This window comes from Phymastichus coffea, unplaced genomic scaffold, assembly GCF_024137745.1.
Source record: "Phymastichus coffea isolate CEN01 unplaced genomic scaffold, Cenicafe_Pcof_1.1 PCOF00039, whole genome shotgun sequence".
In the NCBI taxonomy this organism is placed as follows: Eukaryota; Metazoa; Arthropoda; class Insecta; order Hymenoptera; family Eulophidae; genus Phymastichus; species Phymastichus coffea.
The window spans coordinates 2,217,080-2,289,168 of NW_026706850.1; the positions used below are offsets into that span (position 1 = coordinate 2,217,080).

General features: G+C 34.0%; 2 protein-coding genes and 1 long non-coding RNA gene across 4 annotated transcripts; 1 reads left to right on the forward strand and 2 right to left on the reverse strand.

The window, feature by feature from the left end:
• The first annotated feature begins 2,159 nt into the window (after positions 1–2,159).
• LOC131663852 (uncharacterized) lies at positions 2,160–23,298 on the forward strand. Of its 2 annotated transcripts, none has more exons than XM_058934559.1 (6): positions 2,160–2,585; positions 8,206–8,415; positions 11,160–11,291; positions 13,015–13,148; positions 16,816–17,080; positions 19,082–23,298. In XM_058934559.1, exons 1-6 carry the CDS (start codon positions 2,525–2,527, stop codon positions 19,159–19,161), a joined length of 882 nt encoding a protein of 293 aa, XP_058790542.1. In that variant the 5' UTR covers positions 2,160–2,524; the 3' UTR covers positions 19,162–23,298. The 2 variants fall into 2 exon arrangements, with proteins under 2 accessions (XP_058790542.1, XP_058790541.1); XM_058934558.1 differs by having other exon boundaries at positions 8,206–8,411; positions 11,156–11,291.
• Positions 23,299–32,748: 9,450 nt separating this feature from the next.
• Positions 32,749–33,561, reverse strand: LOC131664005 (serine/threonine-protein phosphatase 6 regulatory ankyrin repeat subunit A-like). Its single transcript, XM_058934819.1, has one exon. The coding sequence runs from the start codon at positions 33,559–33,561 to the stop codon at positions 32,749–32,751; it is 813 nt and encodes a 270-aa protein (XP_058790802.1).
• Positions 33,562–53,405: 19,844 nt separating this feature from the next.
• LOC131663975 (uncharacterized) lies at positions 53,406–59,087 on the reverse strand. The gene is made up of 4 exons (XR_009301899.1): positions 58,998–59,087; positions 55,277–55,370; positions 54,500–54,544; positions 53,406–54,414 (listed from the first exon to the last, which is right to left on the reverse strand). It is a non-coding gene; the product is annotated as an uncharacterized LOC131663975 (long non-coding RNA).
• Between the last annotated feature and the right edge of the window lie 13,002 nt (positions 59,088–72,089).

Consider the following 72,089-nt stretch of genomic DNA (forward strand, 5'->3'; position numbering starts at 1 on the left):
AATGCAAGCAATCAGAATCACGAGAATGAATAAAAGAAAACTTTCGTATGTTATCAGAGATCAGAAGGCGAAAGATAAAAAAAATGTGAAAGTAAAAAACAACGATCAAAGAAGCTCTAGCCACAGAAAGAAGCAGGAGAGATAGCGGAGACGAACTGAAGAGCAAAGCTAAGGAGGATAACGGGTAGTCGTGCAGCGAAGATATATCGGAAAAAGTGAGAAGGAAAAAGGCGAACAAAACAAAGAGAAAACTTGCGCGAGATGAATCGAAGAGACTGCAAGAGCGCGCGAACGCGAGGATAAAGGTTTAACGGTGATAAGGAAGCGAAAAAACCCGATAGCACCACCACGAGATATAACCTAGCTCTCGGCATAGGCGGCAACGATGACAAAAAGGATAGAACAGGCGGGGGCAGGTACAGGGAGCCCAGATGCAAAAGGAAAGGATCGGGGAGAAAAGCGTTAGACTGCTTTTGAGTGAACGGTGGAAAATCATCTTTTTAGCAAATTCGTTTGATGTCCGCTCGCTTGTTGGCGTAAATGCTCGCGGCTATTTTTTAGAGGTAGAATTTATTTTTTTCTGCTCGCGCATTTCTCTATGCACGAATGCCGCCTTATGCCTTTATCATCACGCGAATTCTGGCAAATATTCTACAGTACAATTTTATCTCAAAAGCACTTGCTGTCGAAGTTATAAAAGAAAACAAATGCAGAATCTATTGATGCCAATTATTTAGACTTTCATTAAAAATAACTAAAAATTATTATGTGCGGAAACGATATCGCAAATCACATGAGACGTGTGCAATTTTTAATAGAACTTAAATTAAAGTTTCAAAAGTGAAAACATCAGAGTGTCAAATATTAAAATAATTATGTGGAATCCCCATATGTCGCAAAGGAAACAACGAATAACAGCGACAATCACGCAGTACGTGGAGAACGAGTGACGTTGTGGTATTGTCGAGCAGCTATTTTGCGCATGGATTACACTTAAGGAGAAGGGGAAGGAGATGCATATAAGAAAGAGGTCGAGGGAATGCAAAGCAAAGAGAGCCGAGGAATTTTTAAAGAAATTCTCAGGGTAGAAGAGGGGCGGGGGTTCACTACAAGGTAGATAGGAGAAACGCAAGCTAGCAAGCAGACAGGAAACACTTTGCTCGAGGGCCGGGCCTACGTGTAAGCTATATGTATATATGTATATATACACATATATATATATATATACACACAAAAGCTTGTACACGGGCGTTCATCGACTCTGTCTCTCTCTCTCTCTCTCACTCGCGTGAAACACGCCCGCGCTCGCTCGCCCGTCGAGCCTTGCCTCTGATTTACAACACGACGTTGAAGGGGCTGAATTCGTGCGGATGAAATATTGGTTACTTTTGTCTTATTTCGCGATTTGACCTATTTTTTCTTTCTCAAAACTAATTAAAATTCACTCGTAAAATTACGCTTTTTTCGTCACATTGTCGGTGAGAGGAAAGAGATGAACGAATAGTTATTGTATGCCAGCTGCCACATAACACGTTGCCGGCTTAAATTAATTGAATAGGTGAGAGATTTATGAGGCGTATTTATGTGAGTATGTGTGCTAAGACCAAGCGAGTGCTAAGAGATTACCGCTGAAAGTAATTTATGACGATTTCTGTGCTTTCAAGAACATTTCTAACTTATCTTGCTTCCGGAATACGCAAACAAAAAGCATTCCCGTAGATGTAAAAAATATCGGGACATTAAAGGAAAATAAAGCGGCGATTAAAACTTGTTAAGTTATCAAAAAGCCTGAAACTCGCATGGGTGAGAATATACGATGGGGAAATGCGCGAGGTTGCAACAGTTGAAAAGCCTCTTGTCGGTATCCAGAGAGCTATCAATGCTGTTACGCGCACACGAAGTAAACGAGCAGACGGTTTGGCCCCGGTACGCGCGCGTTCGCGGTAATCCCGATATAAACAAAACCGAAGCCTCTGGGTCCGATTTTTCCGCCGCGTTAAAGGCAGGCAAGCAGCGACGCCGAAGCAAAATACAACTGGGAGACGAGGCGCAGGCTCTACTCGGCGCAGGCTCGGCGCGCTGCGGTGAACGGTGGTGGGGAGGGGTGGATGGGGGAGATATTCTGTCTCGCTAGTGCAAGCGTTTCCGGGCCACGGGATAGTAGTGTGCTGCTGCTGTGCCGCAGTCTCGTGTGCAGTCGGTGCTGGCTTTTCGTTCTTCGATGCTACTCTCTACATGTACTCTCTCTGTCTCTGTCTCTGTCTCTCTCTCTCTCGCTCTCTCACACGTTGACTCGCACTACTTGCGGCAGATGTGCGTGTAGTTTGCTATAGGTGCGCGCAAGTGGGAGAGTGTGCAAGTGATGATTGACTAACGTTTTATCTCGCTATTCGCGCGCGTGTGCCGCTGCGCGAACAGTGTTTTCACTTTTTCTGTTGTGTTTTATTAGTGTTCATGTACATATGTCCTTTTACCCGCGATAGTAGTGAGATGTCGTAAGCAAACGTGAGCCGATAGAAAAACGATGGCCTGCCGACTCGGCAGGCTACTACTACTAGTGTTTTTTACGCTGTCCTCTATTGCAGGTTTGTATCGACATACTCTAGTTGCGGTGACTACCCTAAGGCTTTAAGGCACGTTCGGACTTTATGTGTAGATGTAGCGGATAAACTGCCAATTTTCTTAAGTGTCTATTCTACTGCTCATCTCTTTTTTTTTTCTTTCTTTTTTTTCTTTTACTTTTTTTACATTTCTCGAAATTCGTCCGAAAATGAATTACACTCGTTGATTAGAGTGCGTGTGTGTCCTCGACGACTATGTTGAATGCAGTGACAGAGAAAGAGCTTAATAAACGAAACGTGCAGGGAAATTATATCAGAGGCTACGACTCTTTCTCGGTTATGTTATTGCTTTTTTCGGGTTTTCGCTGGACTGCACGGGAAAATAGAATTTTTATTTTATTACTATAAAGTAACCACCCGTCTCATTTGTTTTTACAGATTAGTGGCATCTACAAAGAGTAATAATTAACGTAAATTCAGCGTAGGATGGAAAATGATGTTCATTATTTCGTTTGTCTCCTTCATCATATAGAAATGAATAGAATTTCCCATAGTTTTCTCACTTTTTTTAATTCATACAATTGTGCGACTGACGTTAATATGGATTAGACTATATTGAAATTCTCTTTTTAATTTAAATATAAGATACTAATGCAAGCATGAGCCGCTGGCGGGCGAAAGTATGATTCAAAGATTTTTTTATTTCTGTTCTTCGATCAACTGGTAATAGTTGCTTGCACTCACACCTGTATTCTTTCAAATAAAAGAAGAAAGTGACAATCAAAGCTCTAAGTATCACACGCAGAAAAAGAAAAAACACATCTCACTTGTTGCGAATGATAACCATGATTGCTTTCCCATTTCTTCACGTAAGATAAATTCTTCTCATACTTAATACGCGTTGTCGTTGCTCAGAATATATTTAGGTCAGTCTGCTGTTAAAAGCTTCGTTTTCTTTTGCAGATGAATAATTATAATAGTAAGTAAAAGTTATAAATCACTCTACTCGTTTGGGATAATGTGATTCGTTTCAGTCTATGAAAGCTTATGAAAAATTAATGGAATTTTATTTTGAGATGAAAATATAAGAACCACCTATAGAGTATTTACTTACAAAAGTGCATTTCTCTGCCAAATAAAAGAATCGGAAAATTGATCTCATAAAGCCTTTAGCGTATTCGTATAATAAACATAGAGTACCAACGAAGTTCTTTCTGTTCGGATAGTGGTCATTAAAAATGTACTTGTTATCTTAACAATTGATGAATTCATAAAGTAAGTGTTTGAATTGGGTTAGGTTTTAATAATGCTCTTCATTTTTTAATCTATTATAATGTTAACTCGGTCTTGAGATAATTGGACGAGTGAATTTTTAAGTCTTAAAAAAATTTCTTGTTTTATTGATAGTTTTATTTACTTTATAAACTATATAATTCAGTAATTTATGAAAATAAGTCTTTATCTTTTAAATTAGTTTCATATTTCACGATTATTAATAAACGACAGTTTCACTGATAATAATACTGAGGCCCATTATAAAGCAGTTTAATTATCCGAAAATTGTCCGATGAAGCTATTGTAATATATATTTTTTTTGTACGCGTAATGTGCCATTTTCTAGTGGCTCATATTAATTTTAAACTTCAGGCAGGATAATGAAAGATAAAGAGTAAAGTATTGTTACTAACGATTAAAATAACCTTAATAATTTATTTCGTTTTCAATAATGTATTGCTCTTAATATAGGAATTTTTAATTTTTGCAGTTTCGCAATTTCTTAAAATGTTTGAAAATTATATCTTACATACGTAAGTATTTCGATTGATAGTGAAATAATTTTTATATGATAAATTGGCAAATTATTAGAAATAATGTAATATATGTAGTAAAAACATGATACACTCGATGCAATCATTATAATTATTAAGGGTGGATCTGATAGAAAAATTATTTACACGCAATAAGCTACAGATTCGTCAATACCAAGTGAATTGAAACAATGAATGCGTGAGCGTTTCGTCCCATGTCTTCTCATCAGACTCGTCAGCATAGTTATGATGAGCAAACACTGACACGTGAGCGAAAAACCGTGTAAGTTAACCGTATTAATTACATTTTCACAACATCTGATAATTTGCAGTACCGACGATGTCCGCCCCGGCACTGTAAGTCTGCGTGTCAATCCTCGATCGCTCACTTCCGTCAGTTCCGTATGAATGCGGGTCCGGTTCTTTCTTACCCTTTACTGGCGCATTCAAGGTTCTGTCCTCGCCAATACACCGCGTGCGAATGTTTGACGTTCAAATGGCTGTCGCTAACAGTAATCGAATGATTGAATATATGAAATTCAATAATAGACGATGCCTAGTCCCCGTAGACTTTTATAATTTTTTTTATAGACTTATTTTTTAACCATCGTTGAACGTATCAATAGATTGAATGAAACGGCAGATTAATGGTAATTAACAGCCGAGAATTATCCAAGAAAGTAGATTTGCAGTTCTCAGCAGCCAAACATGTTTACATGTTTTAACGTTTCGTCGTTTCATCAGCCAATAAAGTTTTACGCAATTGTTGGTCGAAAAGATTTGTCAATTAGAGCAAAAAGAACAAACTCGAAAAGCGTGCGTGTGTTTAATGCTTTGAAAGCAGAGAATCAATAAAAAGGGACTTGAAGCAAATAATGGTTAAGCACTCAATGCCTAGTCGGTCTGAAGTTTTCGCAAGCGAGCCGAACGATTGCGTTTCCATTCTCATCGGGAAAATCTCCGAATGGTATTTTCGCACGCGTAAAAGGGCCCCGTAAATTCAGGGAGCAAACTAATTTGGAAAGTTTTTGCCCGTTTAATCGCCATTAATGGCCAATTAAGCATTGGACTTCGCTTGCTCTCACTTCCCTCGCCAACTATTCCGCTCGATATTTATCCGGCCACGAACAAGTAGTTCTCTCCCCACAACGTTCGCGTTGTTTGTGTTTCGCCGATTGTTTCCGGCCAAATTGCCAAACACCTCATGGCTACACACACACACACACACCACTGTGACCTGGCTTATATATATTGCTATTGCACTGGCAAATTTCCATCATCAGAATGCATTCGCTACTCAAATTTATGCTTGTCATGTGTTATGTTTACGGGTAATATATTAAATGGAGTACTACTCCCGTACTGTTAACGACAAATTAACTGTTCTACTAATTGAAGACTCGAGACTGCCTCTGCTGTGATCTCAAGACAGAGACACTGATATTTCACGAGCTGTTCATCAGATTCTCAACTACCAAGAATTGTGGTCCTGCGAGTATTAATTACAATTAGATAACTAACGCTCAAATGTTTGCATACTTAACTTGATTATCTATATTTTTTGGCATCGATCACTGCTCTGGTTAATTATCTTTTTTTTACAAAACATAACTCAATGAATGTATATGATCTTAGGATGAATCTTGTAATTGTATATGTTTTAAGTCAGGCGTCAAAATTTTACGCTTCAGCTTTCTTTTGGATTATAAAACTGGAAAATTTTAAAAAGAAATACGTTATATTAAAAATTCGCGTTGAAGGCCAATGTAAAATATAGGAACAAATATTTTTAGCGATTCGACAATGTTATTCTTTTCGATTCGCGTGATAACAGTGTTACAATATTGAGAATGAAATAATGTTTGTATACTTTTTTCAAAAATAAAAATGGTTTTATTGGCATGGGCAAATACCTGTTATATCCTTACACATTTTTAGAAAACGCTTCAATAAATTCGAAGGCACACGAATATGCTGCGTTTGCATACAGTTCACTGGAACTTTACAGGCGTCCGATTTGATAGGACGAGTAGGATGTCTTGTGTATACCAGAGAATTGAGATAAGACTTTGAAATCTCGAATGGCTTAAGAATATTTAGTCCCGAATGCGGACAGCTGATGCTCTTTCGGTCTGTCTGTCTGTCTGTCTCTCTCTCTCCCTCTCGTGTATATCTTTTTCGTCACAGTAGCCTTGCTATACATATACAAGCTTCGAAGTCTTGCCGTACACCTTTGGCTTTCTCTCTCTCTCTCTCTCTCTTTCTCTCTCTCCGTCTCTCTTACTATGAGATACAGTAAATCTTCTCTTGCTTTTGTCTCCATCGCCATTTCTCTTCTTTTTCCCTTTTTTGAGTTACTCTTATCTCTTCCGTAGCAAATTACAGCCAATGCTTTTCTCCTGCTTTATTTTTCTATGTATATATATACACAGATATTTTTCTCCTTCATTTTTCTTTCATCTACGACAGAGAAAGAGAGACGATGTAGTATGCCCTGACAGACCATTTACAGTGTAAAGAAGCTTAATTTTTAACGATGAAGCTCTTAACGTGGCTCCGTCTTATTGGCTTATAGAGCACTCGATCCGAGTTAACGATATTTACTCTTTGATGCATGGTGTTGCTCGTAGTTACCATCATTTGCATAATTATCTGCTCAGACGAGTTTACTTTTTTAATTCATGATCGCTGTATGTTCGTTGAGAACGATAATGAACTCTTTGATTAATTTCCCTGCTATTCTACAAACGAGCTATAACTAATTATTGTAATTTAGTCAAAGAAGATTTTTTGCTTTTAGACTATTTTTCATCCATCCCTTTTATCTTTTTTTTTTTTTTTTGTTAAGTTATTCTTTACTCTCGCTTAGTAAGTTACTGTAACTGATTCGTTTTTGCTTTATTTTTATAGAAAAGAAGACTTTATCTAATTATGCACTAAAATCAACCGAAGTCGTATTTGATATTTTGTGTAGAAAAATAGTTAATACCATGAATAATAATTATGTTATATTCAAAGACTTAGAGTGACATTTTTCTGTTATAATTCATTTATGACTACTGTAATTCGAAAAAAATATATTAAAAGAAAATGATGTAATCCTGAAAATTATTTTTAAACTAATATCACTATGAGTAAAAGCAAAGTTTGGAGCTATAGGAAAACTTGATTGTTACCTTTTAGTTAAAATTAAAGGTTATCCTCGTAGATATATCTTTCACAGTATCACCTTCAATTGATAGTATGTTTGAGAATTTATGTCTATTCAATATTTAATCTATTTATTTACTCCATTTAATAATTACCATGACTACAGTAACTCTTAGAAAAGTTTTATATTCATTAACATTATGCTTTCCGACTTTTTGATGACAATCAAAAAATAATGCAAAGTTAACTGTAATTATTTATTTTTATAGATAATAATCAAGTCAAAAACAAGACTAACAACTCGTAAATACACCTTTAATAAAAATATATTAGCAGCGTACAGCGTCTATTTATTTAATACCTCACTATACATCGTATTTATACATAGTGCATGAGTTCTATGAATGCTTGCGTTCTAGTTTTCAAAGAATCAGAAAAACATGTGAATAATCAAGAAATATGCTTTTTTTTATATTTTTGCAATCAATTTTTTAAACAACTGCTCCGCGCTGACAAATCTTTATTTCACTGAATTAAAACATTGTCTCCAAGAAAGAAGATGCCATTAACTTCGCCCATGAAACCTTTAGACTCGTTATAAAAATAGTGATCGCGTTTGATTGGAAGTAGATAGAGAAAGAGATCGTGAGAAGCCATTCGAAGTAAGTTTTTGCTTGTGTTCGCAGGTATCGAGGCTCTACGTATGACTGCTCTGAAGATCCCGAGGCACGTAGTGCAGAATCAAACGATTCGTATGGAGTGCAATTTCAACCTGGACCGAGAAACTCTTTACTCGGTTAAGTGGTATAAGGATGGACACGAATTCTATCGCTACGTGCCTAAAGAACATCCGTCCGTATATGTTTTTGCTTTACCAGGCGTCAACGTCGATGTAAGTGTGCTTTCTATGTCAGCTTAATTATTTTCTCTACTTTGGGCATTACTTTTCCATTTATAGCGTATTTATAAATTTTATTATATCGAAAAATTCATTAGCTCGAACGATTTTAATCTCTCAGCTTATTACACACAAATGAAAATATATATTTTATTTATTTTCGTGTGGTTTAAACAAGTTGAACATTGCTATAAAAATTCTTCTATAAATATCTTGAGTTCGTTAATAATGGTAATAGATTTAGTTTCTTGCAAAAATTTGAATTTCTGTACAATTCACTTAATTATTTGGCCATTTAAGATTTCTTCTAGAGTATTTGCTTTGAACATATTAATAAATATATTTTCAATAAATAAAATGCGTTGCTCACTAGTTGCATGATTGTAACTTCAAATGCGTTTTCTGTTTTCAATTAACCCTCTGTTATCTAAAAATTTGTTGTTCAACTTTTTTAATGGAAAGAGTATCTTCCGAAAAACGAGCGAAAAATTGTCTACTAAAATTTGAGATCCCATTTTGGTCTTTCCATTTCCTTTGACTAACGCCGTTTAATATTTATGTGACTTCTATAGCTGAATATTTTTTGACTATGTCTTATGATATTATCGATTTTTAGACTCGTAATTTACATGCCGACATGCATGTAGTAAGCTTTCATCTACTTACTGAAGCACTTTTTATAGAATTTCTGCTCTTGAATAAAAAAATTATTATTATTATTTAAACTCAAAGTAAGCTATTTCCGCTGACGAAAAAAATTTAACATTTTAAAAATATATATGACTACATTTTTAAAACGATTTATGTTATCTCGGCTTTATCAAAAATTTAATAATGTAGGAAAATGAATAATGTATTGGATCAAAGTTTGTGAGGGGAACATGGTAATAATCTTACAAAAGCTTTGATCGTAAAATTATACAGTTAAAATATAATTGTCATAAGATTAAAAAGTTTTATGTCAACTGTTCTGAAAATTGTTCCGTAATTCATCTAAACTTTCGTATACATTGTTCAATTCTCAATATTGCATTTCGTCATATAGCTGATGAAGCTTTACAAGAGAGTTCCATTGATTGTACTTTAATAAATGTAAACATTTTTGTTTAAATCATATCTAAAAAATGATATTTTATATTTTCTGTAGTAAAATACCATGGATAATAACGTCGTTATATTCAAAGATGCAGAATGAAATTTTTCTGTTATAATTTATTTTAGACTACTGCTCAAAGGAAAAATGTTAAAAGAAAGTGATGTAATCCCGAAAATCATTTTTAACCTAATATCTCTATGAGTAAAAGCAAAGTTTGGAGTTGTAGGAAAACTTCATTGTTACCTTTTGGTTAAAATTAAATATCCAGGAACTGTGCGAGCTAACAGCAGGCGTTGTGGAAATTGCGAGGAAAGCTTAGTCATGTTTGGGGCTAGAGACGAAACAAACGCTTTCATACTGTTGAATTGAGCATCCCGCGTTCCATAAAAAGTTCGCAAACGAGTTTTATGGTATGCTCTAGTGGTAGTTGGTTTGTTGTGGCTAAAATCTAAACTTTGTTATATCCAGTGTTACCCTAAAAATCTAAAGTATACATATATAGAGTATGCATATAAAGTATAAAGTACAATCTTTTTTCTTAATTATTGATCATGCTTAACATTATCCTTAATAGTCATACAAGTTAGAAAATATCAATTATTCTAACAACAGTAGAGCTTAAATAAATAAAAGTTATATAAAACAATAAAAGTTACATTTGAATATTTTTTCTTTCCTTATAAAATACTTCAGTTTTCGTCGTTTGTGAACAGTGCTCTGAATATATGTGTGAAGCAGCCGTCAATTATAATATGCACGTATATTGTTAGAAATACCGTAATTTTCTCTAAAATGAAAAGACAGTACAGTTTAAACCGATAATAGAAAAAGTTAAGTGAAAGAGCATGCAAGCAAGCGAGAAAATGAGAACAAGAGAGAGAGAGAGAGAGAGAGAGAGAGAGGACCGGGCGAGGAGGACGTGATTCGGCCATAAATTTGGGCCGCAAACTCTCGTAGGAGCCTTAAACGTGCAGTGAAAATAGAATGACTCGCTTCCATCCGTGCGAGCGCGAGGCTATGCAGTCGCGTAACATCGGCGAGGGGGAAATCACGAAAAAGAGAGTCCTTTGTTCTCGCAACGGGACACAACCACTATGGAGTTTGCTTCTCTTCCTCTCTAGTCGTATAATTTTCCCTCTCGCCTCTTTATCTATACACGTGGGCGTTTTGTCGCGTGCAGATAAGGTGCGCAGAGAGTAAACTCTCAACCGCCCCGTAACGTTCCACATATTTATCGGAGAACTGTATAAGTGCCGACCCTGCGATTATGAACGACCGACTATTTTTGCTCGCATGATCTTCGTCCTCGCTCCCAACCTGTGCCTTTGTCTCGATTGTTCTTCTTGCGAATATGTACACAATCCACACGCGCTTGATATATTTAAAGGGTTAGAGAGGAAGGTCGAGAGTAAAACTTTTCACTGAATTCCTATCCACATGCTTGTAACGCTCACCCGACTTTTTGTCGAGTCTTCCGCTTGTATGGTTAACGGTTGATTGCAGTTTCTTGTCCTGAAGTAGATGTTTAATTATAGTGAAAAGAAGTTTTTTTTCTGAAAGTCTAATAAGTTGGACTATTATGAATAACGATGTGATTTCAATATTCTAATAAAATTTCTCGATAAAAATATTTATTTTTCAGAAAGCAAGCTCAACCGAAAGATCCGTAGTACTAAACCGCGTCAATCACAATAGTACTGGTCGATACAGATGTGAAGTATCAGCTGAAGCGCCCTTCTTTCACACAGTTTCCAATCACGCCGATATGGGTGTCGTTGGTAAGTGCATACACGTATACACTACTACTTTCATCGTACGTACTTCTGTTGCTTTCAACTTCATTATCCGATTACCTAATCCACGTCCAATTTCTTCTTATCTGCTCTTCGCGCGCGCACGTTCAAACAAGCCGCTAATGAAAGTGCATAATTACTGCGCGCGAGAACGAGACTTGCACATTGCAAGCTGGAGGCTCAATTTCTTTTGCTGGCGGCTTTCAAAATACCTATTTGCTTGTTTATTCGCGCACTCTTTGCGTGAATTTGAGTCCATGCAAAACAAACTTGCAAGCCTTATTATTTTCCTGAAACTAATTATTTACTTGAAAAATAAATGATTAGTTTGATGAGTATTTCATGTTATCAAATAATTCTACGAAGTAACCATTATGAACTTTTCGAATCAATAAATAAACCTTAACATTGCTACCACATTTTAACTGCCATCATCAGTCATCTCCAGTGACCTTTATTAAACTGAAGTAAATAGAAATCTCTGAAGATGATTGACGATGACAGTTGAAGAAACTTTGAGTTTTATTTATTAGTTCGTATAAAGTTCGTATCTATTACGTATTGGAAGATGTAACTTTGTTAATAAGATTGAATATACAAAGGTACAGTATATGTATCACTAGGTCATCACCGTGCAAGTGTAAGTGTCATGCTTGTAGACTTATCTTGTATCTATACGTAGAACCTATAATTGAAAAAAGCAAGTCCTATGATTTTGCGACTACAAGCATATTGTCATACACAAAAGGACGAGCTTGTATGATTTAGCATGCGATAGCGAGTTCAAGAATACACACGTAAGTTGTATTATATATCGTAATCTTTTCATGCACAAGCTTGCGAGATCTTTTAGTATACGAGATCACTTTACTTTTTCTGCGAAAGGTAGTAAAAATTTATGTGAGTATATAACTGGAGTATCTACTCATGTCTGTGAGGATTATTTGAAATTGAAAATTGAAAATATTTCGTTGCAAATTACATCGTTACGTAATTATATTACTTGAAAAACATGTTTTTTCGTATTGATTTATTGTATAGATAATACTCACTTAAGCTTATTATTTTTTTATTTAAACATATTAGTTTATCGGATAGTATTTTTAATTTTATTATAAGCATTCATCATAGCTCATTTTCCATGCGTGAAAAAATAAAGGATGTTCTTTATTAGTCGTCATTGTCAAGAATAAACGATAATAGAATTTGTTGATACGATGTATATATGCAATTTGTATAACTGCCTATGCAGATGAGACAGCTATTTATATGTAATTAGTAATTCACTTTGTTATGAACATGTATATTAATTCTAATTCTTCAATATATCTATACTGGTTTTAAAGACATTTTGAGGTAGTTTCTTCTAACAAATAAAAACAAGTGACGTAAAACATCTTCATTTCAAGAAAAGCGAACTCGATAACTTAAGATTAAAGTCTTGCATAAGACAACTAGAGTAAGCTATAACAATTCACTTCAAGAAACTTGCAATTTCTGGTTGGTTTTCAATTTAAAGTTTTAGTTATCTTAAACTACGAAAATCAAATCTACTTCATTGGTCTGTTCAGATGTTATGTTATTATTGTATAAAGATATCAAACATTATAGCTCCGCAATCGAAACTGATGTATATTATTTATGAGTATATTTAAAATATATATTGTATTTTATACATTTTCTTCACATTTATTATTTCATTTTCCAGTACTACCGGAACGAGGACCTACAATTAGTGGAGTCAAGTCGAAATATCACGTAGGTGATACAGTTCGCGCGAACTGTACATCCGCTCCGTCGAAACCGCCTGCTCAACTGATGTGGTATGTCAACGAAGAAACGGTGAGTCATTAATTCCTATACCTTCTACAAATACACCATCCCGTTATTTATTTTTCGGTAAGCTCTATTTTTCATTATTTTTTTTCAACTTTTTTCATCAGTTATTTAGATGGTTTCCTCTTTGTCGCGCACTTGCACGCGAGAAAAATTCGATAAATGCAAACGATTTGCATCATTTTTCAACGTTCGACGCTTTTGCGTCGTTAGCCGCGTGGCGGCGCAGCAAAGCATCGCGCTTCGATTATTCATCATTGCCATTAATTATATCGTGGAGCACGAGAGAGAAGGGAGAGTGGAATTTGCTCGCGCTTGCGCTGTTGATCATCGCCAGCAAGCCATGATTTATATCCAACGTTGCAAACACGCGCGCGAGTGGAGGTGGATTTAAGTTCGTCGCTAATTGATTTAATCCGGCAAGCACGGAGTTCTATATATATATATATATATATATATATATATATATATATATATATATACATCCAAGTGATAGCGTAACTGAGAAGAGGACGCTGAAAGGACTTCGTTTTTACAAGAGCATACTGTCTATAGCACTATAGAATTGTAAAAGATTTACTTGATTACTTTTTTTACTTTTAATTTATTTGCAAGTGATTTTTATCAATTTCATTATCTGTTTGACTTTTTATTTGACATTCCGCGTCACTTATGATTTTACTGGATGCCAAGTCAATAACGTTGATGGCACGAAATTTCAAATTAATTATCAACGTATATATTCAATATAATTAATTTTGGAGAGGTAGATTATAACATCTATTTGACTGTTGTTGCGTTGCATGACAACTCACACTTCTTTATTTTCATATCGATTGTTTTGATAAAATAAACTGTTATTCTCGTATCTACTGTATCAAGTGATCATATAACATTATCAGATAACGTAGCTTCAAGTTAGAATCTATTTTCATCAACGGTATAAGATTTGCAACTTGTAATTTATTTTCAATTATTATTTTTATCGATTTTTACTAAAACGAATTGGCCTATAAAATATTATGAGTAAGAAAAAGTTTCATTTTCATCGTATGCGTTATAACTTGGCTCATTGATATACTTTACTACTTCATCCTGCAATAAAATTTGATAGTCGTATGAAACATAAAATCTGACTTTAATTCAAATCATCACAATTCCAGGACTGATTTTTCAGTAAGATTAGACGACCGCAACGGTAAACCAAGAGAGAAAAACTGAGAGAGAGAGAGAGAGAGAGAGAGATCTGGCCATTGGCACGCGCGAGAAAATAGAAGCGGTGGTGGGTCGAAGAACGTATCTGAAAATTAATGTCCGAGACCGGTGTAACATTAGAATCCATCGATTAATCCGCCGAGCACGTTTCGCTCGTGCGACGCCTCTATCACCTGCGCTCTATTTCTCAAAGAGAGAGCTTTTTGCTCGGAGCAAGCTCCAACCAGCTGCCTCCTTATCCACGTCCATTACTGCCAGAGAAATGTGGAACGGGGTCAAGCATGGAATATAGAAACGGGCTCTGGGAAATTCTCCGAGGAATTGAGTGATTTTGATTAGCTTTGCTGCACACGCTGCGCTCTCTGTTTAAAAATTGCGAGATTCTATCGCAACCGTGTTGCAGCGTCGAATTGTTGAATAGTTGCGAATTCCGAGAATACCGTTGTATTTTTCATTCGTACGCTATACGAGGCAGAACTGTTTGGCTTCAGAGCAAATATTTATATGGCCGATTAAAATAGCTATAAGTTTATTGCGTTAATTGCTTTTGATTAGAATTCAAAGAATGCGAAATAATTTTTAATTTTTTTTATTGATTTGATTTATCTTTGTGCTTTTTAATTAAATTCATTGTTGTTCGAAACTATTGAATGAATATTTTTATGAATGAATTGTGCTGCGATATACTTACAGTATCGTTTAAATTACCCCTGCACTTAATGAATGGAAAATAATTTTCAATATTAATATCACCTTTTATCGAAATTAATCCAATATTATGAATTACGGTGTACAAAGTTATAAATTATTAATTACCTTTTCTCTCTTCTAAGGTATGCAAGTTCAACATGCTAATACTTCTTAGTAGGTCATGCGAATTCATTACCAAAAAGTTTATCTCAGTCGGTTGTAGATAAGCTCCAATCGTTAGAGATTCTAATTTAATGATTCGCGTTTCAACTAAGGAGAGGACATTTGTTCTCACTTTAGTGAAAAATGGTGATTTAACTGATGGTGAAATGGAGTCGTAATTGATTATAATGATGCACTGCACTATGTGTGAGTTTCTCTAGGGTATTGCTTAGAAAGTGAAAAGCTATATGCTTCTTTTTATAGAGAAGAAATTAAGTAACAGTTCTCCGCATTTTCGATACGACAAAAAAGAGCCGTGGAAAGGGCGTGAAAGGGCATGGAAGATAGACACAATGCATCAAAATATAAAAGGCTGCAGAACGTGCTCGCGAGCTACATCGAGGTTAAACTAGTTAACCCCATCCAGGACATAATAAAGCAACTAAATCTCTCTCCTGCTCTCTTCACGACCCTCCCGTTTGTCTCTCTTTCTCGCTTTTTCACGCCACCGAGAGGATTTTAAAAAGTCATTCCGTTTATCTTTTCCCAACGATCGTGGCCTACCTTTTCGCATGAGCTTGTACACGTGGTGCACTACCAGCTCGTATGTGTGCGGATATGTCTCTGTCCCCGTTACGCTCTCTGCCCTGAATTACAATTGAGCTTTTCCGTCCTTAATTTAAATTTAAAGATGTGCTGCTGATTATTTAGTGCGATCGCAGAAGATTTGTAAAACGTTTTTATGTGTTATTGTAAATGATTCAGGAGACAATTTTCATACAAAATTTTGTAGTGGAACTTATTCAATGTCAGCCTAACTTACATCCGTATTGTTAGCATAAATATTTTATTCAAGGGAAAGTCACTCTGACGTTTTAGTACTTTTATATGGGAAAATCAATGACGTTTGAGTTGAACTATCACCAAAATCGGCAATGATTTTTAATGTACATCTTCTATTAAAAGTAAAGCAACGTATATGATGAATCGAAATAGTTGTACTCTTGTGTGAAATGAGAATTTTATTTGGCATTTGAGCAGAAAAAGCGACAAAAATACTAATGCATAAAAAGGTATAAAAAGCAAACTAGACGTGTGTGTTATGGAACTAGACGACCGGGCGTTACGACAAGAGCTTTAATTCCGCAGATGAGATTTGCTCTATGGACTTTGCTGTTCTACGGTGAAACTCCGATATAGAACGGTTGAATGGAATTTTCCGATAGAATCGCTGTGCTAGCTACCAACCTACGTTACTTCTCTCGTTCACTTTCTTTCTCTCTTTTCTGTTCCGATATAGACAATAGAAACGTGAGAAAGGTTTCTAGAGGTATATTGCTTTATTGTCGCATTTTGTCCGAGTGTCATATTTGTTCGTATATTTGTTAATGAGTCCGAGCAAAAAACATCTACTATCTATGTTGATGATAATTTAACAAGAAAACAAGTTGTGTAAAAACGGGATTATATTTTTATGAGAAGACGGAACAATTTATTTAGAAAATTAAGGATTGGAGTAAAATTTTCTCTGAATAAAATAACTATAACTGAACAAATTAAGTGTATTCTCATGTGTTTAAAAATAGTATCGTCATTTGATTTGCAGGTGGAAGCCAAATATCTACACGGACCGCGCAAGCTGAGTGTAGATTCCAACAATTTGGTGACTATACAGCTGAGCCTAGAGTTTCAAGCGCGATCTAGGCATTTTCGTGACGGGGACATGAGGCTCAAGTGTCTAGCAACGATTTCAGCGTTGTACCAGAGCAGCGACGAACACCGAGTCCTCGGGGACGAGCGTTTCCTCAAGCAGCCGATGGAAAGCCGCGAAACTCGAGCGCAAAGCCACACAAGAAACGAGCTTTCTCGAGGTAGGCTGCTGCATCTTCTTTCTTTCCCTTTCGCCTGTGTATGTGTGTAACCTCGACGGATGTGGGGAAAAGAAAATGTTGCTTCTCTTTTTTTCGTGCTGCACGCGCTTTTGTTCTCTCTCGCTCTCGCTCTCGTGGCAGGAGCTTTTTCTTCACCAGGCGAAAATCTTGTTGGCCTTGTTATGTGCTTTTTGCTTGGCTGGAAAGAGAAATGGTGCCCCGTTGTCCCAATCCAATCTCCGTCGCTCGTACGCCTGTGAAACGTTGACGATGTAAATTTTGTTTCGGATTAATTTTTGGGCTTTGTTCGCTTTTACGTCTCCTCTTCAACTATCTCGTTTTTCCTGCCTTTGGACAAGTTTGAAAGAGGAAGTGTGCTAATAGGCTACTTTCCCATTTCATGCATGCTTTGAAGTTTCGAAGATTAACTCTAATCTCTAGCACTACAACGAATGAACATTTTTTCAGAATTCAAAGTGAAAAGATATTGCATTAAATTAATTGTTCCTACGTTTTCGTTAGAATTCGTAATATCATTAGATTTTTTCCGTCAATATTTATGAATCTGCTAATATTCTTGTTCACTTTACAAGGTTATAAAGTTTCATAATATCCGAAAAAAAGTTTTATTTCACGATCAACCTGACGTAAAAATTTTTAGTTGAAAAAGTTTGTAAAATATACTTTTAGAGCACTTCTTAAGACTCCCATTCGTAGTTGAGTTTTGCTCTCAACTATGCAAATCAAGTTATGAATTAATCAACTTCATCTCCGTTACTAGAATTCGTTTTCTTTGCATATAGGATTTGCTTCTTACACCTTTTATAGTTGTTTCATAATTTCTGCGCGGGATTCAAGAGATCGTTACAATTATAAACGCGGAAAAGTTTAATTTGCAAAAAAAAAAAATATTAAAACGCTTAGTCCTATCGCGCTAGCAAGGACTGTATTTGTTTTGGTCTATTCAAAATTCACGTAGACGAATAGTGTAGTCTAATAATTCCTCTAAAAAAGGCGTAATATATTTTATAATCCCAAGCAATCCCCGCGGTAATAAAAGCGGCAGGGGAGAAGGAATCCCTTGCGTAAATTAAAACTACAATTCAACATCTTTTTTAAACAGTGATATATGTACAAAGCTTGGCTTCTGTACATATTTTATCGGGGAATTCAACCATTTCACAAAATATTTGCATACAAATGCCCGAGACGTTACGCGCGCGGTACGAAAAATCCTATGAAAGCACAGCTGAAAAATACAATAAAATGTGCGTGAGCTGAAAACCCAGAGATATCTCCAATGTATTTTCACGATACGCTATTTCGAGAGATTGAGTGACGCACTTTTGTTTTGCTTCTTTCAATTCTGATACATTTTTGTTTACGTTACTAAAATTGTTATCATCTTTTAAAATAGTGTTTGCGTAACATTATTTTGCCAATATTGTACAGAATTGTAAGTATAAATGACAAGTTATTTAAAAAAAAATAGAGTGCATTTATCTATTATTTTTAGTATTCTTTTATTTCGATCGCTTGAATTTTTTTCATCATAGACTTTTCCATTTGTTTTTGTATATATTTTTATATATATCTCTTATGCTATTCCTTTCGCCACTTTATTATTCGTCATAAATGTACAATAAAGACTATGACCGATATTGAATTCACACATCGTATGCATATATCAGTAGAATAATTTCAATTTGGGTCGACAACGCATCTAAAAAATTTATTTATATAAATTTAAAGTATGTCTTATAGGTATTTTTCAATTTCGTTGATGCTTAAAATATCCATCTGTTTTATTTAATATTGAATATATAACTTATCGAATAATCGAAACTTATCGTGTCCTAAATTCTTTATATTCTAATAATCTTCAATTTTTACTTCCTTTCTTTTTTAGTACATAGTAAAATTAATATATTTTTCGATACATACTTACTACACCGCATAGTGTTTATTTTTTTCTTTTTTCGTTTTTGCTCATTGTTTCAGGAATCCAGGCACGTTCAGCGACGTCGGCGACGATTTTAAGTACTTTGTCGATATTTGCCGTCAGCCACTTAAGGCGATAATACTAGGAGAGTAAAGTAGATGAAGAAGAACCAAAGTGAACGCGTGAACGTCGTCAGCAGCAGTGTGTATGTACTCTACATGGATGATTAGGACGTAGCACTTGCGTATAAATAAGACGAGGTGTACGTATATATGGCTACTAGCGCAGAATATAAAGTGAGGATTCGACGAGATCTTGCGCTTTCTGCTGCTACTGCTTCTGTTCTTCCACGTTCGTTTTGACGCTCACGTCTATTTTCTCGCTAGAGACTTTTGATTATTTCTCTCTCTCTCTCTCTCTCTCTCTCTCTTTTCTCTTTCTCTAGTTGCTCAAGTTTGACGTTCTACAACAAGCGAATGTTCTTTTCTTACTCGTCGACTAAGGATAAAAAGAAAGGTATGATGCTGTCCTCGCACTGTATATCTATTTTGCTCGTGAGTGTGAGCAAAAAATTTTTATCCTGCTGGCGGGATGAGTTCAAATTATACATTCACATTTTTATTATTTTTACTTTTTTTTTATCCTGTAAATCGTTCAATATTCCTATCAAATATTCTCTCTTTTAATGTACATATTAAAAACTACTGCATATCTATCATATTCAAGTGTTCTACTTTTTTACTGGCATGAATCTCTTGACATATTAATAGTAAAGAATATTCTTAAATATAGCCAATTAAATAATCGGTTGAAGATAAGTTTACTCGCTGATTCGCTTACTTTTAGTTCATAGTTACGCACTCACTTGAAAAATATTTCGGAGAAACCGTACGAAAAGTCATAGTCGAGATGAAGTGCACATTGTCGAGAGCAGCAAAATTAATACCTAATCTTTTCTTCCTACTATTCGAAATTCAATAGCTTTCATTGGATAAACGCATTTCGCCTAAACTATCGTATGTTCATATATCATTTTAAGTCATCACGAAAACTTTCAGTAATCACTTGCTCAGAAATAACGTGATAAGTCCTCGCTTTGTACAGCTCATGTAATTTTATTATTATTTCCTGAAAATAAATTAGAAAAGTTTAAGAATACAACTTAATTTTTACATCACTCTTTAATCTAGATATTATTTCAGAAATAAATATATTTAAAAAAAAAGTGAATTTTTTATATGAAAACGGTGATACAAAAAAATATACTTTCATTATTTTTCCAAATTAATCATACCGATAAAATATTAGCAACAGTGAATATCAAACGAAAACTCAGCAAGTAATATTTTACAAGAATCTGAGACAGTCAAGCACTAATCATTGTATCTTATCGCACTTGAGTCTACAAGTGGAAGCTTTCTCGAATATCTCATTCCATGTAGCTACATTTTTACCTGTGTTTAGGCTTCTACTTAACCAAAAATACAACATTTATATCAATATAAGCCAAATTCCCATGAAAACGCGATGCATGCATATGACTAAAGAGATTCTAGAATATTTTATGTCGAAGGAATTAAATGTGTACTTGTCAATTTCATAAATATAAAGCTCAATTCAAAAGTTTTTCTTTTTTAGACAATTGAATTGCCTCCGAATTGGCTTATCGAATTGAATCATCACCACATTCTACTACTAACAATTTTTGAGTCGGTATTTTTCATGCATAGTCATGAAGTCAAGAACTATCAACTCATATAAATTAAATACACAGCGTGAAAAAAAAAATTCACGTGATTTTTGAGCATATTTCAATGTTGTTGACATAAAAAAATTGCTAAGTTATTCAGTTCTTCAGTTCTATGATCTGCGTCATATTATGACGTCCAAAAGTTTTTGATGTAAGTTAATTTATCCATAATCAATTTAACAAGTCGATTCATTAATGTGTAGACAGAATCAGTATTAAACAAAGTGTTCATTAACTTTTCATTCTAAATAATTATCGCAGCAATTTTTGTTATTTATTTTTTTATAGAAACAAGTTATTATAAAATGCATCAAACAAATATTAAATGCTGTTCGTTTATATATCTATTACAGCTTTTGCTAGCATTCCTTTTTACCATTTGTCATTTAATTTTAACTTAATTTATTACTGTGATATGACAGAAGACTGTTACTTTCCAACCGCATATTGGTTTGTAGAAAGTATGGCTTCAACTAAAAGTATTTCAAAATTAATTACTGTAAAGTTTTCAATATTCTACTGAAATACCTATATTGCTTTAAAGTATATTATTGTGTGACATTTATGTTTATGCAAGTGGTCGGAATAAGTGGTTAACAACGATATTAATCGTCATTGAATCAAATACCTTGCCGAGTGAACTAGCACATATGTGTAATGTAAAATAAAAAGAGAACATTATTTTAAATATTTAGTTAGCAAACTCGCCCGCGATACCAATCACTGGATGACACTACAGAGCTATGCTAACTAAATGAGTCGAAGGATGGATCAGGAAGAATACTTTATCACAATTGCTTGTCGCTCATAACCAAGCTTGGGTTGGCGCTTTTGTGAGATATTCCAAAATTTAGAAGGCAATATATACTAAACGTCAAAACATAAAAATTGGCGAAAGAAAATAAGCAATAGTCCTTCCAACGTAACGTTAATTTCAACAGTGTCCAAGAGAGAAAGAAAGAGAAAGAGAGAGAGAGGGGGGAAGAGATAGAGAGATGAACAAGTATAAGGCCGGAACATAAATAGAATTGATAAATAAAAAACGCTGATAACACAAATACACATATTCTAAGCACTAATAATATGCAGATACAATCAATGGTTCTTAGCGAAAATCAATTCTCAAAACGAAAAATGACAGTCACATATTCCCGTTGAAATAACATCGTATACGACAATATTTAGGACATTTATGAATGTTTAGAGAACGTAGAAACAAAAAACCCAAATTTTTACGTTATATCATATACGCGTCTGCATGTAGCTGCATCTCAAATATTGAGTGGACGATGTGACTGTTCGACTTCACTTCAGATTAGCTGACAGAGGGAGTCCGATTACCCGTAAATACGATAGATTTTCATGTAATACTAACTTAAGCCTTGATTTAAATAAAGGGACTTTATTATATAGAGACTGCTTTCTGGAATACCTCTCGAAAGCATAATACCCAATCCCCAGCTCGGTGACGAGCGACGGCGACCGCGGTGAAGTCTTCTTCATCGATCCATCCTTCGACTCATTTGATTAGCATAGCTCTGAAGTATCGTCCAGTGATGGATATCATGAGCGGACTAAATATTAATAATTGATCTCCCTCTCTCTACACCAATTACGTAGATGTTCTAGTTATTTCGGTAAGACGTTAGAGTTAATGACGACTAATGTAATTGTTAACCACTTGTTTCGATATTTATGAAATTCACGTTATGATACTATCCATTCCTTCTTATATTTAAATGAAAGTAATAACGTCACGAACATAAATGTCACAATTGAATAGTAATGTTCTAGAAACAAGGGACTAGATAAAAATATATTCATATCACCTATGGAATCTGAATAATTTTTCAGTCTTTAAATAAACATTGTACATATGTAAATATTAATAATTATTTCAAAACTGACATATTTAGCAAAATGTAAAAGTACATATTGAAAAATATTATGAAATGATATATATTCTAAATGTACATGACTGACACTTAATTGAAATACTTCGTTGAAGAATTTTTATTTGATTATTTCTATAACGAATGTACATAGCATATATAAAACAATTTTATAATTTTATTATAATTTCTATCTACCAAATATAAAATTGGAATAGATTTAAAGAGCACTAAAATGTAAGAGAACACATTTAAAATCTGTACAGGAAAGGTAAAAAATATAAATATATTTTGAGATGTTCCTATTTCCAGATAATGAAGTTTCGATTAATTTCTCTTATCCCTTCTTTACAAGACAAATAAATGAAAGAAAGTTATTCTTTATCATACTTGATCATTTTGTGCATAAATATGTATTTTATTTTGTTATTCATAAAAAAGAGTAAACTACGTACACTATGTCTAGTACTTATAATTCAATTTTCCGTTAACGACGGATGATCGTTTTTTGCCTTTTCACTACAGAGATGTTTCTCAATATACGTTTGAAAAAGGGTGTCGATTTGTGTATGATATACAGTAACAATTATGTTTGAAGTCAATCATAATACACACACACTTACACACATATACATTAAAATAGTTGATTATGAAATAAATGTTGTAAATTTTATGAATATAAATGAGATTATTTTATTTTTCCTACGATGTTATGAATAAGTTGATATTATATTTAATATAATTCAATATAACCATTTAGGTATATTGAGTTTGAATTGGATAACAAATCATTAGTTGTAATAAATATATTTAACAAACATTTAGGTCTTACGATACAAATCGAGTCGACAAGACAAGTCTACGAAACCATCACAATAATCCTTTCTTATATAATTTTTATTAAGTCAAGTAAAATAAATCAACTTTTTCAAGAGATAAAAAAGTCAATGTCCTATTCTCAAGCTCTCGCATAAAAATAAATAGGGTTCCGTTATCTTTTCATAAAGAATCGAGAATGACTATACTATTTTTCAAGATAAGGGATAGGTTTTATGGACAAGAGCGAGGTTCTTTGCCTATAAATATTTCCAAAGAACACATTTAAGCATATTAGTTTAGCTATTACTTATTTAATTGCTAACGAAAAAAACTTCATTACCAACGCTAGTGTGTGGGCTGATTACTAATGGTCAATTCAGCACGGCTCAGAAAAATTCTCAAGGGTATGTAGATGAAATTAAGATTGATATTGTAGAAATGTAACTGTTGATTTTTATGGTTTCTACTTATATATTCAATACCTACTATATTTCATCCATTCTCGGAAACATGGAGTAGTATTGATTTATATTTGATTCTCATAAGTTTTCATTTACTTGTCAGAGGATTTCACAGTTTATTGAGTATTGGATAATTTGTATCAATTTTTAAATTCCTCATAAGTGATTCTTATTATTCATTATAAGATGTACTAATATTGAATTGTAGAGTTTATTCTTAGTTTAATATTTAGTTTAATGTATCATGCGGTTAAAAACTTGAGCAGTAACATGAATTTTCATTTTTCTTAAATTTATTAGTACCCAATGAACAATTGAAATATTTTGTACACATTTAATAACATAATATGGAAATAGGATATTTTTTGCATACTCTTATCGCTCGATTGTAGATTGAAATTTTTATTAATAAAATATTCTCTATATAGGATATTGGATTATTGGTTTATTTTTATTACTATTTTACTTTATTACTAATTTCAATTTTACGATATTGTTTTATAGTTACAGTTCAGAGCTCGTTAAAAATAGTCCATTAATTATGATTACTACGGATGAATTATAAATGAACTGAATTAAAGGTAAGATACATTTTTTTTCAATTTTAATTTTACTTTTTCCATTTCATTTTAGAAAATATACATTATGATTTCAAATATAATTTTTCAAATATCCTCCAAATGACTGCTTTTACATAAAGTAATTTCGAAAGCAGGTCGAAGTTTAAGATTTTATTTCAGAAGTTTCATAGCAGCACTTTGCATGCATAATGCCCAAGATCGATTATTTTAATTAAGTTGAATGTCCGTAATTGCACTCTAATCAATATCAGTAATAACCCGTCACGTAATTGTAGTTTACGTATAGCTAGTGGATAGAATGTTACATGCAATGAATAAATAAATTCATTATGAATAAAGGATGGACTTTTATCAGTCAAACAACTGATCATGAAATTTCAGCTAACTATGAATTTTGTTGACATTTTTATTTTGTTGGAAACCATTCCATACTTCAGCAGTAATTATAGTGATTAATCCATTTTACTTATATTTTACGCCAGTTGTTAAAAAATATATCGTAGTTTTGATATTTTTTATAGTATTGTGGATTTTGTTCAATGCTTACGATTATAAAAAATATAAAAATATCGTTATCTATTATTTTTCTAAGAAATTTTTACAAAGGTAATGAATTTCTTGCAGTTATGAAAGCAAGTTAAATCATAAAAAAAATAATTACAAATTGAAAAAGATATAACACATTACAGTAATATATTTTTAGATAAAATTATTAAGCAATCTTGTCCATTCTATCAATTAATTTTTTAATATAATCACATATTTGCAACTATTCATCTTTCATATTTATCTATTTGTGGATAGTTAGTCGTAATTCAGAAAAATACTGCACAAATATACCCTTCCAGAAGCAGAAAAAATCTATAATGTCAATACGTAACATTCGTCAGCATTTTTCACTCTCATATCTATACATTGGCACTATGGCGCACGTTGTGGATTTCTCGTAAAAGCCTTGGATGTGTCCAAGGATGTTTCTCGAGGGAGAGAGGGAAAGAGAGAGCTGCACTTTCAGAAATACGGTTCTCGCCTACTGCTGTCGCTACCGCTGCTCGTGTAAATAAGAACGTTGTGCTAAATCAAAGGCAGTGGTAGCGCTCTCGACGTAAAAGAGCTACGTGCACCCCCGGTAAAGACTAAAGAGAAAAAGATAGAGGCGGCGTGCGCAGCTCCGCCAGAGTGCAAGGATAATTTTGAGCAAGAGGCACACAGCAGCGAGGGAAAGGAGCGAGGCAAAGACCGTAAGTTGAGTAAAGAGGAAACGACGAATGGCATAATAAGCCTTTCGAGGGTGTGCGTTTTTGTTGAATCGCGCTCGCGTTCACTCGCGCCGTTTAACTCTCGACACTCTTGGTCGCACTCTTGCTCGCATTCGGTAGAGCGACATCAATTTTTTATGTATTATTTTTAATTGCTCGTTTGTGTTCATTCTAGGTTATTATATTACATTATTCATCTTATTGAAATTTATAAAGAAAATTTAACTCATCCATATATTCACGTGAAACTTGATAAGTTATCGTTTTACGATTATTAAATTTACTCATAATCTGTTTTTGCAAACACACAGGTATTAGAATTCTTTACAACTTTATCAATATGCGTACACAAACCGCTACAATATCAAAGATACAATTACACATGAGATATAATTCATAGCGAATAATCATCATATGATGATCGTGTAATACGCCTGACTATACGTTGACTCTGACTACTCATATTACTTTAACAATGAAGCCATGCCTTCGCACGAATATCCGTCAGTTTAAATTTCGATACATTCCATTATAAATACATAGGTATCCAGGAATATGTCGCATATTTCATATAAAGCAAGAATGCGATAGATAGATATTCAGGAACTTTTTGCAATAGCCTGAATACAGGTCGCCGTTTTTTTCAATCTCGCCCTCACACCTGCGCTCGGCGCCACGTTCCGTCTTTTTGTGGCTGCTTGTTCGACTATGCGCTTATATCTTCGTCCTTCTCTTCTCCCTTCATTCTTCTTCCCTGTGGTTTTTTTCATACTGCAGTCACGCAAACTCTCGTTTTTACGACTTTTAAACCACCTTTATCCACGTGCTTCCTTCCTTCTTTTGCAGTCCCTAACTTATCTTGCACAAGTTTTTCCCTTTGTTTTATTTCTTTTCATTTTTCTTTTCTTTTTTTACTTTTTCGATATATCTTCGCACTTACTTCTTTAATATATTTTTTTCTTTTTGTTATTTCTACATACCTTTTGTAAGTTTCCTCGTTTGTATTCTGGTACTAGTTTGAAAAAAGTTAAAAAAGACAGTCATTTCATATCTGCTTATGAATAATAATAATCAATATTATTATTTCTGTTGAATTGTTTGATAATAGAAAAGAAAAATTTAATTCAAAATATTCTACTAAATATTTTTTAGCATGATATATATACAACAGAATATTTTTATAAATGGATCTTCAATTTTTAAAATAAAATAAAATTTTTAGAGAACTTATAGAGCACACAAGAAATCATGAGTTAATTTTATTTTGGAAATAATATATTTAATATGTAGTTTTTTATTCAAAAATTTGGAGATCGTGTCATATAAATATTATTAATATTTGTTATATATCAGATTAAAATGATTTAGTGATATATTTTCTGATTCGTTCGCACAAAAATATATATTTGATCCTACTGATGCTAGAAATAGCGTGCAACTCTCAGTAGAGATAAAAGTCATAGCACATATTTGCCGCCCTCGCCTTTGACTGAAGTTCATTCTCACGTGATAGAAGCTGGTTCTTTCCTTTTCTCTTCCAACGAACAGTCTATTCCTCTTTATTATTGATGGTTACCAACCGATTCTTAAAAAATGTTCAATATTTACCAACTGATTATTTCTAAAATCAATTAATATTGAAAATTGTAGACTACGTCTTCAAATAGTTTTCTTCAATTAAAAGTATTTTCCAAGAAAAAAAGGGTGCTTGCATAAATCTGTTTTTATTACGTGTTGTACTTATTTCATAAACGTTTATTAGCGTATGAATTTCAATCAAGCGCACGCTATGATATCGATGCCATTTTTCGTTTCATATCCTCACACTAATATATTGCCTTCGTGTCCTGATTAATTATTATTTATTTCCATGTGCTGTAGTATGTTACTAGAGAAAAATTTGATTTAACTACTTTTCCAAAATTTCCCGTAGATTTCATGAATTTAAGCTTTTCAAGAAAAAAAGTCTGACAAGGAATTACATAAAAAAATAGATGAGTATCACATCGTCAACCTGTCAAGTGCTTATTTAAGGAAACTTTTTTCATCGAACTCTTTCATTTCATTTTATTCGGCGGTCTTTCTTTCGTTTTTTTTTCTTCTGGCCCCCAACCTTTCGGTATTATATGGCCGCTAGCTGAGTGTTAGCCCACACCACATCGACCCTCTTCTACTCGTTCTCTAATGCCAGCAGTTTCTCGCGCCCGTGCTACTTTTCTTGAGCGAGAGTTTTCCCGAGCTGCTGCAGGCCCATAGCCACTTTCCTTTCCGCAAACTCTCTAGTACTCGAGTACTTACTTATCAACTGGCATTTGCACTGCACTTGGAGAATTTTGCAACGACAAAACGATTGTTTTTTTTCTAATATGAATAAAATAAGCTTTGAATTTTGCAGTCTTTATGGATAATCGTGTCTGTATAATCAAATGTCAACTATCTATCGGATCTGATACAGACATCAATCACTTTGTTGATGATATAATACGTTCCAAAAGCTAGTACTGTTGCGATAAATTTACTAAAAATAAAATGTAATAAACATCGACTTCATTAATCGTAAAGTATATCTCCATTTATAGGTAGTATAATAAAAACAAACAGAGTAAGAACAATTGATTAACGTGTCATTACAAAACTTGAACGTTTTTCTTGGTAAAATATCGCATTATTATTTATAATTTTTATTCTATTATAAAAATCCAATAATGAAATCTATACCCACGAAGCAACAACTTAAACACATAACTACGACCAACAACAAGAAAAAACACGAGGGGGAAGTAACTAATGGTCCACTAATGGATTTAAATAGTAACGTCGCGGAAGTAAACGGGTGGAAAAAAAACCCGGAGCTACGATAAAAATAAGAATCGAAAATGGTGCTGCACAGTAGTGCACTCGAGGGTTTCAACCTTAGCGAGCTACAGAAAAAAGGAGAGGATTTAAATTGAGAAACGGCGAAATAGAATCCACTGAAAGTATCTGAAAACGTAAATGCAAGACTTAAAAATAGCAAGAAACGTTCGATATTTCTAAGGGAGACGGTTCCAATCTGGAATTTCGTATGGCGAAACGTGTTAAGTTTTTAGAGTAATTATACATTGTATAATTAAGAAATAACAATATTAAATTTTATTCAATATAAAAAGTAAATTTGTTGAAAGTAAGAAAATTAATGGCGTAAACGTGAGTCGCATTGGAAGACAAAGCGAAGCGGACATACAGGAAACAAAAAAATAAAAAGAAAGAAAAAAATTGGCTACCACTCAATCAAGCTTCGTGTTTTTCAATGGCGCGTGCCGCCACGCGCAGTTTAGCGCGAAAATCACCGACAGCAAGGGAAAGAGAAACAGTGTGCGCACTCGCGCTTGGCTTATCCGCCCCGTCGTCGTGGTCTTAGAGTTAATTTTGTCTGGAACGAACAGCTCGTTTCCGACGGCTGCGAGTGCAGCAGGAGCGCGCTCTCTCGCGTCACCGGAGGTTGCGTCGCAACTTCTCTTTTCTCCGCGCGACCTAACCTTTCTTCACAAGCAATCAGGCATCGAGCTAAAGTTACTTTCGAACAACTTCTAAGTAAACTTCGGCGAAACTTTAAGCGCTCCGACCCGACCCCGTTCAAATGAATATAAGTACATCGCTTTAAAGGCCTCTCAGTGATCCTAGAAACCTTTGCTTCCTTTTCACTGTTTATGGGTATAATAACTTGCAACTCGATCCTGTTTTCTTTCTTTTTAAAAGGCGTAAACTGCGTGTAAACTTTCGCTGACTAATAATACGGTAGAGCTAATCAAATAAATTCCCACAGATTGTTTAACGTTGGCAAGAAAAAGAGCATAAGGTTTCTTAAAAGAGGCACTCACTCACGAAAATGGCTAAAAGGTCATATGATGAGTCACTTGGGAACTGTTTAAGAAGAGGTTTCTTAGGATGGGAGAGGTATTAGTAAAGACTGCACAGCAATACTCGCCATTTTAAACTTTGAAAAAGGAACGTGAACAGATGGACAGATAAGCAAGAGACAAAAAGGAGGTGAATGAAAAAGGCAAAGAAGATAGAGTTGAGCGTGGTAGCTCTTTCCTTCTCTCTCTCTCTTTCTCTTTTCCGTGCCTTTTAAAAGATCGCTTATCAAAGTTGGTAATCTTTATACTCTTTCGACTCGCCACTCGTGGACCTTGTCTGTCTTTTTTCCTGCTTGCTTCTGTGCAACTTCCCTACCGCGGATTGACGTTCTTTGTGACATCGTCTTCATGCAACTCTATACTGACGTTTCTTCAAAGGTTGCGTTTTTATTTCTCTCTCTCTCTCTCTCTCTCTCTCTCTCTCTTTATCTTAAATCTACGTATACTTGATGCGTCTCTTTTAAAATAAAAAGAGTAGAAAGAAACTAATTAAGCTTCCCTAGTCTCCAAATTCTATTAAGTAAATTGGAAACATAATTATTATACTATCACATTATACAAAAAATTATCTTTTATTATAATCCACATTGCTTTTATTGCAAAGCGCATAAAAAATATAGGGTCGTTAGACACGTTTCGTAATATGTTACTGAGTAATTGTCATGTAAATTTCTAACATAGTTCCTAGCATGTGCCTCGCATCTCTTAGCTGCTTTCTGTGCTATTAGGAAGTTGTACTCATCCCACCTTTCTGAAGAATTATGTTTAAAGAAGAATCTGAATGATTGATTTGATTATTTAGTAACAATTTTCATTCTATCTGAAAATTATCCGACATTGCAATGTACTTGCAGAGAAAATTTTTATAACAATACTTCGATAAAGATAATACCATTTCTTGCTTTTCTAAAACTTTGACAAATTATGAATTCAAAAATATCAAAATTTGTAATAGCTTTTATAAATATGTTATATCAAAGTTGATAAGCACATTAGCAGTTTCCCTAATTCATAAATCCAATTATTTTTTAAGTTCTAATCAGCTGCAAATGTTTCGTTTTCACTAGCATAAATCTGATAGGAGCTTCGTTATACTTATAAGCTTTTTAGTTTAGTATTTGATAAGACTATTTAACCATTAAAAATATATTTCAATTCATCATACATGAAAAAAGGTCTAAAATTTAAGTTACTGTGTCACTTACTATATTATTTTCTTGCTAATTTCTCTCCTCTCCCGACTTTTCACGTTGTAGTTACGGAAACGTGAAACCCCTCTTTCAGGACTCTTAAACCTTTATCCTCAGGCTTTCTCTTCTTTTTCCGATTCATCTTGTAAGTTTTCTCATTGTTTCGTTTTTTCTTCTTACATTTTACGATATCTCTTGGTGTTTTTTTCTCGGCTTTGCTTCTGGATTCGTCTGCAAGACCTTTCCTTCCGGCTGCTTACTTTAGTTTTAACCTCACGACGACCTTTTGTGTCTTAGTTTCATTCCGTGTCTGGACTTTTATCCTTTTACTTTTTCACATGAAAATGTTAAAAAATATGTGTATGAAAATTTATTGCACCCTAGAGTCTGCGAGACTTGAGTTATCAACTATAATTTAACATGTAATTTATTCTTAAAATTGTATTAAATTTTCTCAGATTTCGTGTTACAATAGTTAATATGATTATTCACTATACTTTATATAACGCATATAAAATCTCAATGTAATCAACCACATGGATCCTCAAGCGATAAAGATCATAAAACAAAAACATTCAAATATCCTTCTCAATATCATAAAATTATTACTCGTACCACGTAATCTCTATTATAACCCTAAATGGAATATATATGTTTTGACTAATAAATTCAAAGATTATTATTCAACACCTTTTAGAATCATGCTTACGATAAAAAGCAAATATTATGGATTGCTATAGAACTCGTGGATTATTAGCTTTAGGATTATTGATGGACGTATCACAGTGATATCTGTAGCTGCATGCGTACAAAATAAAAAATTCTGGTAGTCGTCTCTCAGCAATTTTTCTACGTAAATACTAATGCATAAAAAGAATAAAATTATCAGTTGTAAAACGATATATTTTGTTTTGAGTTATTGAGATTTTTGGGTTGTTTTCTATGTATAGCCACGTAAAGTCTACATTTTAATGATGGATGGTTCTGAAATCTGACAATATATTTTTCATATTCAAAATATGATTATTGCATTCTATTGGAAGAATTTAATAGTAAATAAAAATAGAGTAATGAATTAATAAGGTACACTATTAAAAAACTTATGTATGGATCATACATTGCTTAATGAGATCATTGATTTATTCAAGTAGCGCTGTTAGATAAAAAGCGACTCTGTATCTCTATGTATCAATTATTAATACTGCCAGAAATAAAGTAAAGGTTTAATAATATCAGGGTCTCGGGGTCAGTTCTCAACCAAGTAGTATTTTTTATGCATTAATTATTTTTTATTGTACTAAGATGTAGACAACTGATATTTTTATATGAATGAATGTTAATACTTTTTGAATATTTTTCAAACAACGTTACATCCGGTTTCAAGTGAATTTTATTTCTGATGAAAAAAGTTATTGTTCATTCCAATAACGTTGAAAAATGGTGTTATTTATAACGTTGCAACATAACGTTTTTTTTTTTTTTTCAACAAAGTGCTTTATTAGATGCTTAATGAGTACTGATTAAATGAAATTAATCATCGTGAAAGGACACTATTTAAAATAATATTTTATCTTACATTTTATTTTTTTGAACAACAAGGAAAAAAGTATGAAATTCGAAAAATTTTCATAAATCGCAGAGAAAAAATTGTTAGATATAAACTGGATCGTGACAATTTAAATACAAAGGAATATATTTGTTCATATTTACTGCATAAAAATGTATCAAATCTCGCACAAATGTTGCAAATCGATACGACCTAAGTAGCCAATTATTTGGTCTACAAAAAGAAAACTGGCATTGTAATTCATATGAATTAAATCACAAAGAGCTGAAGCAGCTCGTTTCTTTAGTTGTATCATCTTGACTGCACGTTCAAAACTCTTGAATCTTACAACCGTATGGCCAGTAGAATTCTTCATTCTTACAAATGGACCTTATTATCGAGATAATATTTGAATCTCGGGCATACTGTTGGATTTTCGTATCACTGCTAATCAACAATTGGTAAAACGTTAATGAATCGTTAATCTTAACTGTCTCTAATTTAGTCAGTTGTTGTCGACAGATCTTGAAAAAATTGCTGGTTATTGGATGGGAATTAATTATTCGAGCGTTGTGCTCGCTAATGATCGCCATCCCTTGTTTCTCCAGTAATGCTAAATGTGATATAACAGACTCAAGAAGGACAAGCAAACGATACTCCAACGCTGTTTCGAAAATATCCTCAAATCCAGGAGGTTGTAGTTGCGGGTCTGCTCCATGCTTGAGAAGCAATTCAACCACATCTTGATACCTTGTCCCATCCTCAACCGATATATATTTCGCTGATGAAAAAGCAGCTGATAACGGTGTTCTGGAATAAAAATTTAGAGTGTTCGGTTTTGCCCCGTTATTCAATAAAAATTCCACTGTATATGGAAGTCCAGCTGATGCGGCGTAATTCAAAGGAGTTTCTCCGTCATTATTCAGTGCATCCACCTCAAATTTCTTACCATACAATTCATCAATGACACCGTCATTATCGTTTCTCGCCAAATAATGTATTGGGCACTGACCAATTTCATCTCTATCATACAGATCAATATTGGATTGAAGTATCCTTCTTACTATTTCTTTATTACCATAAATATATGCGTAGTTGTAGTAGCAGTTCGTTTCCAGCGGCACATCTTGGTCTACTATCATTTTGATAATTTTCAACACCTTCTATGAGAACAAGCGCTACAACGGACGTTCGAATATATAAAAATAGTAAGTGAGAAAAATATACAACGGCTACTTGGTGTTCTTTGTAGTAGCTTTGTTTGATTTTTATAGCTTGTGGATCAATCACAGTGCAAAATAGATTGCGGCCATCATCCGTAAATAAAATGTTGGCAACCGATACGCGATTGTTCAAGAATTTATTTAGAACTCTGAACAGCCTGTAAGCAATAGTGTTCGGTGCCTGCAGAAACAAACGAGAACCGTGTTTTGTTTCAATCAGTAACTTCGTTATATTAATTAAACCAGAGAATTTAGGTTTGAATTGTTGAAAATTCTTTGCTCTTTTAGCCAGCGAGTAACATGTAAGATACTATAGCTGCAAAAGTAAAACGTGTTGAAACTAAATACTTGATTTATTTCAAAGTAATTATACTGTAATTCAGAATTTTATTTGATTGTTCATTTTAACTTGAACGAAAACGTTTTTAAACTCACTTCGGCTATATTGCAACGAAGAAAAATTTCCCAGGTGCGTATGTAATTTTTAATATAATTTTGTTTATAGATAAACGTAATTCTGAAATTGAATAGCACTTTTCACTTAGAGGTATTTACTTTCTGATTGTGCAAAATACTCATTAATAAAAGTACACAGTACACAGGTCGTTGAGGGACATGGATCAGACCACTTTGGACCTCCTAAAGTGAATGCCACGACGAGGCCGACAAGAGAGGCATGAGCTGCATCGAAATCGTATCACTGATGGAGGGGGTATAATTATACTATCTATTGATAGAAATTATTTATATAAAATAATATCTGTTTATAGATCATGTTCGCTTTAAACTGAATCCCTCACTGAATTTTCGCTTCTACGATAGATAAATACTAACAATCAAAATTTCTCTTTATCATAGTGTAAAAGTCGATACAACGTAGTTAATGTATTCGCGTTCGAATTTAATAATTTCGATCAAAAATGATGAAAATATAATTATAGTAAATTTAATTTCACAATAATCTTTTAAACATTAATTAATAAAGAAAATCAAATACAAAATAATAATCTACATTTAGGAAAATTCAGCAAAATAGTATCTTTTTCAACTATTAATTATGACAGCTAGTTCATTATTCATGGTAATACCTTGACGAAAAAGTTATATATATATACTCAAAAAAGAAGTTGAGGAGAAAAGCGGGTTAAAAGAGAGAAAGAGAACGAAAACGTGCGATGTACGACATTGTACAAGTATAAGTACAGAAAAAATTTTAAATTATTATACACATTATCTCTCTAGCTCTGCTCTTCTCTTCTCATAATGCTGGTTGTCACTTTTTTTATATTCTTATGAACTGACCTACTTACCTTCAACCTACTGTTATGCGTTCATTAGTTTTTTTTAATTTATAGACGTCTTTTGTAGTTTCGTTGTGATTCAATTTTCATTAATTTTCTATCTGACTATGAGTAAAAACTGATTTTTTATTTCCATAATATGTCAAAATAATTGCAGTCTAATAATTTTAGTAAGAACCATATTAACAAAGCGCAAGTAGCAAAGAAAATAATTAAAAAAACAAAAGGCTGGTCACTCGCCACAAGAAACAAACAATCAGTGTACAATTTGCTTACTCGGTACACACTTGTCAAACGGACGGGGCAAGCGAGCGCGTGACGGTTCGCCTTGAGAGGTGAGATAGGTCGAGTGTAGCCGTTGCTAACTGTGCGCTCTGGATTCTATTTTGCTTATCAAGCTAGATAGCTGCGCTAACTGCTTGCAGCGTTGACGACGACGACGAAGGTGGGAGCGAGTGTTTGATGTACGGCGAACCAATATGCTTCTGCAGCTCTGACAAGATGTCATGCGCATTGCAGCTGATGACGTGCGCATCAGCATACGGTCGCGACGCGTATCTCCCGGCGAGTACGTAGCGAATGTATATTTAATATAGATATAGATATCCTTCAACTGGAATACATATAGATGTTGCAAAATGCCACAACGAATGACACGCGAAGAGTAAATTTCTAAGCATTAATTCTAAGCCATGGCAGTAAAATAGGCTATGTAGGCGGAATCGACATTTTAGGAATTATGTAAGTTTCAAGTCAAGGAATTAATGCGTTGCGCATACAATTGCTCTATTGACTGTGTAAGCCACACTTGTGTAGGAAATTTTGACTACACGCAGTGCTTTAGGAATAACTTAACTTATTTTATTATGTGAAAAGTGTCATTCTAAATAATATTCGCAAATCTACAGTTCACGACAACAATTTTTATGGTATTATTTTTAATTTCCAGTTCAGATCTTAGCAAAAGGTAAAAAAATTATACATTCTGCAAGAGAGAGAGAGAGAGACGTATCTATAAGGAGAGCATGACTCTGTTAGCGATAACGTGTCAGTGGTGTATTCACTGACGAAGATCCTGAATATTTGAACGTACGATCAGCCACATCGAAGCATTTGAAATTTCAAAGTATTACTTCTCTTCCATCGCCGAGCTGTCGATTCTTGTCGTCTTTGTCTTCTCAAGCCGGCCGAGAGTGACAAGGGTAAGGTAGCAAATGAAAATTGATAGTAGCAAAACAGTGCTTTTCTCTTTCAAGCAGAGAATTTTATATCGTATGAAAATTGTAAAGAATACGAATTGAATGGAAAGATAAAAGTTAATTATCAAAATAATTTCAAACTATTATCTAGGTATAAGCTATTTATCAAACAGGTGATGAGTATTATTTGATATACTGACTAAAAATGCATTTTACTACTCACAGTTACTTCTAAGTGCATATTTGATACCTTACACGTAAAAAGTACTATATAGATATAAAAACAATATATTTTTACTTTATTTTATTAAAAGCAATTAGTTATTTTGAATCATGAATATTAATCTCAAAATAATCATCAGTTATCGTTCATTTTCAGACAAAGTATTCATATCTATCTTTATATTACTCGTAAAGCGAAATTCACAAAATAAAATAACTCAAAGTATCTTCGATTATCCACCATTCTATTTCGATTCTAGAAAACAATCGAGGAAGTTTAGGGCATTAAAAATTTTGTTATCATATGCTTATTTCAATCGTACTTATACTTGCTCCTTCTTCATTATAAAACCAAAATAATTATTCATTTTCTTCTTTTCGAAATAACAAACGATAAATAATGTCAAATAAATATTTAGATAGATGTTCCTTATTAATCATATATAAATGAATATTGCGCGTTTAAGGAAGTATGTTAACACAGAAACAAATACAAAAAAGGCAAATTCTACTTTAATACTCAAGGTATAAAAACAAGATATAAATAAAACTGTAGCTGCAGCCACGCAAATGCGCTTTTTAGTATCAATCGGACATTTTTTCAATAGACATAAAGTACACATGTCAGGAAAGTAAATCATGTGATTTACATGGTGGAAAGAAAACATGAATGTCACAAAAGTGTACAAATGCCATCGACGATAAATTGATTGTCGTCGCTACAGAACAGTGAGTTGTGTTAAAAATACTAATAGGCCTTTTGTATTATACCCGTGTATATTGCATTTCTACATATGCAAATATGCGCGCGTCTTGAGCATGAATCGATTGATACGCTCGGAGTTCCTCAAATATATCTTCACATGCGACGCGCATTCGGTATTATATGGCGCCTCGGTAGTTTATTACGTATGCGCATTATATTTGGCGGGCCCGTCGTGCTCTGGGACTAACGCTCGCAAGTGCGATAATCCGATATCAGAAAAAGACCAATGATATGTGGTATGAAGTTCAGTAATGGAAACACATTTTGAATGATAAAAATTGAATAATGAAAAGAGTTTTTTCAAGTGAAAAAAATAAAGTATTTTTGAATTTATCATTGCTGAAATTTAGTAGTACCCGGTATTATGATTCGACTCCATTAAATGAGTTCAAAAATATATCACATATTTATAAATCAAGTTGAATTGGAATAATAATGACTACAAGTAGTTTTAATAGTCAACTTACACATATTATTTACTCATACGTCATTTCAAAATAAAGTTGAAAATTACTAAAGTTTTTAATTAATATACAACGAAAAGCATATTTCTTTTGTTTTTTCAATTTTCACTCTTGCTGTCATGTCTGAAGCATTGTAAAAGTTTTTTATGGATATTAATTAAACTTTCAATATTAACTTTTTATATAAATTACATTTTTATGAGAGAGAACTTCTTACAAGCATTTGATACCTGTACGAGCTCATTATAAATCTATAGACATTTTGAGTGAGTATCGCTCTTAAACTTTTTTGTAACAAACAATGTATTAAAAGTCCGTTTTTAAGTTGTAACGCTTGTGTAAAGTGTTTCAACTAACGTTTGACACTCTTCCGGTTGAAACATGATCCGTAGAATGCCATAACTACATTTTTCTTTCAAAACTCTCGGGACTCTTTTCACGTTCTTGTGCTCCGAGTCATGCAGGATTAAAGTGACGGGAGAACGAATACTCCCTTTCTCTTACTCTCCCGAGGAACTCCCTTCTTTGTCAGCACTCTGAATTATTTGAAAAGACAAAGTGCTAAACTTTTGAAATCGCTAGTTTTTCGGGGTATTAGATTTTACAGACATACAAACAAGTATTTTTATCGTAAGTTGACAAAAAATAATGCTTTTGTGTCTGCTATTCTAATAACCCAGATGTATTCGTTTATATAATTAAAATGATCATTAGCTTGAGTCATCGATCGTTCGATTCATATCTTCAATTCAACTGGAAGCAGTCAGTTTTATTCCTTAATAAACAGCACATTGATACGATACGAAATATTGGTTCAATTAAACTTGTGATTAAGTTTTGGCGGTTTAAAAGAGTAGATCATTTTCACTTGTCTACAGTAATTGAATATCGTCTTTGCATGCACAAAAATTGCTTACTTATTTAGAGGTTTTTTATTAATTACTTTTTTTTTATTTTTTGCTATAACGTTAATATAAAATTGTATTCGACAGCGGGCATTTTTCAATTAAAGTGGTGTACTAGAAACATGTCAAATGATAATATTTCAAAATCTTATAATTAAAACAAACAGAAATAGCAGCTGGTAAAAAGGAAACACAGATAACCGATGCAAACAAAATTCATGGAAACAGAATTACTCGACATAGATCGTAAAGCCATTGTTTACTTAATAATAAAGTAATTGGTAAAATGGCACTCCGTGAGCACCCTCGACTGTACTTCCGAGCGCATTAAGCGTTCAACTAAATTGATTAACTTTATTGTATTATTGTCCTAGGTTAGCCTCGACTACCTAGGTATTTCGCGGAAAGTGCTTTGGCTTTCGTTTGTATTGAAAAGAGCGGATAAATCGATTTTGTACTCCCTTTTCTCTCACTCTCTTGTTAATTTGAGTACACTGGCCTGCAAACGATGAACGAATTAATGCGCTGCGCGCATCGATTTTCGGACGTCGCGCACTGATTGAAGCGCTCGCGCAAGTTGATTGCCGAAAAGAATTGAAAGTTAATTTGCTGCTGACTTAGTAATTTTTAACTGACTTGTGTAGCCGACCTTTTTTTTTGCTGAACGTGACAGAATTCGTTAAAAAATATCCCGTCGACTTTTCAATGGTTCTCTCGCACTTTTATCCTGATTTGACGACTGAAGTTGAAAGAATGGATCAATGGGTGGAAAAATCGACATTTATTTGATTTTTGAAAAAGGTAGAAACATCAAACATCGCTCAATTGGTATTCGGGAAAAATTCGAAGGGATTCAATTGGCCGAAATAAATTAATAATCGAGCGACATTAAACTATCCATCGGCCGAAGTGCTCGATGTTTATCGCGAGAATCAAACACTTCTCGTGCAGATTAATGGCAAAAGTCCGTAGTAAGACTGAAGAAGGGAAATTGCAAGGCATCGCACACAAAGCACATAGGAGCCGAGCGGAATCAAGTTGTAGTAAATTCAACTGCTCGGGCTCAAGCACGAAATGCATACTAATCGATCAGGAGGCTGCGTACTCCAGCCGAGTAGAAAGTCCATTGTCGCGTTATGCGCATGATGATGATCAGGGGAGAGGCGCGACCGCGACGTTTAAACAACAGCGAGCGGCGGAGAGAAGCATCGGCTTTCGTTAACCTAATAGAGGAGGGGACAGGGGTACATAGTCATTCACCTGAGCCAACGAGCAACATTCCTAACGGTATATGTATGCTCTATATGTATCTTTATGTACCTATATAATGTCTTCTGCATGTACGAGGCGAACTAAGGTTCGGTTATTATACGCTGGATATATCAGTGAATTATGCTTTATGCACTCGATGAGTCATTTTATTTTGATGTTTCCGTGGAAGATTTTCAAAGACAGTTGAAGTATGCGTGTGAAATGTGTCAAGGGGATGTCATTCTAAGAGATGAATAACTTAAAAGTTCAAGTGTTGAAAACCGGCAAAGTTTTTTAAATAAAGAAAAAATAGAAAACAAGCAAGTATTTTTCTTGACACATTTGGTCATTTCTAATCTACCGCCCTTTTCAGGCTTTTTACCTTCATTTACTGAGCATTATTAATTATCTGTTAACTAAACAAACGAAGTAATATAGGATAATTCATTTATTACCTAAATGTAATACATTTTCGTTGTTTTACTGATTAATAAAGAGAGTAAAGAAAATTAATGATTATAGGTTTAGCGCGTATTCGAACCTGCAGTGATAAAATAATATTCATCGATTAAGTGTCAGCTTACGTTGATATTTGTTTGAATTAAAGCTTATGTAGCGTTTGATTGATGCTCAAGTTAAATACTGAAATTTGTATTTGTCATTACATATACACAATCATCAATCGCATTATTGAAATGATAAAATGTTATTTAATGTAAAATTATTATTTTACTACCAGAAAGTTTTCAAAAATAGTCGTTATGAGACTCAAATTAAACTTATCATAGATATAATTTCAAGATAGCTTATAATATTTTAGAAGAGATAAAAATAATATAAATTTACAAATTTACTTGGTTTTGGACTAATTATTTAAAAAAGTAAATCAAGAGGTGCAGAGTAAGTGGCCCATGATATTGAAAAATTAATTGGTTTAAACCATAGTTTGTCTGTATCTTTTGTAACACAAGAGAAAAACTTGGATAACTAAGCAGCAGTGAATACTTTGAGAAAAGTTTCGTAAGTACAAGTATTCCTGCAATTAACTAGATTATCGATTTTATTTAATTTGTTATAGTACATTACGATACAAGTGTGGGAAAGTAGATTCTTGTCTCGTCTGGCGTTTACGCCAGAACGAAGCGGAAGTGAAAAGGAGTCCTGAGACAGGACGAGACGAGGAACTCTTTCTTGATTATGTGCCGTATAGTATTTTTTGATACGACGTGTGAAAAACTCGTTTTTGAACGCACGTTTTTGGCTGAGCGTGCGGAAAGTATGTATTTTCCACACGAAGTATTACAAATTTAATTTTTCCATTACACTTCTAATGTAAAAATGGATGTAGAACATCATATTATCTGAATAATAAGTCTTCTCAAGTAAAGTTTCATATGTTTTTTTCTTCTTATTCTTTGTAAAAAATCATACAAAAACTGTCATAAAAAAATTACGTAATTATCATTGTACTATTCTAAAACGGGTACAGCTCCTTTTTTATTTCAGACAAATTCACTAAAGATCCTGAGGGAAAAAAAGTTTAAAGCTGAATACTTGTATGTCAAATATTTTGTAAAAAGCCAACAGTGCACTTGCGGTGTTAAATGAGGAAGGAAGGGCGTGAGATACGTCTATCAATGAGCTCCAGAAGAAAGATTGACAAGCATCGATAGGCGAATCATCCAGCAAAAGTCTTCGTCTCTCCTTTCGCTCGATTAATCTATCGGATCTCGAATTAAGTTCTCCCGTGAGGGGTAAAAGACATCGCGTCAGAGAGAGATTGATAGATAGAGATAGGGAGCGAGCCGGAGCACTACGGCTGCAGAAACGTTTGTGGGAAAAACTCCGTATATACAGCTTTCAACTGTAGAGTAACGTGATTTGGCTGTTTCTCATGCGAATAAGCTTCTGCGGCGTATGTGACGGATCTCGTATCTACTTGCACGTAGCTTATACACGGGGAGAGAAACTTACTTTCCTGACTTTCAAATACGTTATTTACGTAGTTCATCTTAAATGTTATTTTTATTAAGTTCACAGTATTACTTAACCCTTAACTTGCACACCTCATTTTGGCCACGTAACTGCTCGGTGGGGTAAATCTACCCCAGCCTGAAAAACATCGAATAAATCAGAGAATTTTAGATATTTTGCTATGAAAATTTTTTCTAGTATATTTCAAACCTTTTACTACAAAAAACATATTCAGGTTAACAATTTTTAATGTTACACGCACTGAAAAAAATTGTTGAAAAAAAAAAATAAATTTTATTTATTGTTAAAAATTGTCTGGGTTAAATCTACCCCACATAGCAGTTAAGGGTTAATAACAAACACGTTATCGGTCATTACTTTTGTATTGTTTTATTTTCAGAAACGACTTTGTCAGTCTTTAGAATTGGACCACTTGAGCTTTCGTTCCAATTCGTCGAAATAATTTCAAGAAGATTCAACCTAAACCTTTTCGATTACAGCCGACATAGAAGAACTCGTAATCTGACAAAGGCTGGATTAAATTCCGCTTCTATTTCCACCGCACGAGAAAAAAGCTGCTAGATTCGTTTTTTTCCGAAGCTTAAGTCATCGTGAAAAAAAGCGTATATATGAAACAGGGTCGGGGAGATAAAAAGAGAAAGAAAAAAAGCGCTGCACGTTTGAAGATGTGGCACGTGTCTCAACGGTACACACGAGGGGTGGTGCGCACACGACTGTCCTGTGCAAGTTTTATGGGAAATTCGCTGATTCATTGCTTCCCAGACCTGGGGTTATCCACAATATTTCCTTCCTGTCTTCGTTCCCTCCTTCCTTCCTTCCTTCCTTCCTTCCTTCCATCTAAGTTCAACTTTGTCCTCTTATAAGCAACCATTGTCTTATTTATCTTGCCAAGGATGTGATCTATGATATATACAAGAATTAGGGAAATAAATTTAAGAAAATTTATGCCAATGAAGTACTCGTTTTCATCAATTTTAGTAGATAAATAATTGGATATATCTATTAAAATCAAAGAAATGTATGTATTCAAGACAACAACTTTAAGCTACCATTTATTATTCCAAAGTGATACAATCAATATTTATAATTTAAAATTGTTTTCAGAAACGTTAATTCTTGTTTGCTAATGCAGCAATTATCCGATCTTATCTATTCCTAGTATAAAGTAAAGGGTTAATAAAATAAAATAATTTAGACTTCACGCGCGAAAGAAAGAACGTAGTTCTTAACTAAGTGGAGAAGTAGAAGAAAGTAAAACAAAACGAAAAAGTTTTCACTTTGAAAGCATTGGGTAGAGAGAAGTTGGCGACGAAAAAAAAGAAGAGAAAATTACAAAAGAATCCATGGCAAAGAGTGCGAGGGAGTAGAAAAGAAAAAAAGAAGTCACCTTTAATTCTATGAAAGAAGCCGTTGCGTCTTTCATAGAATGAAATCTCTATACTTTCGTGATCGATAAAGTAAAAGAGCGTCTACACGGTGCTGTAAGAAGTTAAGAAATCTATGTCAAACACTTTAAAGCTAAAAAAATAAGCTGCTAAACATGGATTCCAGGTGTAATTTATTTTGAACAGTATTGAAGTATAAACCAACGTGAATATTTTGATTTAGTTGTTAAGTAGCATTTATATTTTTTCAGTTTAAGTACAATTGTCGGCGAACAAATCATATTTTCTGTTATTAACTATTTACTCTAAAATTCAGCAAAATAAATGATGTTTTATTTATTGACAGAAAGCTACTTTATTATATAAGAAAAACTGAAAACTCTCATATTATCAAGAAACAAAATTTCAGGAAACTTCGTTAAACTAAAAATGCAGTGCAAATTTACACATTATATAACGGTTTACATTTAAAAAAATAAAATAATTTATGCTTATAACGCTCATTTTTTAATGCTTGTTCTAGATTGTTGATCTGTAAGTCAGTAAACATCTTTTAAGTCGATATGGATGCTATTTGTTATCTTACATATTTGCAAGTCAGTGGATTTGAAAATAAAATTTTAAATATGATAATTCACTTGCTCCAAATATTTCTTCGGAAATTAATTATTATAAATAATTAGTTACAACCAATTCTAAAAATTGTAAATTATAAAACTTCGTAATATATAAATAGACTAAATTAAATTTAAATGGTCCAACCTTACTTTCTATCAATCATTGTCTATTATACCCTAATAAGACGTGGAATGAGTCAAATTAATCTGATAGTATTTCAGGAGTGTTGAAGTCTTCCAGCATTCGTCTTAATTTATTAAACTATTCAATGTCATATTAAATATATTCCATCAGAATTTTTTTAAATGTCCCTCTACACGGCCATAAATTTTATAAAATGTTGATAGGAAAATTAGTACACCTTTAAACAGTCAGTAAATCTATAAATATTAAATTAAAGCATAACAACCTTACTCAAGCATAGATGATAATACATACATACATAGAAGTTTTAAACTCGTAGGTTTCATCAATTTACTTGAAAAGTTTGTTCAGTAAGCTATTCTATTTTAAGATGTATCTATTCTATCTAAGCTGTAAGAAGGGTTAAAACCTACATTTCAGTGACTAACATGCTCGTCTAAGGCTCTGTACAAGTATGATAATTTAATGAAATAAATTGCCATTTTGTTAATTGAAATATTATATTTATGCTTATATTGTGATTCTTTATTTAATATAGGTTATTGATCACTTAAAAGCTTTCAAATAATATTTAATATGAAGATCAATCTGATATGTCGATTTGAATATACTCTTACACATATGTACTTTGATAATTTTGATACTACACGATTCTACACAACAGAACGCAAAGTATTCAAACTCGATTTTGACAAGTTATATGATTTTACGAGTTTTATTGTAAAGATATAAGTAGTAGTATTAAAAATATGTAATACTAATCAATACAAAAATATAATAAAAAAATTGCATAATAGCTAAGGTTCTGTATATAAACAATACGAGTCATTCTCCAATCAACCTAATTAAGCAAGGCTAGACGATATGACAAAACGCGATGCACGCGCACATAGTGAACCAGCTAAAAAGAGCGAAATGAGAAAACAAAGAAAGCAATTCAGAAGGCGAGACAACAAAACTACCAACTCACGTCGTCCTTTTCTCTTTCGCTCTCTCCTGACGCAACAAAAAAGCACGTTTGTTCACCGCTCTCGTTTTTGAACTCCACTATACACATGCATCTCTCTCTCTCTCTCTCGCTCAATTCTCTTTGTATAAACATACACAACGAGAGACCCCGAGCCAAGAGTGAACGAATGAAAAAAAATAGCGTAGAGAGTAGAGAAAAGATACGACACGTTTATACACGTGTAAATATCGTATCTTTGCCAGCATTGGAAACTCTGTTTGTTAAAGTTAATTGATCTATGATTGAATCGAGCAGTGAGTTTTTTCCATCTCCGCGATATCTCAATCGGACAACTGTGCTTATTATATTTCAACAATTGTCATTCTGCACAACACGACTTGGCGTAGTATCTAATCATTAGATGAGAAAATTAAACCGACATACGAGAACATTCTCCTCTCTTTTGGCTCCTTGACTGTGAACTGCAAAGCTAGTGGGGGAGGTTAGTATAGCTTACCCAAGCGTGTCGCCACTCGACACTGAACGCGCCATATCAGGCAAAGGGGGGTGATGCGTCGTGTCTTTAACGCTCACGCACGCGTGTCGCTTGCGGTGGCGAAAGAAAAATTTGCTTCGTTTGCTCTCTACCTTGTAGCATGCACGCACACACACTCGCTCAAAGCTATTACTTTCCTCTTTGCGCGCTTGGTGTCCAAGCAGCTAACCCGCACACACCGGCATAATATGTAGGCTCAGGCCACTCGCAAAATTGCGTTTAAGCGACCGTTTTACCTTTGAACAAGTGTTGCCTTTACCTTTTTTTGTGCGTGTTTTTTTCTCTTTACTTTATTTACCTTAGTGGTGTACATGAGTGTAGCTAATAAATATTTAAGTTTGCAAAAATTAACACATTACTGTTGTGGTCTGAAAATTGTCATATTCATGCTATTTCAAAGAGCAATACTTATTCTTGAATTATAATGATTCGAATGAATGCAAAGCCAATAGATTGTGCTGCAATAAAAATAATCCTAAGCTATAAGTTGTTTCTATATGCAATAGTAATTAAGCTATTATAGACTTAAAATGAATATTTAAACAATTTAATTAATTCACTTAGTGGGCACACTTTTGCAATTGAATTAATAAATATGAAGTACAGCATTGAAAATTTAATTGATGTTTATTCCATCAATATATCTAATTGGATAGATAATTAAGTCAATTGTGATGTACAACTCGATAGCGACGTTTTATGCGTAAAATGCTTTCAAAATTTGGTTGAGTGTAGTCAATAACATTTCCAAGATTGAATGCAATTATATTACTATGTAAACAAAGTATGATTTATTATTGTAAACTAGTATGAATACATTTAAGAATTCAATTTCCCCAGGTGTATCATTTCGTGTATATCGCAGTAGTTATTGCATTATAAATTTGTGTCACCTGCTAAACATTCGCTTTTAACTAATTATTTCAAATGAATTTCGAATAAAATTTATTATAATTTTATAATTATAAACGCTAAATAAAATAACTGTATTCCAAATAGAGGACTTTTAAAATAATCTACTTTTAAATGTTAATATGATAGTTACTTCACACATCAATAAAAAAACAGCTGTTAATACGTATTGCCTAATAAACTTAAAATGAGCTGGCAAATAAACATCATCTAGTACCTTCTATCACCAACATTAATAAATGTACAGAAGCTATACAGAGAAGAGAAGAGGTTAAAGAAAAAATATGTATGGAAAGTGGATTTTCTGCACTTCCAAACTAGATCCAAATATTGCAGAACTTCTTGCACAGCCTTCTCCTTACACACGCGAAGCTCACTTGCAAAACTATTCCTGGAGAAACTTTGATATGAATAGCTTCTTTCTCGCATTTCCTTTTCTTACGTTTCCTCTCTTTCGCGTGTAAAGAAGGAAATCATAGAAAGAAAATGGAACAAAAAAATGAAATAAGAATTGGACAATAAGAATTTTCACATCTAATAAGCATTTATTAACTTAAACGATAAACAGAATCTTACTTGCCGATACAGCCAATGTGAATTGATCATGATTACATGTGCTTTTCTTGTTATCCTAATGTAATCATAAAGAAAAACTACGCAGCAATAACAACTCTACTGGTTTTCTTTTCCACAAAGTAGAAGGAAAAGCTAGTAGATGCGTAGCATTTCCTGAGTCCAAATTGACGCACACACAACCCATTCGATCTGCCCCTTCTCGTAGCCTGTTCAATATGCATGAGAGCCCCGAATGAATCATATTCGCGGGGGCATGGTTGCACGCGCCACTCTTTCTCTCTCTCTCTCCCTCCCTCTCTCGTTATGCTCTTCAGGGCGTCGTAGCAACCCCAGTTGACTTTCAAACGCACGCGCTCTGCCATAGATCGATCTCTCTACTCGGAGCTTCCTATATACGCTACGTGTATTTGGTTATCCAGTCGCGGCAAAAATTTCGTTGTCCAGATTACTTTATAAGAGCGATTGGATCAAAATGCTAGACTCGATAATTTTCTTATACTTCTTTTTACTTGCTTGTCTTAATTTGAAGGTCTTGTAAGGTTGACTAGAGCTAAAAGAATAATTTTATGAAGACATGTAACTCGGTGTAGAACTCGCATATAAAAAAAAATAGAATAAAATAATGAATTTCAGAGACGCTACGTCTGAGAGGTAAGGAATAAACAGAACTTAACATAATATCAAATTATGAATGAGACCTGTAAAGTTCTCGTCCACCTTCGTGTATCGTATCATTATAACAGAAACAGGAAGAATTAAAACGAAATTCTAAAATATTGCAAGACATAAAATTTGCAAATTTATTGCATATTAGATATCGCTAGGGTACTAGCAAAAATTCTAACATGTTTTAGAGTAATGAATTCAGGAAAAATTTTAAATATGTTATTACTATTTATTAGTCTTAATTGAGTGTTTACTATTCAATGGGACATTTTTAAATACCTCAAACTTAGGACATTAAATCACTCGAGTACTTTCAATTCTAGTACAAATCATCAAAGGCAGTGATATATTTTTATTACTGAATAAACAATGGTATTCATACGTAATTCTATTAGTTAATTCAAAAACAATATCTTTTATTATCAATAGCTTTATAAATTTTATGACTCACTAAACCTAAATATTTGAAGAGACCGTATTTTGGTCTACAAAATAAAAAATGTATTAGCTGAATCCAAACATAAGTTGAAATACCATTAAATTCGGCATTTGAATAAAAGTAGCTTAAAGAAGCCATAAATAAACAATCAAAAGAAGATGCAAGCTCAAAAAGTATCCATCAAGTTCGCTCAAGGTGTAACTTCTTAGCGCCACAAAATATACATTAAGCTCCGGTAGAGCGAAAATTTGCAAGATAAGTTGATTTACGCGATGCACTTCAGGATTACTTCAAAACCTAATAATAGCTGCCCCTGCGGCAGTGAGGGTGCCACAACTCGCAAAGCCTGACGCAGACGCACTTAAAAATGCTCGCACGCGAACTCGCACCAGTGAGAAAAAACTAATAAGATTATTTACTGGCACTTGAGATGCAAGAAGAAATTATGCTATTACCATAAGAGTCACGGCTAATGTCGAGGTCGAGCTTTCTTAGAAATAAGTGTTTGTAGAAAGATAATACAAGTTGTTGAAAAAAATATAAAGAGAGTTATTTTCAGTGGATTTAAGTAGAAATGTAATTATGTTACTGTAAATGCAATCCTATACTAAAAAGCTTTCAAATTTGTATACATATCCTTATTATTTCAGTATGAATTTATCAATGCAACTACTGTACTCATGTATGTATGCTAATGCACTACTTTGCTAAGATAGGTATCTGTTTCTGAGACGACTTAAGCGGTTTTAGTTTTTTTTTCTGAATTGTCATTCTTTTAAGACTGAAAAAAATTGAAAAATAACAAATTTTTTTAATTTGTAATAACAATTAATTCCAATTTATAGTTTTCGTGCGAGCTAGTATTTTGATATCATTTCAAACTGCTCATTTAATAAAAATTTTTCCATTTTTTCTTTGCACTTATTTATAATCTATCGTCCTTTCTTCATATATTTTATAGCATTCACAAATTGTACAATGTCTTTGGAATTTTATAGGTGTTCTAGCGATATTTATAGAAAGTAAATTTTATAGAAGCTAAAAAAAGAATTTTGCCACCTCAGCTATCGACAGTCATCAAAATTTTAGTCACTGCTTTTTATATCCACAGCGGTCAACATGATAGGTATGGTTAAGAAATAAATCGATGAAATCATAACTTCATTATACTTTCATTTATCGCATTACCCAACGATAGGAATGGATAAAAATAGCAGATATTAAACATTTTCATCACTGTGTGGGAATTAATAATAATTAATTATATTATGAGTTTCCATTTAAACATTACTAGGATGAAAGTACGTGAGATACTTTTCAAATGTATACATAAATTGAATTTTGTATCGACAGTTATAAAGAATAGTTTAAGAATCAATAAGAATTATCACTTTAAATGTTACATTAGATTGGAGCAATACTTATATTAAAATGTTTTATTTTTATCTTATAAGAGAATTTTTTCTTATTACAAAAAGTTTAATAAATATTATAGTTTTGCTATTGTAAAAATATAATTTTTTTCAATGTATATTTTAACATTATGAAGTTTCAGCCGCAACGAAAAAACTTTGCTAATCTCAACTTTAAAACTAGACATGTAATAACGGTGTAATAACCTAATGTAATTAATATACGTAATAAATGCACAACTAGTGAATTGTATAAACATTTAATAAAAAATCGTTGGCCTTTTAAAAGCTTTAATTATGAGCTATAATTACATTGAACAGCATCTCCTTCGATTCACCCCGGGCAATTCATAAGATAAGCGTCGTTAATACGTTCAAATGTATCCACATAAGCTTCTACAAATATGCACGTATGGGGGTGATTAATAAGCATTTCAGTGTGCTATTAGTTGATAGAGTCGACAAGGAGGTCGCTTAACGCTCACTCCCTCAGGCGATTCCAACCCTCTTACACACTCAGTCTCTCTCTCTCTCTCTCTCACTCTCTCGCTTTCTCGGTCTTCCTCATCATATCACACGACGTAGCAGAGTTCGCAGCTAGCCCACGGTGTAGCTCAGAGCTACTTACTCGCACGCTGCTGAGATTAAGGCGCCTGAGGGGCCATTGCCTCTCGCGCGCCTTGCTTGTCGTGATTTATACTTATACTTATTTCCTTCGACTTTTACTTGCGTAGGGCTTCTATTGTATTAACTTTGATTTTTATCTGTTACACATGACAGTAAATATATACTTTATGAATATTTTGCTCGTAAAACGTTCGTCAGATGTTCATCGATTGTGAAGCATGCTGGATCTTTTATACAAAGAAGTCGTATTTCGAGTAGCACTAAATATTTTTATATATAATAAATAAGGAAACTCATGAAATTATTAAATATTAGGCAAAAATATTAACGGAAGTTGCAAGAAAAATTATATAACTGCGCTAGTAAGCAAGTAGAGGCGGTTGTTTTAACGCGGTTATCGGCCGACCGCGCTACCCCTCTCCCTCATTGTTTGATCATGTGATTCCCCACTCTCATATAAGCTCGTATCTCCGCCCTGCCCTCGTTCCAAATATGTTGAATAACGAGGAAAAAAGTTATATGATTTTTTTATACGTAAAAACTTGCGAGTGTGAACCTTAATCACCACCCCTCTTCCCAAATGTATTACTTTTCATAGAGTGAAGGAATCGAGAAATTTTAAAAATATTTAAGGAATATATAAAAAGAAATAATAAAATTGTAGATTTGTCTTTGTATTTACTCATAAAAACTTATTCTAGTTAGACATATTTAAAAAATACCGTTGAATTGTCACATCGATCATTGACGATAGTAGTATTCGTAATGCCATCATACTTTCCTCTCCTTGACGAACATTAGATAACATATCTGTAAACATATAAAAATTTTCCTAAAATAAAAATCACAAAAAATGATTTTACCGACTATGAAACACTGACGGATTCCCTTGAGATCTTAGTATATTGTTGTTGTGGAGGAGAGCACAGATGAAAATCTACACAAAGAGGAGACTAGGAAAGAGCTGATAAACCTGACGACAAGAAAGAATTTTCAGCTGAAAAAATCAGTACAATCCGATAACTGGAGGTGTGAAAAAATATATCTGATGAAAGCTATTTATGAAGTCTTAGGAAAAATAGAAAAAACATATGTGAACATAAGATTTTTTTAGACATGTGTAACTAGAATAAGTTTTTGCGAATAAACACAAAGAAAAATCTATAATTTTTATTATTTCATTTTATATCTTCTATAAACATTTTTTTACTTTCCTTAATTTCTTAATTCCACAAGAAGTAATACATTGTGAGGGGGGGAAGATTATACAATCGAGGAATGGAGGATGGAAGAGGCGTGATCCAATACCTGCGTGAGCTGAAATCCCCTTTACTTGCGTACTTATGCCTATTACACTCGAAATTGGATCTTATAATAAGAGTAATATTCATTAGAATTAATCTTCTTGCAATCAGAGCATTTCAACTTGTATCTCAAGATATAATTATTCTCATAGCATGAAAAACTTGTTTGCAAGCTATTTCAACAGAAAATCCCCTTAAAAACTTGTTTACTTTGTATTTTAATAAAATAAATAGAAATAACTGTGTTTTTACAAAATCAAGAACCAGAAAGTTGGCATCTTAATAAAATAATTTTGCATCTTGGGTTAAAATAAAAAAATTCTATTATGTTAATAGGACTATATTTAGCGTAAGGCCAGCGATACCACAATAGTAGACACATCAATGATGGTCGTTGCACGTGTACATAGTACATTCGCGTACATCAGGCATTCGGAGCGTGAGGCTAAATGCACTGATAATTTATGGTAAAATAAAGTGCATCCCGCATTAGAACCCGCATAGTAATTTACTTATGATTAATGGCGCAGGTGATAATTGATATCGACAATGCGCTGTAACTGAAAATCAGTATATATATTAACTTCCCGTTAATTACATTGGCGTATGTGTAAGGTTACAAGGAACTAAGGTTAAATGTTCATCTGACATTGGCATGCAAACATTTGCATGGGCAAAGCTATAAACACGACGTAATCGGGAGCATGGTATAAACTTTAAGGGCGAAAGACGCAGGAGGAAGAGAGATGGTCCACATCATAAACGGGCAATCTGGGGAGTAGAGCAGTGTGTACTATGTATACCAACGATAGCATAAGTTTTGGATGTCTTGTGGTTCAATTGCACGTCCGCAAAGTCCGCAGATCGCGCAATGTGCTTCGGTTTTGGTTCATCAATGGCGAGCAATAGCTTGGACTAAGTTCCTACTAACGTATACTTGGCAAACTCTTGGGTACTTGTCGCGAATATTGGCTTTGCACACACAGACATATATATGTGTGCCAGCCAATATATACGCAAACAGGCAACTTCAGTCTAATTAATTTAACAGGCCAAGATCATACAGCTGCCTTCCGACGATTCCCAGAGAGAGAGAGAGAGAGAGAGAACGAGAGAGAGAGAGAGAGAGAGAGCGAGAGAGAGCGAGAGAGAGAGAGAGAGAGAGAGCGAGAGAGCGAGAGAGAGCGAGAGAGAGAGAGAGAGAGAGAGATGCTTGTCTCGCACTACCGTTGCTTTTGCTTCCAATAACAATTTGCGCACCCTGCCTGGTCGATTAGAGCAATTTTCCCAAGAGGAAGATATAGCACGTTTAACTTATTAGATTGACCTAGGGGCTATGAGTTCGCAGAGGGAAAGTTTTGCCGAGAAGGGGTGATTATGATTGAAACTGTAAAATGAGTTGTTTGATAGTTTAGCGAGGTGAGAATATCTGGCCCTCTCTCTCTCTCTCTCATTCTCTTGCGTTCGTAAGGAGTATTTGGATAAATTTGATAGAGTGAAATTGCCCGCGTGCGAGTTGAACTCGAGTTATTCGAATTCTCGCTCTCATGCTCGTGTTTTCCACGTTCATTAACATGAATCGGTCAAAAGTTTTTGAATGTTCGCCTCTCTCTCTCTCTTTCTCTCTCGTGCTATTTTCACCTGAATTCCAATAAGGATGGTAATTAATGCATTAAACAATTTTAAATCCTGGAAGAACACAGTTTAAGAAATATTCTAGGTAAGTAAATTATGCGAGATTAAGAATAAGTTATAGATACAAATTAATATTTTGGAAATGTATTTTGAAATAATCGAATCACTTTTTCATATAGTCTTTACTACGTCCATTTATGATTTTCCACTACTTTATAATTGTTGCATACGATGAGAATATTTATGAAGAATAGATTAATTCGAGAAAGTGATGAAAAATGGAAAAACGTAGTATTTGGCATATAAAAACAAATAGGAAATTACAAACATATAGAAATATGACTGATGCATAAAAGGTGATGAAAGATTTTTATTACAACTACGCATTTTCATTAAGAATAATTACATTGTACAAAGATTTATAATGAGTTGAAATTTTATTACTTCAGCTTTTAGTTAACCGAATAATCGTATTTTTATCATACTTGTTATATACATTGAAAACCATTCATGAATAAACAGTACATTATAGAAAATATAATTAAAAATCATTTCTGCAAGTCTTGAACATTTCCGTAAAAGCCGTGATACAATGAAATATTTAAAAACTTAAACCAGTATGCTGGAGACGTTCCAATTTTATTTGTTCTACATATAAAAAGCAACTGTAGCTTTTCTCTTTGAATGATTCAGGTACTGCGCATAGAACTGCGTAGATATTTAAAAATTATGAGACAATCTGCACCGAAGTGATTGAATAATAATTGCTTTTTCAAGCATAGTACTTACTAGTTAAATTTATTGATTTGAATTAAACACACACAATAGTTATGCTATATTCTTGGAGCTATAATTGTGTAGTGTCTCAAATTTTATCTGATTGAAAAGTCTCAATGACTTTTATTTCTATCAGGTACATTTGCAATCTCGTTAATAACTATAATGCTAATAACATTCCATGTTTAAATCAGTTTTATTTTAAGTTTATTTTTTGAATTATCAATTTAAAAATCTAGAACTAAATTTTAGACCATATGTATCAATCTTTTAAATATAAATGATACCAAAAGTTAAGAAATTAGACATATTTTCTTTCTTCTTTAGTCACTTTTTTGTATTGTAAAAATCGCTTTCATTTGGGAAAATTCAATTTAATCCCTAGATAGTGTAGTCTTGAATAAATATTCTCCAATTCATATTCAACAGACTCCAGAGTAGTGAAAATTGTTTTTAAATCTGGAATAAGTTTTCTTGGCAAGTATTTTCCATTCAAATTATCAGCGTAGCGGGTCGCAAAGTTCATCGTATCATCCATCTTCTTTTGTCCATTGTCGTATTTCTTTTTGTCTGCCTACTCCTCGTGTCATCGCATTAAGAGGCCACTGGCGAAGCACAAGGCAGTTGTACTCAAAATTGTGGTCAACGTGATCGTACGTGTCTTGGATTCTGAAATACAGAGAGAGGAGAGAAACGATTTAGTACGGCGCGACTGTGGTCTGGGTGTGAACGTGATGAAAGAGAAGGCAAGTACCGTGATTCTCGTTGGCCGCTACTGTGTATTTATGGCTCAGAAAAACTGTAAGGAATTGATGTACGTGAATTCTTTGACTTTCTATGGACTTGAAATAATCTACTTTAAAGACAAATAAGTATTTGATGTACAATAATGCTTTGATCCGGGGATAGAGAACGCTGAATTCAATCAACAGTTGCGTAAACCAGTGTAAGTGAGAATTTTATAAAAAGTGCGAAAAATAAAATGTCAAATCTCACCTAACATAGCATTGGATTTTATGACGCGACATAAAAGTAAGAATGAGTATGTGTCTAGAAAGTCCACAGCTTCGATAAAATGGTACTGACGCGTAAAGTAACGCCACATTTATCATGCACAAAACAAATAATTGATTATTTTATTGTTACTGGAAATACTTTTAATAGACCATTACTTCGAACACTATTCTAATCAATTAATTTAATAATAAATTTATCAAGTTCAATTAAAATTGCGGAACTAATGAATGACAAAGTTTTAACATTGAGTTATAATTTGTAATCATTTATAATGCAAATTAACATTACACGAGGATAGAGAGATTCTTTTCAGAATCACAAATTACACTTTACAATATTTCTTCTTTAATCGAGATTATGTTTTGAAAAGCCAACAAGAACCAGCGTAAAATATTATTATTATTTAAGAAGAACAAACAGACGAAAAAAGGAACAGATTTCTATTGGCATTAAATTATTTGGCAAATTCCGAATTGAGAAACTTACAAAAGAATATATATTATAAAAAGCTTACCCAAGAATAGTATGCCTATACGGTTCATTCTTAAAAACATCAAAGTGAGTTCGGTTTCGTAGTATGATCGTTCGTTTCGTAGTATGACGTTGATCTATAATCATAAGAATGAATATTATTAAACTGAACAAAATCAGTATTTTTTTACCTATCTAATTATAGTTTTGATGTAATTAACTCGCTATGATTTTATTTTAAAGAATATTCGATTAGATAAATATATGAATATCGATACATTTAAATAAAAATCTAAATAACCTTCTGAGTTTTTAGATTGTATAATACTAATTATAAGTAATATCTCAATGAATACAAAGATATTTTATTATTCTGTTTTTATAATGATCTGTTTCTATACCTTTTGCTTGGATAGTAAACAATTATATTACGAGGGTCGTTTGAAAAATCCGTGCAAAGTCAGAGAGATGGCGCTACTAGTGCGTATCAAGGTTATTTTTAGTTAGTGGCATATCTTGGAAGAGCACACACCAAGTTTCAGCCAGATCGGCCAATTACTTTGCGTTTTACATTCGTTTTAATCAAAGAAATCTAGTGGTTGTAAAAAACTGGACGAAAAAGAATTTCGTGTATTGATTAAACATTACTTTTTCAAAGGCAAAACGCCTCAGGAGATTAAACAGAAGCTTGATAAACATTATGGTGATTGTGCACCTTCGATTAGAATGGTTTATAAGTGGTTTCAAAATTTTCGGAGTGGGCATATGAGCACAAAAGACGCTGAACGTTCTGGACGCCCTGATGAGGTTACCACTTCAGAAATCATTGATAAAATCCATGATATGGTGATGGCTGACAGAAGAGGGAAGGTGCGTGAGATTGCTAGTACTGTAGGCATCTCGAGCGAACGGGTACATAATATTTTGCACCAACATTTGGACATGAAAAAGCTATCCTCTAGATGGGTGCCGCGATTATATACTCACGATTGACCAAAAACGAGATCGTGTGAAGTGTTGCAAGAATGGTTTGCAGCTGTTCCAGCAAAATCCGCAAGACTTTAAGCGTCGTTTCATCACTGTAGATGAAACATGGATACATCATTACACTCCTGAGACCAAAGAATAGTCTAAACAATGGGTTACCAAGGGGGAATCTGCTCCGAAAAAGGCGAAGACAATTCCTTCGGCCGGGAAGGTTATGGGGACTGTCTTTTGGGATTCGCAAGGAATAATCTTCATCGACTATCTGGAAAAGGGTAAAACCATTACAGGCGAATATTATTCATCGTTATTGGATCGTTTGAAAACCGAGTTGCTAGATAAACGTCCACGATTGGCCCACAAAAAAGTCCTCTTCCACCACGACAATGCGCCAGCTCACGCCTCAGCAGTTGTGGCCGCAAAACTGATGGAGATAGGGTTCCAACTCGTTTCACATCCCCCCTATTCTCTAGACTTGGCTCCGTCGGACTACTATTTGTTCCCTAATATGAAAAAATGGCTGACGGAGAAAAGATTTTATTCAAACGAGGAGGTGATTGCAGAAACGAATGCCTATTTTACAGACTTGGACAAATCCTCTTATTTGGAAGGGATTAACAAACTAGAGCAGCGTTGGATGAAGTGTATAAGCCTAAAAGGAGACTATGTTGAAAAATAAAAAAGATTTATTAAAAAAAATCAAGCAGTTTTTATTTTTGCACGGACTTTTCAAACGACCCTCGTACCTATAAGAATACATTCCACAAGTGTTCCAATACAACTTTTTCTTCAAATGGATCATAATTAGCAGTGCTAACTTTTTTCCGATCAAGAAATCTGTCAACAGAAACAGTATACATACAATCTGCAGTAAATAAGAAATTGAGTCATTCCAACATTATCAACATTCGTTAAACAGTAGTTTCTAAATTATCTGATAAGCAAAATTCAATGAAGCATAAATAAAATGATTAACCTCGTCGGCAAGCGACTTCGAGCTAGTTTAGTTAAGGAGGGATTATCGTAGACAGTGTCTCACTCGGCGCGTTCGCGCCGCGAAGGATAAATATCGTTAATTTACGCCTGGAGCTAGAGCAACAGTTTTCCTCTCAAAGTTTCTTCGTTATAAATTGAGACGCTAAATAGTCGGTCTTTGTAAGGAGCATTTTCAAGTTTCACAGCAACAAAGAAAAATAGACGAAACGTCAAGCGACGGCCTAGAAATTTGTTCTGTACGAAGCAAAGTATGTATACGCCGAAAAATTGAAAAAGAGCTGCACTAGAAGAAATCGACACTCGAGAATTAAGCCCTAGGGATTTTAGAGACGAGAGAAATTCGAAAGTTGCGGTAGTAAGACGAGAGAGAGAGAGTAGCGAGCGAAGAAGAACTAGTAACAGTACGAAGGATCACAAGGCAAGTGGTTGCGGAATGATATCCACTCTTGCAGGACTGTAATACTTCTCTCTCTCTCTCTCTCTCTCTCTCTCTCTCTCTCTCTCTCTCTCTCTCTCTCTCTCTCTCTTTCTCTCCTCTACTCTAAAACTATCCGATATGTTAATTTCTTCTTTATATGATTCTACCCTGAGCTTTGTAAAGGCAGAACATTACAAATATATAAATTATAAGTACAAGTATGACCGAAGTAGATTTAGTCTACAAAAATTCGATCGTACTACAGCTTTTTTTATTTTTTTATTATTTGCCATGATAGTACAAGACATAGCAATTGTTAATTATTATGATTATAATAATTAGCAATGAAAAACTATTAAATATTAATTATTGTTAACGGTTTTTGTTAGACAATGAAAACCCAATTAATATTAATCATTCAGACTGAATTTTTTCTCTGAACCATATACCTAGAAAGTATACAATAGAGAGAAGGAAGGTGTTCTGTCAAAGTTGAAGAGAAAAGCGATACTTTTTAACATTAGAATACTTTTTGATGTTCAAATATAAATGAATATTTTTTTTCATTTTTATATTACATAAGCTTAAATGTAATTGCTGTGGTAATCAGAAATAGTCAAAATAAAACAGTTAGTATAATTAGATATATTTTTTATTTATTAGATAATACAAAGGTGAAGATACTTGCTGAGCTTTAATTTTTTTAAAGCTATTCGTTGGCTGCAACATACACAACCAAAGGATTATATTTTCCTAGAAATTTCCAATTACAATACCACAACAAAATAGTATACGATTACTATATTGCGTATGTATATGCAAATAAATAAATAAATATCAATAGGATATTTTTACAGAAACGATTTGGCAAAAATAAACATTGCTATAATAGAATTAATTTGGCAAAAACGGATGCAGAATAACGTGGTGAAATAAATATCGAGCGAGAAATAGCTAACAAGTATGAACACTATAAAAGCTTAATTAAACATTCTTAATTGCGGAAAAGCCGGTCATTCAGCTTATCGAGCCGTTGTTTGATAAGCTTATAAATTCAAAATATGTTGACTGAATTATTTGATATAGTATAATATAAAGAGCAATGATTATTAATATTCTTATAAATAAGTTTGATGGCGCCATCTTTACGACGAATAGAAATCGTATTATTATACTACCAAAACAAATAAAAAATAATCATCAGTCTTTGTAGATAATTTCATAAAATAAAAGTAATTTCTCTTTTTTTCAAGAACAACAAGCCATTCTTTAATCATTTCCTCTATATGCGGGCACTAATGAAAGGCATCAGCATGTAAAATCAAGAGCAATCGCTCACGCTTACTTAGCAAGTAGTGCAACTCACCGTACGCACCGCCGTCGCGGCATCACGAGAGTGTATGTTCCGTAGGTTTTCTCACCTGCAGTGCACAGCTGGTCACCTCGGACAAGAAAGCCACACCGGCAAAGACTGCGGCATAGTTGGTACCCAGAGTCCCGCTATCACCGAGCGAAAGAGAGAGAGAGAGAGAGAGAGAGAGAGAGAGAGAATAATAACCCCCACTTCTGCGCCGTGCACAGCTCAGAGTCGGCGCCCCTGCATCGCATGTTTCCACCCACCTACTTCCAACCCCTTCTTCTTTGCCAGCATATGTATGTATTCGTGTCTAAGAAGACAATGCCTGTTAGTTGTCAATTTTTTCATGACTCGCGTAAAATTTTGCGCAATTGTAAAAAATTATTCATGAATTTGTTTATTTTTTCGGTGTTTTTTCTTGCACACACACAGATATACGCACTCACGCATATATATATATATATACTTATATACGGAGTTACAAATATGTAATTCGTCGCCTAACTTTATTCTCCGTCCGGGAAACTTTATAAAAAATTGCACTAAGTGGAGCTTAAAAAGGATAGTCAGTATTTTAGTTGTTTTATAACTTCTTTTTTAAGTGCTGTTTTTTTATTCGTTTTCTCAGAAATTCAATCAGAAGCTGAAGGCTCGCCGCGGTTTTTTGCTATCCAAGTTTCGTCTTTTAGTGTGTCGACATACTTGCTTTTTTTACTTCAAAAGTCTTTCAATACTTTTAAGTAGCTGTTGTTAAAAGGGGCGACACATCGAACTCTTTCTTGTTATGTGACGAGATACTTTATGTGACCAGATACTTTATGTGACCAGATACTTAACGTGACCACAAAGTAAATACGTGAAAAGCGAGTGTTTATTTTTCATTTTTTAGCAAAACTTAAATGATATGATAATGCTCTTTTTTAATCTGAAATGGTATGATCGGTCTTTTTTAAATTTCCTTCAAAACCATTATTGCTACAATTCACTTCAATGAGAACAGACTACATAACATTTATTTGTAAACTAAAAATCGCAAAACATCGATCCATATCCATATTTATACATCGCACAAGACATTTTAAGCGATAGCATGAGTACAAATTTGCAATTTGAAGCAGAACTTTCTCAAGCGAATTCAACGCATGCATAGCGTCACATGAAGTACAATTTAGAGAGCTACGCTCTTCAATGTGCCGTCGCACGTTTCAAGCGTTGCGCACTTTTCCTCGCGCATACACGTGCCTTGCCCATCAATTTTAGTAAAGAGTTAGCACATTGGAAATTCATCTAGGAGCTTTCAAATTCACACAAATTCTGAACTTTGTCACGCTATCTTCGTTAAATTGCAGAAAGACGTTGATATCTGTTTGTTTCTCTTAGATCCGCAAAGACTTAGGTATTTTAGATATTAATTTATTCGTCAGTAGAGAAATATTTTTAAATGTAAAAATTATGTTTCGTGGAAGAAAGATCTAGGATAAATAGCGGAGGATGTTTTTATAATAAATTGAAATTACAAGCATTCCCTCCTTTTATTACTATTTTAAAAAATTAAAAAAAAATGAAAGAAAAGAAATATAGTAGGATTTAAGTAGTTCTAAAATAGCCATCTCAATCCTAATATCTACGATTTATTAAGAAATATTAACTGAATAACCATTAGAGCTTAAGTCTAATATTAATCTTTTACGGTCTTTTTCGACAAGGAATTCATTCATTATGATGCAGTTTGACTTGGCTAGTTGCCGAGAGTTCGCCAGGATGACTTTCCTAAGAAAGGGCATGAGCATGGATACTATCGACTTAGTTACCGCATCAGTCTTAGAGTCTACCTTGTATCTTTTTTATGATACCAATGAATCGACCCATTAACTATTAATATACCAAAAATACAAAAATTTTTAACGGATATATTTCATAGAAGTGTAGGCGGTGGATCCATGAATTCATATAAATCAGCATAGAGCTTTACTTTGGGTACTGGAGAAACAAAAAACTCAGACATTACAAGAATATGCAAAGATTTCTTAAAATGAAGATCGTCTAAAAGAAAATATTACTCCATGTGGAATTCGAAAAGGTACTATAGTATCTGTTAACCTTATTGACCCTAGGAATAGTCTATAAGATGCAAATTCTCGCTTTAAAAAATATTGATTACATTAAATAACCAAAAGAGCACATTACCATCAATAAAGAAGAAACAATAAAAACTTCTAAACCACAGAAAGTTCCACCAACTTTAGAAATACCTTTTTTTTAAGAAAAAACAATATTTGTCAAGCACAAATCTGAATAGATCACGTGGAAAAAACAAAAGACTTTCGCAACCAAGAAAAGTGCTTATTTATTTCATGGAAAAAAATTTAAGCCAAGTTAGTGCTACTACTTTCATTCAGTAGTTTCATGATTTAAGAATAAATAATAAGGGAGAGAATTTTGTGAATGCAATATTAGCGCAATGATGTAATAAAAACGTATTCTTTAGATTGTCTACTAGAAAAAATAAAGAATTATTGTGTAAAATTATTTTCTTCTATTAGAATGTATTAAATTTGCTATAATTTTACTGTAATCTCGAGAAAGAAGCTCGTAATATAATTCGACAATTAAACGTACTTACCTAAGTGGAATTCTATCGGAATTATATGGAGAGCCTCTTCTGAATAGCTCAGTCCCAATCAAATAGATTTTCCTCGTAGCTGTATGTTGGCCCTTTTTTCCTTATAATACGTATTAATAGTTACAGTAAACTTAAAAAATAAGACTTAATCACAGACTGCGCGAGATTATTGCCACGCTACGCCAACATTAATAATAGACGCAGGTTGTCGAGCACCGTAAATTTCTTACTTTAAAAAGTGTAGTATCATCGACATTAAGATGGGGCATGACGATGGGATCTTTTCGAAAGAGGCTCTCCAAATAATTCCGATAAAATTTCACTTAACTAAGTTTATTTAGTAGTTGAATTACAATACTGCTAATGAGTAACCGTCAATATAATTAAATGTCACCCTCCGATAAATATAAAAAATAAGATGGTCCATTAATACGGGACAGGTAAGAGAAGAGAGACCTAGATGTCTTTAGCTTGGTTAAATGCGGGCCGCTGTCACTATAAATTTCGCGAGAACGTCTATTAATTATTGATGTAAGGATTACGCTAATGTAATAACAGATGACTCAGACAAGATGAATTAGTAATCAGTATATTATCGCTCTCTAGAAAACAGTAGATTTCACTAATATTAAAAGCTATTTTATTAAGTTGCATTGATTCAATGTGTGAGTTAGGTTATTTTCATAAACCTTTAGTTAAGAGTAAATACTTTATTTTAGATAACTGAAAACATTGGAACATGATAAAAACTGATGATTATTATACGCGTTATCAGCGATAAAATCCACTGATAAACTTATCACACACCATTTTACAATAATAATGATGTGAAATAACATATAACTAATTTGATATTGACTTCTGTAAAAAATTCTGTTTATTTTTTAATTTTTTCAGGCAGAAACCCTTCTTAAAGCATTAGCGCGAATTTTCAATACTTTTTTCAGAACTACTTAAGCAAACATGACTAAAACCAGAACAGACATTTTTTTTTTCTCACAACTGCAGCTGGTTATTTTCGAAAAAATAAGAAAAGTACAAGAGCTATGAACGGTAGCAGAAGGTGAGCACACGGTATGAAGGAGGTCGTTTGTTATCGTTGCTCGAGCTACGATTATCTTAAAAATCGAAAAATATTGAGGGGCTATAATTAGCAAATATTTTATTAGGTCGCGAAGCTTTTTAAAGGAGAGGAGGAGAATAAACGAGCCGTTTTGAATATTCAAGAAGAAACGCAAGGCACGTACGAGATGACCGTGCGATAGGTAACCACCCACAAGTAAAAAAATTGGTTAAAATGTTTAGCAAAACTATATCAAATGATTGGTCTAAAAATTGTATTTAAAAATAGATTTATCCAAGTTTACTGAATTTTTCCACTATTTTTCTTGCGCGCACGAGCTTAAAACTTAACAATTCCCTATGACAACTAACAGAACGATTTGATTACCAATAGAGTCTGTGAAGTCTTGTTTTTATTACATGGACATACATAGTTACTGGTTGATTAATTGTTGAGTAGTAGATACAACAGTACGTGATTCAAATGTCGTATAATCGTAATTTATTAGCTACCTTTTGATGTATTACGAATATTACCATACTAGGTTATTACCATATTACTACCATATTGAAATCGTGATTACTGCTGTTCAGTCAAACATATTTTTGATATATGAGTAATGAACTATTATATAATAGGTGGACGTATATTGAAATGATTCCTCAATTGATTTATTGAAGAGTTCATTTAAAATTTGCAGTTAATTTAGCAAAGACGCAATAATTCTCACGAATGAATATTTTAGATTGCATCCAAAATTAGGTAAGTAAATTATAGAAAAGAAATAACTTGAAAATATGTTATTCAACGCTCATCAAAACGAATTCCTTGGATTCTGCAATTGGAGATAACGTTTTTACAGTATGAAACGAAAATGCTACGTCTCCGATATTTTTACTTCAGCTAAGATAGCAAAGAATTTGTAAAAGTGGAGTTTCAAAGCACGCATACGTACCTTGCGAGATCTCGGTAAACGTGTATTTCGAAGCCTCTATTTTGAATAATCGACAACTGACATTTACTCGATTCAGGCCACAAGCTAAAAATGCCTCGAGATCAACTAAAAAATTAAATGAGGCTTTACAAGTATGCTAGCTTCTGCTGTTTGATTTCACTTTTAAAGTTTTTAATGAAGTTAATCCTTCAATCCCTCCTAATTTTTTAATACACCTATGTTATAAAAATATTTAGCCTGTTTTGCATGACCTTTTGTAATAAAGTATAATGACGAAAGCAAAAAATTAAATTGTCCACTCGAAATCACTCAAGCAATAACAGAAACAATTACAGTTAGTTGAAACAATCAGAAACAACAAGTGGATTTACACAGCTACGTCTTATTCAACATTGCAAAGCTGTGTGTAAGTTAAATGAACACTGATATGTGATACGGAGTCTTTTGTCACGTGAGATTCAAGCTAGGAAACTAGGATTACTCGACCCGATCCTTTAGTATGTTATAGACTGTTGGGCTGTTGGCAATTTATCGCATGAGTTTGTCAACTACTCTTGATAGCAACTCTATCTCTAACTCAATGAAATAGTTCAGCACGTCTGTGGATGGCTTGCGATTGTGGGAGACATTTGTTACAGTCACGCGATTCTTGTTTTACCAGCAAACATAAAATTGATCTCGAATTACAATAAATTACGAAAAAGGAAATTGGTATACAAATGAAGACAGTGATGCCGTCGTAAAGTACAATTTTGTGCGAATAGTAAAATAAAGGCGTTAAGTGAATGAACATAAACTTTCGCAGAAGCAATTTTCAAAGTAGTGCAAGAATCAAATTTGTCAAAAATAAATTTAGAAAAAGTTGCTGAGAAAAAGAGTTAAAGAAAAAAGTCACCTATTTGGAGAAGAAATTTTTCAATATCGGAAGGCACAGCGCAGATGAACGAGGTCTGATAGAGTTTCAGATAGTTCAAGAGATACTTCTAGAGATAACAAAAATGGGGTCAAGAACGTTATGATAAAATCTATAGGCAAAGATAAAGTCTCACAAGCATTAATATACAGAAAATTACGTAAAATATGTGAACAATGTAACATTAGAAAATAAAAACAATCAAAATTTTATCGAAAAATCGTTTTCAAGCACACATAATCTTTAGATGAAAAACAATTTTCAATCCAATTCTTTTTAACTGCTCTTCATTATTCACACAATTAACACTTCATAAGTGGAGAATAAACGTATGTAAAATCGTATTATTTATACACAATTTTAAAACGTGAAAGAGCTTCAGTAATACCGAAAAAAGAACGAAGAATAAAAAAGTTATTGAAATTGAAGAAGCGTATAAACAGACAAGTATACAAGAGCAGAGCAGGAGAGAGAGATATGAAATAGATCGGGAGAAGTTAAACATAACAGCATGAAGTACGATCTGGGAAGTGCCTCGTCGCTGGCGTCGTCGTTATAAACATTCATTGCTGCATCAGGCAGTTACTCGCAAAGTTTTGTTCAAGGAGTTTGTTTAGAACTTGCCTCTCGATGCTTGATTGCTCATGAAAACGCGCTGCAGGGTCTTCGAGCTTACAAAGAGTTAAGTTCACAGCAGTTTTTCACTTTTGGCGCGTATAAGCGCGAATTTTTAAACTTATCTTGCTTGAAATTCACTTTTTTATTCTAAAATATACAGCGTTAAAAATATTACGGATTTTTATAAATTAAAGCCACATTATCGGACTTCCATTTGTCAAACTATGAATCTCTGAAATTTCAATCGGCAATATTTATAATATAAGATTCGGATTTTACACTTCGTTTATTTACATAATAAAATAAAAATAAATCATAAATTACAATAACTCAAAGATAAAAGCAACATTCTAAGCATGTCACAAAACAAAATTAGTCAAAGAAGAGAAAAGATTAATGGTTAAGCAGTTGGTCGATAAAGTGTACAGACCAGTGTATTCGTATGTCGGAACGGCAGTTTCTATCTCTCAATTTTGATTTTCAAGAGAAAAATGCACGCTGTTGTAAAATTTTTATCTATTACTGTCGGCGTTATACGCGCTCCTTACCTAAATTGTTCTTCTGTGCGCTATCTCTGCTATTGCCAGTCGGCGGTGGACACTTTTCCCAAATCATATTTCCCAAGGACTGTTTTCCCAATGCCCCTTTTTCCCAAAACCGTTTTTTCCAAAAAGTGCCATTTTTCCCAATATGCTGATATTTCCCAAAAATAATATAATCAACAATACATTCAGTAAAACCAATTTATTAACTTTCTAGAATTTAATATTATAACCAACAGCTTGTAAGTACGCATATATATCGTCATTGCATACATATTCATGATACTTAGTGACGATCCCAAAAATTTTTTCTTCAATTTCCCGTCTTTTTTTGTCGGTACATTTCTTTACGCGCTTCCCCAGCTGTAACTGAAGTAGCATAATCTCCACGTCTGCCTGTTCTTTTTTCAATACGTCAAAGAACACGTATAAGCTGGGGTGTGCTTTACCGACGACCACTTGAAATGCGTTATGCCAACTTTCCGATAAGTTATTCGTGCGAGCTTTGCCCTCTAACACGGAGTTATATTGATTCCACAAATTAGGCGGATACCGTGGAAGGCGATATTGAATCCTTAATCGTACTCCGTGGCTGCTCCGCCTTCTTGCACCAGCGCGACGTATATATGTACTCTCGAAATAGGCCACGATAGGCTCAATTTCAACAGGTAAGTCGTCGCGTATGCGTGCAAAATGAGATTGTACTTCATCTACTGGGACGAAAGCCAAAGCACAGAGCACTTGAATACCTTTTTTTATTCGTGGATCAGTAACATACTCGTTTTGAAGTCCTTCTTGCTGAACGCGACGATACACACTTTGGCGTAAATGAAAAAAGCAGCATGAGACTATTTTACCAAACGTTTTTTCCGCGGCATTCACAATCGCTACTTCGAAATCAGTCATTAATTTAGTAGGTAAGTTTTCAAGACCAAGATTGCGTCCCTCTTCTGCAATAATTTCGAAGATTTTGATGTAAGTTCGTTCTTGCTTATTCTCCACAAGTGCATGTACGAATGGTAAGCCAATCTCCTGTGCTTTATTATTGATGCCAACTTGAGTTACAGCTCCAAGAATAGAAAAAATTTGATAAAACATGGACGGTGCCATTTTAAATGTGCCGTCAGCAAACCACGTATGACATCGGAATAGCCGTTTCAAATTGTCGGGCGAGGCAAAAATAATAATTCTACCGAGGCTTTCATCGTGCTCGTCATCACGATAAGAATCGTACAGGAGAAAAGGATGCCCGCTTAGTGTTTCCGTATATTGTTCGGCAATCTCTTCAAAATCGGACATTCGGATAGGGTTGGAAGGCGTTTCAGTAAGACGAGCGCGTGAAATTTGTTTTCGCATATTCAAACGGTCTGGAAGTTCGTCTAAGACTTCTACAAAGTATATGTATTCATTCATAAAAAATATTTGAGCTTGTCAATAGTTTCAATCAATTTTTCTACCTGATGGAACTTGACGCAAATGTTTACGCATTATCTGAGCTGGAGGCATTTCTGGATGCTCCTCAGCAGTTCTTTTAGCTGAATTCAAAATTTTCAGCGCTTTCACTTCTTCGCTGTTCGGCGCATGAGTATGTTCAGATTCATCCGGTCCTCGATGAACAATTAAGCTGTTTCCGTCTCCAGTTGTTACAGCACGCGCATTGCACTCGCCTTTATTTCTACAGTTCCAATATCTCCGAAAATCGCCAGAATGTTTGTAGTATAAAAAACCGTCAATATGTAAAAAAACCGATTTCCTCGCACGTATTAGTTCAGCCATTATTAAGTTACTTCCAATTTACAAATTACAAAATTTATTTACTGCCAATTTTAAAACGTACAACTTTATAATTTCGACGATGTAACCTACATTACGATTCAAAGACTGTAATGAACGTGAAGGTAGCAGTTAAACAAATACAAAACATGCAGAAACATAAACCAAACGTAAATTTAAAAGTATTCTTGTTCTTAACTGTACACATTATTTTGGGAAATACTAAAATTTTGGAAAAAAAAGTACTATTGGAAAAACGGTTTTGGGGAAAATAACTTCCGGGAAAAAAAGGCTTTGGGAAAAATGGTTTGGGAAAAGTGTCTTCCGTTCATTGCCAGTAGAAATTTAACATCCCTAGCCGAACACGTGTGGGGAAAACTCCGGAAAACCCAACATATGTCACCGGGTGCATGACAGACAGGGCGCACGCTGGTGTCATAAAAGCAGGGACTAGCCGACGGTGGCGTCGGCTAGCCAAGGGCTCGGGTGAGAGAAAGGGTAGGAGAAGGTCCGAAGTCTCCGTGCGAACTGGATAGAGGTGGGGTAGCGCATCGTCCTCCAAGCTCCTAATTGGTCCTTGCATGAGACCCCGAACGAGAAGGAGGAATTTCCGCGCTCTCGATGCTGCGGAAAATCGTGAGCAACAGTTAGTTGTCTGTGGAGGATAGACAAGTCTGCTTCGCTTTCTCTTCGCGCCCGTTTTTTCTCGAGCCGATAAACTCTTGGACCTGTGTTAATACACAACTTAATAGTTTGGCGTGTGATTTTGTGTGTGTACGAGCACGCTTTTGTTCAGCAAGCTTCTGCGAAGCTGTATCCGATCCGGTGACGTACCTCGAGGTCTAAGGACGCGATGCGTTCTCTGGGGCGTCCCCATCAACAACGCGGCTTTACCCATTCTCTTCTCGGCTATAACGTAGCGAGGGCTGACCCGTTTCTGAGACGTTGGAGCTACCGAGTGCCTTATAGCATCCTGGGGACACCTTCCTAATCCATCGTGGATGCGTGCGAACGTCACCCGGGTAAGCGTTAATCATTTGAATGGCCATTCTACTGCGTACTTGTATAAACTGATCGAGTCTTATTTAATTAATATCGTGAAATTTCTCTATTTTGCTTTTGGTTCTGTTTATTTTTATTATTTGATTTATTGTATTTTTATGATTGTTGAAATGGCTTTTCCCCCCCACTTACGACTAGGGTTTTTTATGCCGGCTGACAATCAATGTTTATTCTTTTAATAGAAGTACTTAATTAGATAATGATCGATTCTTTTATTAATGCATAGTAAACCTCGTCTCATTATAATAGTACAACGATTCAGTAATTAATTATATTATTCGGACTTCTTAGCAAAGGTAACATTATTCATTTCACTTTGTGTATCCAATTCATACTTGCACCTCTATCAAGTATACAATTACTGTCGTCGCAGTAGTATCGTTGAAATATCCCAATTCGCAAAAGATTTTACGATGAAGAATTGAACAAATTCATTTGATTTTAGTATTTCATCGACTTCTTTTTAGTACGATATCTTTCAGTGCATCTAATTCTCTATTCTTAAAAATTTAGAGAGGAACTCGTATAAAATATAATAGTTGCCTCTGAAATTTTCTTGTAAATACATAATCAACGGGAACAAGTATAATCGTAATAGAATATTACGTAGCTTCGGTTGACAAGTGACGTATAATCGATGCATCGATTCCTTTCAGATTATGCAAGAACGTACGATGTGCAAGGTTTTATTTTGCGCATAAATTAATAATGCGCATAAATAAATTATTGTTCACAAAAACATAGCGTAAGAATTGATACGCGCTGATCACGTCATACTACTATACCCAATAGCTTATGTGTATAACAGAATCATGCACAATTATTCGTACGACAAGTGTACCAGAATGCATTCACTCAGTAATACGCTTACTTAATAACTTAATTCCTATGAACATTTGATAAAGACATAACGTGGCGAGATTTTTACTTGTATGTGAATATACCTGTAAGTAATTTACTTCGACTATCGATCATTTCTTGAAATAGCGAAATTAGCAAAACCCGACGCGTCAAATAAATAATTTAATGGCTCATTAAAAAGCGAAGTTTTAACTTAAATACGTTAATTTTTAAACTTGAATCATTCAAATATTCGAATTATAAGAAAAAAATTATTAATATACTTTGAAAGTACTTGAAATAATATTTTCGATACACTTACGGCATTTCCTTAATTTTATTGTAATTACTATGGATTTAAACATAAACCTCCATCTTTTGATGTAACTCCGTAAATGGTAAAAGAAGAAAAAAGAAAGCAATAAAAGGAAAAAGGAAAAATGCTTATTCAATGGAACTAGCTAGTTCTTTGATAAACCTTGCAGTGCAAATCGTCGAAAAATGGCTTCATAAAACGCTTGTCGTCGGGCATGTGTCAGATAAGCACACCAAAGCCAAGCAATGCACTACGCGATGCTATCTCGAGCTGAGTCGCATTATGAAATTTAAACGCCCTTCTTGGGCTATACACGATGAAAAAAACGGACGTGAGAAAGAGAGAAAGAACGAAAAAAGGACTATTGCGTGCGCGCGTCTGGATAGGAAGCGTACGCTTTAAAAAAAAGCCATGATTAATGGCTTTCCACTCGGATGTCCGTCTATTCACGCGAATTTCCGCGAACTTTATTTTTTCATTTCTTTCTCTATCGTTGATGTGCTTTTCTTCACACGCCATTTTTCTGCAGTTTAACTTCTCATTTTCCCTTTCACGCACACACACACATCCGACGCGACGACACACTTTTTCCTCTTTATGCTCACGTCCTCTCGGATTGTGCAGGATTTTCACCTCGGTAGAATATGTGCTTCCTCGTATGAGAACAATAAACAAGTTTGACGTAAAGAGGAAAGTTAAAAAAAATACTTCCATCAAGACTATTTTTAGTAGCCCCTTAATTAAGATTATAAGCTCTTTGTACTGCAACTTACTCTTATACTAACAGTGTATTATAAGATAAAACACCTCTCAATTTCTTTTTTATAAGAGACAATAATAATTAAAAATGCAGTTTCGCGACAGTAAGGTTTAACGTAAATTTTATAACACTTTAGTCGGAAGAGTGTCAAGAAAACAGCCCGAGCGTTTATGCAACATCATAATGCGTAATTACTCGATTATGGTATAGCGAACAGCTGGAGCTAAGAAGAGTTCCACGGTAAACTTGGAGATTCGTTGTTGCGTATCCACTCCACACTAAAAATTGCACTTTCAATGAAGTTGATTGCTGACTTTATTATCGAATTATGAACCTCTAGTAAAGTCTGAAAAATGTAATGCTGAGTCAATTATTTTCTCTTTGTTCTATCAAGTATTAAACTCAATTATTCGTTAACTGAATAACTTCGACCGGCTTATTCACGGTAAGTTAAACTGGAAATACGTGGCAATATGACTCTACTTTTCGTTTATAATGAGGATTTATTCTAAAACTATTAGCTAACAATCAATAACCGCCGACTTAATAGCTAATTTACAGTGGATTAATGCTAATTAAAATATAAATGCCAATTAAAGCAACAAACATAGAACTAACTACAAACAACAGTTTGGAATTAAACTAAATAATAAATTTACGCTAACACGAGATTACAAACAATCGAGCACTGGGATTACTGACCAGGTTGAGCTTCAGAGTCCGATTCTCTTTATCGTAGCCGTGTCCAAGGAGAGACAAAATTTCCTTCTCTCTTTAGGCTTTCAAGCTTTTTTCCCTGTTCTCTCACTCGCGGCCCAAAGGCCCGGGGAGCGGCTTGTCGTGTCCTACTTATTTTCACGCGATCTACTACCCCCCTCCTCTCACAAATACCGCAACATGGTGCGACTCACTACCTGCTTTATTCGCTAGAGAGAAGCAACAATCTTTGATCCTTCTTCTAACTCCTTTATTTTTCAAGTTGAGAAATCTGTGTGTTCCGAGTCGCCTTTAATTACAATAAGAGCTTCCGCACGAGTCCGAGGGCGGTGACAGCGAGCTTGCGATATGCTGTTGCGCCCAGTCTTTCCAAGCATGGGCGACACAAGGAAGCTGTAGAGCGCTTGTCGTTACGCGAATCTCTATGAAAGAAGCACCCTGGACGTTTCTTCTCGACACGCTCGTTACCTCGATCATCTTCATCGCCAACAATCGTTATTCGTTGTATTACTCCACTTACAAATGTATCACTGCGCCCTGTTGTTACATTTGTTTTGCGCTTTACGCGCCAAGCGTTGGCCGTCTAATTTTCGTTGTCAAAGAGACAGGCGAAAGTGAAACAAGAGGAGCACGTGTGTACCCCAACTTGCCCAAAGGTGCTTGATCCCTTTCATGTGGTCAAGTGATAAGATCTCGTCACTAACGCGTCGGCAGCTAATGGCCGAGGCACGCTTTAGTTTTCTGTTTTCTTTTCCCTTTCTTTTATTTCACCCATAACAGATCGATCAGTATGTTAATAAACATAAACATACTAGATATCTCAATATTCGAGGCTGTCACGAGTCTACAAAGATTATTTTGCTCGCTGGCTGAGTGTCCGAAACACAATTGTTGTGAATACGTGATAATCGATTTTTTT

Excerpts from the sequence above, each read along its gene's own strand:
- LOC131663852 (XM_058934559.1), top strand. The coding sequence starts at position 2,525 with ATGGCCTGCCGACTCGGCAGGCTACTACTACTAGTGTTTTTTACGCTG. Across the intron at positions 2,586-8,205 it reads TACGCTGTCCTCTATTGCAG|GTATCGAGGCTCTACGTATG; the intron begins GTTTGTATCGAC and ends TTGTGTTCGCAG. Across the intron at positions 17,081-19,081 it reads AAGAAACGAGCTTTCTCGAG|GAATCCAGGCACGTTCAGCG; the intron begins GTAGGCTGCTGC and ends TCATTGTTTCAG.
- LOC131664005 (XM_058934819.1), bottom strand. The coding sequence starts at position 33,561 with ATGATAGTAGACCAAGATGTGCCGCTGGAAACGAACTGCTACTACAAC.